The sequence below is a fragment of the Desmodus rotundus genome, chromosome 5 (genome assembly GCF_022682495.2).
Source record: "Desmodus rotundus isolate HL8 chromosome 5, HLdesRot8A.1, whole genome shotgun sequence".
Taxonomy (NCBI): domain Eukaryota; kingdom Metazoa; phylum Chordata; class Mammalia; order Chiroptera; family Phyllostomidae; genus Desmodus; species Desmodus rotundus.
Genome location: NC_071391.1, coordinates 25010519 through 25073675, shown reverse-complemented (window position 1 = coordinate 25073675; position 63157 = coordinate 25010519). Strand labels below are relative to the sequence as shown.

At 39.7% G+C, this 63157-nt stretch overlaps 1 protein-coding gene and 1 pseudogene across 4 annotated transcripts; both read left to right on the top strand.

Moving 5' to 3' along the window:
- Positions 1–17078: 17078 nt before the first annotated feature.
- ARL14EP (ARF like GTPase 14 effector protein) lies at positions 17079–29601 on the top strand. Of its 4 annotated transcripts, none has more exons than XM_024558858.4 (4): positions 17079–17212; positions 24103–24600; positions 26305–26432; positions 27464–29601. In XM_024558858.4, the coding sequence occupies exons 2-4, from the start codon at positions 24175–24177 to the stop codon at positions 27690–27692; spliced, it is 783 nt and encodes a 260-aa protein (XP_024414626.1). In that variant the 5' UTR covers positions 17079–17212; positions 24103–24174; the 3' UTR covers positions 27693–29601. The 4 variants fall into 4 exon arrangements, with proteins under 4 accessions (XP_024414626.1, XP_045050150.1, XP_024414624.1 ...); XM_045194215.3 differs by having other exon boundaries at positions 17115–17439; XM_024558856.3 differs by having other exon boundaries at positions 17117–17371.
- A 7842-nt stretch (positions 29602–37443) lies between these two features.
- Positions 37444–53277, top strand: LOC112303199 (large ribosomal subunit protein eL24-like; annotated as a pseudogene).
- Positions 53278–63157: the final 9880 nt, after the last annotated feature.

Here is a 63157-nt window from a genome sequence, read left to right as displayed (position 1 = left end):
ATCTCTAATGCACAGAGGGCCTTCTGCCATAAAAATGCAACTAAGGTAATGCTCTAATACTGACTTATGATTCTTAGAAAATGCGTTTGCCTTATAGGTGGTCCCTTTAAGAAAATAGGGATTCACCATTGTCATTCAAACACGGAGTCTGAAATAACGTTTTCTGGGGCAGCAAAATTTACAAGAACCATGCGGGGGTAGGAGGAGACAAAACAGAGGGCAATAAAAGGACAGAGGGCAAGAGACTGAACAAGAAAATATTTCTTGGCACCCTACTGTCCTGTTAGGACTGAAAGGTAACCCGATGGCAACAGAAAAGATACATTTAACATCATTCTCTGAACTATGAACATGCTTGTAATAAGCCATTCATAAGATTAGATTCTTTCTTGTAATATTTGGACTCAACCTTTTTCTAAATGTTTCTAGACAGAGTAACAGTCCAAAGCAAACCCTCTGGTTCTGAAGGAATTAGAATCATTCTTCAACTATTACTTTGCTAACATCTGACTTAGGAACTGCATAGTATCCACAGTCATAATTTAATTTCCCACCATTCTATTTCAGATTACAATAAACATCACAAAGAATGGGGTTAATATGTAGAGCACTGAAGAAGAAGGCTAAGGAGTAAGAAGACAAGCGATGGGTAGTTCAGAATCTGTACTTAAGCAAGAACTGGGGAAAAAAGTTTTCAAGTCCTGTCTACTTTTCAGTGTGGGTTCAAGAAACTTTCTTCCCAGACAGCAGGTAAGACAATAGATAATACCCAGCATCTTCTACTTAGCTGTGCATGGTACTCCAAGCTTAAAATAGCTACTATAGATCATGAATGCTATGGCATTGCTAATTTACTTAATGAAAAGCATCCTTGTCTGTGACTTTCCTATCTAGACCCTGCCAGCTAAATTGCCTGAAGCAGAGAACATGATAGTGGTTACTAGACTACTTCTAATACTGCTACGTTTAACTCATTAAAATGATTTTGGAGACTTTTAGTATAGTACACATGGCCTGTTTGTCACTATTTCTATTTTTATTTCTTTGGGGTATCAGCTGCAAGGGCTAAATTGGATTACAGCAAATGACTGCAGCTAAGTGTGAGGAGATGTGAAGAACAGAGTCTTCCTAAACTTTTGCTACCTTCTCAAGAATAGTGCAATATAACACTGAGGGTTTTAAACTCCGTCAGGCCTGGATTTGCCAAGGAGAAGTCATTTTTACCATTCTGGGCCCTGGGCCTCTTGTCAGTAAAATTCGAATAATAATAGATGTGTTGCAGAATGATTATTAATATCAGAAGCAACACATATCTAACAGTAAGGCATTTCTTAGGTGGTTAATAAATGGTTAATACTTGTTAATATAGCTCTCAGAAGTTCACCAAAAATAAAAAATGAAATAAAATCCTCAGCAAATCATATGAATTTTTCCAATATTTTATTAAAGGCTTACAGATACAAGCAGCATAGCAGTCATATTGATACCAAGAAAGAGCTATAACTACACAGAAATATTGCTTATAATAAAGTGACTCTCCTGTCAGGTTGGTAGAGTTTACACCAGATTAACCATGAATGCAAGTGAAGTGGAAGGGATTCTATTTCCAGCTAGAATAGCATAGCTTGTAGCAAACCAATAAATGTTTACATTAAGAACTAGGAAAAAAGATTTTTTTAAAAAAATCTCTGTTTGAAAACATTGAGAGCTACTGAGACAGCCAGGACTTAAAGGGCCAAGATCCTAAAAAGAAGTAAAGCAGAGAAAGGTGAGCTGAGAAGGACTCCCCTTTAGGAATTTCCTAATTCTTAGCTGGGGCTAAAAGAAGAAGAATCTGTGTCGTTCCTAAGAGGCAGAGTAGCTGAAACAGTTTCTGGTAATTGTACAGGACAGGAAAAAAAAAAAACATGTAAAGTCCAGAGTCAGTAAGACATCACAGATAGTGGGAGAGACAAACCTGACACAGAGTCAGTTTTTTAAGATACACAAAGCAAGAGGCTCAGAACCTAGGTAGACTGCCACTTAAAAGCATAGCAGAGTTTTCAATAGACTGATAGTGCCAGGGAGATACATGTAAGAGCATATGGCCCGGTAATAAGAAGAGACCCTAATAAACACCCAGCCTTCCAGTTAGACCCTTGGAGAGTTAGATCCCAAGAGTGAGGGCAAAGCAGTTTCACATTTGTCTTAATAAAATTACAACAAAGATGACTTATGGCAACTCAGTTGCTGATCAAATTAAGGTGATCTGATCCCCCACCCTAGCTTCCTGATAGAGAACAGGGTGAGCCCTTTCTCAAAGAAGATAAAAGCATCTGGAATGTAAGCAATTTTTTCATATACATTATCCATTATTTAATTAAAGATGATGAGATATACAAAGAAATAAGACAAAAAGAAAACCCAGATGATATAAACAGACCCTCAGATTACCTAGATCAGTGCTGCCCAACAGACTTCTCTGCAATGATGGAAACATTTTATGTACGTGCTGTCCGATACAGTACTGATCGCATACAGGTAGCTACGTGACATGAACTGAATTTTTAAATTTTATTTCAAAAGTCCCATCCCCTCCCCCTCGGATACTGGATGAGGAAACAACACACCATAAACCCAGACATGAGAGAAGTATTGATGGAACTCCTGCCAGAGTGTTCTATCTAAACCACAAATCTGTCTATGTCACTCATTGTATGGACCATTCTGAGATTCTTCATTCCTTTCAGGGTAAGTTAAACTCCTTAAAAAGACAGATCTCCCTCCTCATCTTTCAGCACTCTTTCTCTCCCGTTTTATGTTTCAACAACACTGAACTACTTGTATTTCTCTATACATGCCGCTTCTTTATGTTTCTATGTCTTTGTTCCTCTGGCCCTTGAAACTTCCTTCACCTGCTCTCTGCCTAAGTAACTGTTGGGAACCATCCTGCCTGGTTTCAGAAACTGTAACCCCTCGTGGCTAAGGCTGAGTAAAAAGACCTTGGGACAAGAAGCCACTTAGGAGACAAAGCTTATCTTTCTTGTAGGGGCACCACTCTGTCCCCTTTCACTTCACCCTGCTTGGCCCCGGGCGGATGACTGGTTAGCCAATGATGGGTAAGATTCCTCAAAGGAGGGATGGCCTAAGACAGTCATGGTCACAAAGGGTTCCTCAGGGAAGGACTTGGGGGGCTATAGAAAAAGGGGGAGATGGACCCTCGCCCCTCGGCTTTGACATAGCTTGAGCCCTCATTCTGCCTGCAACGAGTCTCCTAATCTCTTGGCTGCCTTACTTCCCCTCCCTGACTTAAATCTGAAACAATACTGGAGGTGGGTGCAGCCCTGTGCTGCAAAGAGAGAGTTCCCTTGGCAATCAGGCCTAAGAAAGAATGCATAAAATCCTGTGAAACCCTCAATTTAAATGATAAGGGTCCAAGCATGAAATGAGTTTGTTTCCCCAAAGTTTTATGGCCCTTTAGCTATCTGACCCTGACTGTAAATAAGCCCTCAGAGTTCTTTGAGTGTTATCTACTGTTTGATCATTTCTGCCTGACAATGATTGATGAGCTTTATTATCCGCCCTGTATTCCTATGCAAATTAAACCCTATAAAAGCCTGTCCAGGCAAGGGACGGGCCAGCCCTCTCTTTCACTGAGGGACCAGCTGTGTCATCCCTTTTCCTCCACAGGATTTCTGTAGTCCGTGTGAATTTGTCTCATCTCATCCATAACGCCACAGACACTGCAGGCTGGTGTCCTCATCAGTAACTATTAACAGCTGGGATTCTTGTGGCTGTAAAGAAAGCCAGCTCAAACTAGCTTGGGAAAAAATAGAAATTTACTGTAAGGATAATGAGGTGTCTCATGAAACAGAAGGGCAAAGAAGTAGCTGCATATCTATTATAGGCAACATTAGAACCAGAGGCTTGAAGTCTTGAATGCTAGGAGAATGGGTTCTCTCCACAGCTTGTCTCTGCTTCTCTCTGTGTATATCAATGTAACTTAAGACCATTGTTATTATTGTTTTCCCCTACCAAACAGCAGAAAACAAAGTAGTTGACAGTTCTCAAGCTTTGCTGGGTCCCATATTGAAACAAAATTAGAGAGGCCAATTTTGAGAAAGAACACAGTTGGAAGTGCCATGCTACCTGATACCAAACTATACTTTGTAGCTACAGTAGTCAAAACAGCATGGTACTGGCACAGAAAAAGATACATGGATCAATGGAACACAATGGAAAGCCCAGAAATAAGCACAAGTCTATATGGTCAATTAATATATAACAAAAGAGGCAAGAATATACAATGGGGTAAAGACAGTCTCTTCAATAAATGGTGTTGGAAAAACTGGACAGATACATGAAAAAAATGAAACTAGACCACCTTCTTACACCATATATAAGAATAAAGTCAAAATGGATTAAATATCTAAATGTAAGACACAAAACCATAAAACTCCTAGAAAAAAACACAGGCAGTAAACTCTCTGACATTGCTTTTAGCAATATTTTTTCTGATATATCTCCTCAAGCAAGGGAAACAAAAGAAACAATACACAAATGGTACTATATCAAACTAAAAAGGCTTCACGCAGGCAAGAAAACTGTTAACAAAACAAAAAGACAATGTACATATCGGGAGAAGATATTCACCAATGATATATCCAATAAGAGGTTAATATCCAAAATTCATAAAGAACTCATACAACTTAACACCAAAAAATCAAACCATCCAAATTGGGGGGGAAAAAAAAAAAGTACAAAACCTGAATAGACACTTCCCAAAAGAGGACATACAGATGGTCAAGACATATGAAAAAATGCTCAATGACACTAATCATCAGAGAAATGCAAATTAAAACCACACTGAGATATCACCTCACACCTGTCATACAACAAGTGTTGGTGAGATTGTGAAGGAAAGGGAAACCTCCTGCATTGTTGGTGGGACTGCAAATTGGTGTGCTCACTATAGAGAACAGTAAGGCGTTACCTCAAAACTTAAAAATAGAACTACCCTAGCCCAAATTGGTGTGGCTCACAAGCTTCAGCATCATCCCGCAGATGTAAAGGTTGCTGGTTTGATTCCCAGTAGTGAACATACCTCGGTTGCAGGCCAGGTCCCCAGTTGGGGGCATGCGAGAGGCAACAGATCAATGTTTCTCTCACAAATCGGTGTTTCTCTCCCTTTCTCCCTCCCTTCCGCCTTTCTAAAAATAAGTAAATGAAATATTAAAAAATTGGAACTACCTGGATAGAACTACTTTATAAACGAGCAATTTCACTTCTGAGTATTTATCTGAAGAAATTCAAAAAAATAATTTGAAAAGATATATGTACCCTTATGTTGACTGTAGCATTATTTACAACAGCCAAGATATAGAAGCAACCTAAGTGCCCATCAGTAAACAGTTAGATAAAGAAGATGTGATACATACATATAATGGAATATTACAGAGCCATAAAAAAGAATGAACTCTTAGCATTTACAAAAACATGGATGGACCTAGAGGGTATTATGCTAAGTGAAATAAATCAGACAGAGAAAAACAAATACCATATGGTTTCACTTATATGTGGAATCTAAAGAACAAAATAAACAGACAAAACAAAAGCAGAATCATAGCTACAGAGAACAAATTGATTGTTGCCAGATGGGAGGGGGTTTGGGGAACTGAATGCAAAAAGCAAAGGGGTTAAGAATTTCAAATTGCCCTGGCTGGCGTAGCTCAGTGGATTGAGCACAGGCCTGCAAACGAAAGGGTCACCGGTTGGATTCCCAGTCTAGGACATATGCCCGGGTTGCAGGCCAGGTCCCCAGTAGGGGGCACGTGAAAGGTAACCACACATTGATGTTTCTCTCCCTCTCTTTCTCCTTCCCTTCCCCTCTCTCTAAAAATAAATAAACAAAATCTTTTTTAAAAAACCATAGCATTTTTAAAAATAATAATTGCAAATTGGTAATTACAAAATAGTCACAGGAATGTCAAGTACAGCATAGGAAATATAGCCGATAATATTATAATAACAATGTATGGCACTATGTGGGTACTATAATTACCAGAATGATCACTTTATAACTTATGTAAATGTCTAACCACTATGCTGCATACCTAAAAAAAATAACAATGCAGATCTAAAAAATAAAAAAAAAACCCACCAAGGGAGGAACACTGATTGCCCCAGCATGTTTCAGGTGTCTGCTCTTGCCATAATCATATGAATAGGAGACAGAAGCAGCTAGAAAAGCTGAGGAAAGAATTCAGGGCAGGCTATAAATATCTTGAGTGGGATACATTCCTACTCAACCTTTATGACTTAGCTCAGGCGGCCCTCCTCCAGGCGGCACTCCGCATCCCCTGTGGGTTGGATGCCTGTGTTCTATGCATTGCTGCCCTGTGGAAATGTCTAATTGTCTGATGCTGCCAATAAACTTTTCAATAATCTGTTTGAGTGTCAGTATCTTGTGAAGTCTTTGAGGACAAGAGTGTAGTATATTCATTTTTATACCCCAAACTCTGAGGAAACAAAAATAAACAAAGCCATAAAGAATATGTAAATGTATTGAAGCTTTATGGGAAAATGAGGAGCTGATTACTTCAATTAACTTTCACATGGATTTTATTTCTAAATCTCTAGCTATAAAAAGTTATCATTTCAAACCTCCTTTGGAGTCAGCAGTATATTTATCCTCTTTCAAATCAAAATCAAGTGATTGAGATAATTCCAAACCTTAGTACATTATTACTTCTCTGAAATAATTAGTAGAAGTAAAAGGATCTATATAATTTGATTATATATATTTAAAATCACTAAATCAACCCATTATGGAGAAAGAAAGCATGCGAAAGCTACACAAATAAACTCCTACTATACTTAAGAACTTTCCGAATCCAACTCATTTGACAGCCTATTGACCAGTAAGTTAAATAAAACTCCAATCGTTGATAAAAGCATTCTATGCCCTCCCTAAAAGTGCAGGAAAGGGTAGCATTTTATTCATTACTGTTAAGGAATGCATCAAATATGCGGGGGGTGGGGTGGGGGAGGGGGGCAATGAATAAAAGCTAAAACCAAGTAAAGGGAAGCTTTGTGAAAACTAGCAAAAACAACGCTCTGCTCTCCCCCTGCTGGCTTTTTGGCAGTACTGCTCTTCAAAGTCTGTGGAAAGGCCCAAGAGAGCGTTCTCTCAGGGAATCCCCAAAATACTTAGAAGTGCTCATATTATCCATATAAATAAACCCCCTCAAGTCAAAGCATCCCCACCAAAGCCATCAGTACCTTCTCTTCCTATCACTAATAATGACTAATATTGAAAAGACAAAACATGTAGATGTTAATGGCCTGACTCCTAATTTTCCAAGAAAGTAATTCAGAAGAGAGATATCTGTAATATTTTCTGGCTTTCTGAGAATATGATCCTTACTTACAGGCCAAGATGCAGCCTGAGAGAATGGGCAAAAAACTGCACTTTGAACTGGAACTGGAAGACCTAGGTATGAGTCTTGGCTTTCTCCATTACTTATTGGTTATGCTACCTTTACTAACTGTTACTTTTATATTGGTTAGGTAGAATTACCATTTTTGGAAGTGAGTTTCATCAGCCTCTGAAATTATGCAGCAGAATTGTTGGATATTCTAATGCAGCAGCCCCTAACCAGGGAACTGCTTAAGTGTTCATGATATTCCGAAAAAACCACCAGGTGGACTAGCAGATGTGGTCATGCCATTTATTACTCCCAGTACTGGGGCATACAGCGGCAGGTCAGTGAGAGAGAGACCACACCCCCTCCAGTGTGAGGCTCCTTATAAGGGGTCCAGACAAAGGAAGCATGTGTCTTACGGGTGACTCTAAACAACATTACTTCGGCGTGAGCATGCAGAAAGAAAGGTCAAGAAGCAGTCACAGGACCAGAAGCTGCTTCCAAAAGGAGATAAGGAGGGAGTTAGAATCCATTCCCAAAATAATACACATGCCCTCTGGCCAGAGGCCCTCAGACTAGCCCTCAGTCATGGGAGGGAGAAGGGCCATGCACTGACCCCACAGATACTTTTCTAATTCTAATACTTATTATTCTAAGTGCTGTTGAATTACAAAAATTTAATGATTTATTTATGCTTTTTCTTTATACCATTTGGGTCATTTTCAGACATGAGCAAAATGATTAAAACCATCCCTCTACTCATCACCTTCCTTCCTTGATATAGTGCCAAACATACTGTGGACACTCAAATGAATCTAAATTAATACAATAATGATTATAATGGCAATGAAAAGCCCAGGGGGTTCTGTTTGAGCCAAATTCTCTCCTGGTACTATGGCTAGTATTTTGAGTAGCAGCTGTGAACAGATCTGTATTTCCTTCCCCATGCCACCTCCATCCACAACAGTGTGACATCTTTGCTTCAAATAAGAAAAATCAAAAGCTAAAACTGCAGTTTCAACTGTCCTACTGTTCAGTCATTAGTTAAATTCCCTATATCACATTTCTTTAAATAAGACGACTCTTAAATGTTGTTGCAAGAAATGAGGATACAAAGTGGTGAAAGTGAAGTCAGGAGATAAAGGTTCAAATAACAACTCCACATCTCAGTTTAATATCCATCTTTCAAGATTAAAATATAGCATGTCATAAATGAGAGAGCATGGGTGAGCTGATTATTCCAGTGTTCCGGATATAATTGGAAGTCGATAAATAGTAGCAAGAATAATTATAGCTACCAGTTATTGAGAGCTTACTATGTGCCATTTATATGTATATATGCGTTTATTTTATGGCACACAGTAAATATATACAAATATATTGAAGGGTATTGTGATCTTGGTTTTGGTCCCATTTTCTGACTGAGAACCCCTAAAATCCTTGGAATTTCCTAAAAGGTAAGAATGATAAAGCTGTCTTTGTTATGCATAACAAGCCCTTACAACAAGACCAGAGTTTATGTTAATGAGGAGACTATTAAGAAGCCCCAAAGGATGGTGACCCACCCCACCTCTGAGAGGGGGGAAGGGGGCTAGAAATTGAGTTCAATCACCAATGACCAATGACTTAATAAAACATGCCTACTTAATGAAGCCTCCTTAAAAACCTAAAAGTTAAGAGAGCCTCCCAGGTAAATGAACACATGTAAGGTTCTGGGAGAGGGCTATACCCCAGAGAGGGCACAGAGGGCTTTATGCCTCTTTGCACACACTTGTCCTATGCACCAGTTAGATCAGGCCATTCCTGAGTTACATCCTTTTCTAATAAACTAGTAATCTAGTAAGTAAAATGCTTTCCTGAGTTCTGTGTGCTCCTTTAGCAAATTAATTGAAGAGGGGGCTATGGAAACTGACGATTTATAGCTTGGAGGTCAGGAGCGTATGTGACAATGGGGACTTCTGACTGGAGTCTGAAGTGCAGAGGGGGCATTCTTGTATGACTGAATCTTCGCCTTTGGAATCTGACGCTATCTCCAGGTAGTGCCTGAACTGAGTTCAATATAGGACACTATATATAGTGTCAAAGAACCGCTCAGTGTGTGGAAAACCCACACATCTGGTGTCAGAAGTAAAGGATTCTATAGTGTAAAAGAAAACACAGGAGGTGTGTTTTTTGCATATATTATATATATTATATATAAAAATATCATAGAAGTGTGTGTATATATGTATGTATATACACAGAATGTATTTCATAAAAAATTGTGTATTTATTCTTACATGTTTAAACTTCAGTCACCTTCAAAGTGCTCTCCATTTGATGCAATATACCTATTGAGACTTTTTTCCACTGCTCCAGACAGTTTTTGAACTTGTGATTTTGATGCCTTATAGTGCTTCCGCTGTTTTTTGTTTCATCTCTTTCACATCAGCAAAAATTTCCCTTTGAGGACTCTTTCATCAGTGAAACAAACAAACAAAAAGTCACTTAGGGTGAATAGCAACAGTGGGACACAAGGGTCATGCCATTTTTGGTCAAAAACTGCTGAACACTCAGCGCAGTGTGGGCAGATGTACTTATAAGTTACCCATCATGAAATGGGTAAATGTGTTGAGTCTTCAAAAAAAATTCAATGAAACCGAACACAGCCTCTCACAACAATGCCAGCTGGTACACTCATACAGATGGGTTCCTGAAACACTCACCTAGTGGGGGAAGCCTGTACTACAAGGGGCCTGCCCTCCAGAAGATAATTCCAGTTGTTGGTGGGCCCCTTCTTGCATAATCAGGCATAATATATAATGACTAGCATATAGCTAAGTTCTCAATAATGGTAATTAATATACATGTATGCTAAATAACAAAATTCAACTGAGTAAATTTTAAAGCTCTTACTGGCTTTATTCAGTGATTCATGAATCAGGCAGTATCCAATCTAGCAGATAGAAAGGAGTTCCAAAGAGCTGTACAAAATGAAAGTCTTTTACAGACAGAAGGGAACAAGAACAGGAAAGTCATAGTAGACATTTGCTAATTGGTTAAAGCAGGGTTATTTTCCTTTTACAGAGCAAAAGGAAGTTTTGGAGGCTAGTTAGGTAACTTGCTGAGCAGTCAAGCACTGATTGGTTCTGGGCCTTTTCTGGAAGAGCAAACAGAAACTTACTTGAATTTTGGTTTCCTAACATGGGGTTTAGCACAAGCAGTTCCATCTTGGGCCTAAGCTGGTTACTATAATATATTATATACCATATTTTTCCCTGTATAATGTGTACTTTTTTGCCCAAATTTTTGAGGGAAAAATAATACATGGGTAGTACCAGAAACAACCTTGTATTTGTTCTTGTGTTTTGTAATTATTTGTCACATAAAATTTCTAGTACCATAATATGTTCAAAACTAAATGCTCAAATTCCTTTATAATACAAAAAGCAAGCATCTAAATATAACTAAATAAATAATTAAATTAAAAATTAAAGCAAAAGATTTTTTTCCCAAAAGTTTGGCCCAAAAATGTGGATGTGCATCATACAGGGCAAAATATGGCATTATGCTGATATACACACATACAAACATATATATATATGTATGTGCATGTTATCCATACACACATTCATTTATTCCCCACAACAACACTGTAAGGCAGAAGATATTATCCATGTTTTATAGAAGAGATTGGAAGTGTAGAGAATTAAAGTAACGTCCATAGGTTATCCCACTAATAAGTGGCCGAGCAAAGATTTGAACCAGGCATCAAATTCCAGAGCCCACTTAGTCAGAATTCTGTTTTGTGCACCAAGTGGTGCATTGAAGCAATTTAGCTTTAGAAAACAATTACTTATGCATCCTCCAGAATAACAAAAATGAAAACCATCAATAACAACTGATAACCCCAAGGGTTGGTGAGCACAGGTAGGAGTGTAAATTGGTGTTGGAAGGACTGTAAGCTGATGCAATCACGTGGGGACACTCTTTGGTAGTATCTGCTCAAACTATTTGCACATTGCCTGCGATCCGACAATTCCACTATCCACCATATACCCAAATAAGTGTGAATATACATGCACCGCAATGTTCACAGCAGCATTATTTGTACAAGCCACAAATGAAATCAACCCAATGTCCATCAACTGCGAAACAGATAAAAGAAAATATTGTCACGTTCACATTCTAGAAATACAATTTGGCAATGACAACAAACTACTGCTACACACAACATGATGGACCTCACAGACTTAATGTTGAGCACAAGAAGCCCGACACAAAACAGTGCACATGGCACAGTCCAAATGTCAAAAACAGGCAAAACTGGTCTATGGTGAACAAAGTTAGAATGGTGGTTACCTTTGCTGACAGGTGACAATAACTGGAGCGCAGTGTAAACAAGGCCTCTGGGATACTGGGAGTTTCTTGACCTGGGTAGTGACCTTACAGATATAAAAATTCAACAAGCTATAGACTTAAGACTTGTATACTTTTCTGTGACATATTAAAATTCAACATGAAAGCTTATAAAAAGAAAAAAAAACTACTAAGAACGCATCCTCCTTCATTTTCCACATCCCCTTTCAGAGCACCACACCATCTCATCCCAAACTTGGGACCCATTCCATGCTGATGTTCCATGTCTTCCTAAGTCTCAGTTCCTTTGGACATCACCAAGTGCCTTTTATGTGGGGCCAAGATTTAGCCTCACAGGGAACTGCACCAGCAGCTGCTGTTTTACACTTCAGTTCGACTCTCTAACCATAACTCTATTCTTCCAATATGATCACTGCTTTCACCTTCTATTTTGATTTTGAGAGCCCAAGTTCTCTTCGCATTCTCATAGCCAATCAGCTTTCTCTTATTTGTTTCCAAAGATCTGTAACTATAACCATTCCTTTACTCAACTAACATTCATAAGCTGTGGGAATACTATAGTAAACCAAACCAACATGGTGTCTTCTTTCATAACTCTCACCATCCAGTCATTTCCTCGACAAAATTCTAAACTCTGCTGTCCCTTGTCCTTCTGATGCACCTGATTGACAATTCTTTTACCATGAATTAATACAGTTGCCTGACTTCACCGGTCTCATACAAGAACACCTATATACTAGAATAGAAATAGGAATTTTCGCATCATAGATTTATGTCTCTAACATATTCGTGCTGTCTGACTTCATATAGGCCCTAAATGTTGCTCTTCTATGCCCCTAGTTATAGTTATCTCTTTATTTCCCCTAACCTCTAACTGTAATTGAGCAATTCGTTTACTTATAATACAGGCAATAAATTATAGTATTATTAGCAGTAGCTATCAGTTCTGTTGCAGTATTAATAACTCTGTCTACAGTACCCATTACCTTATCACCAATAGAAACCACACATTTTTGTATCAAATTACAATTGTTACCAATATCTCAAAATATCATTTATACTCATCATTATTTTGAAATTATGGTAGTTATTAGATTTGATACTAGAATATGCCATTTTAAGCATTTTAAAAACATATCTGCAATTTTTTTATATTTCTCCCACAAGAAGTGGAAGCTATATTCCCTCTTCTTGAATCTGGGCCAAGCTCAGTGACTCACAAATGACCAACAGAAAAGGTGGAAGTGACAATACATGACTTCAGAGGGTAAGTCACAGAAAGCGAAGCCGATTTCACCTTACTTGCTGGAACATAAGCACTGGAAGCCCTGAGCCACCATGTAATAAACCCAGGTACCTTACAGCTAGCATGCTGTGAGGAAGACCAAACTAGTCTAAGAGGAGGGACCACATGGAGAGGCTTGGAGGACCAGAAGAGTGAGAAAAAGAAACAGAAAGATATGAGGCGGAGGGTGGGGAAAGAACGTGCACTGGCTAGGCTCCAACTGTTTTTATTTTGATTGGTAGGGACAAAGTGCTTATTACATGATCTCTCTCTACTCTGGCTGATGGGAACACAAACTATTCTTAGCATCAGAAATTGTTTAGACTACTACTTTTTGGTGACTCTTTCTCAGACCTCATGGTGTTTCACCCTTACATTGCTCAGATCAATACTCAGCCAAAGGTACAGGGGGAAAGGTACAACCTGGGCAGATCTCCGAGACTCTGTGCCACCAACTCCTCTCTGATACCAGCCCATCAGCTTCCCTGAGTTCTCACATCCATCTCCCTCATTCAGTGAAGCCACTAGTTGGTGTAGGTTCCCCTCCCTGCTCTGCAGCTGAACACTGGCTGCAGGGGTCACTAAAGGATTTACCTTATTTGTTCCTCTTCTCTCGGCGATCATAATTCTGTACTGCCTGTTGTCCAATATCGGGAAATAGTTGTTTTCAGTAGGAAGGCAATCTGCAGAAGCAGAAGTCCAAAGTAATTGGACTGAATTGTGTTATCTGATCTTAAATTCATACTCAAAGTACCAAAAAAAGTAATGAAAGTAAAGCTTCTTGAAAATGTTCTGTGGTAGCTGTTATCTCTAATTTCCCCCTCTTTAACTGGGTACATTCTGGCTTCTACTCCCCATTTCACTGAAAGAGCTCTTACCACACCATCTCATTGCTATAACTAAACAATACATTTTAGTTCTTTTCTTATTTGACCTTATACAATTATGCTATCCCATATGGCAGCTACTGACCACATGCACGTAGCTACTCAGTACCTGAAATGAGGCTAGTCCAAATTGAGAGGTACTATAGATATAAAATACATACCAGATTTCTAAGATTTAGTATGAGAAAGGGACATAACATACTTTATTAATAATTTTATATTGCATGGTAAAATGATAATGTTTTAGATATATTGGGTTAAACAAAGTATATTTATAAAATTAATTTCACCCATTTCTTTTTACCTTTCTAATACTGGTACTAGAAAATTTACCATTTACAGTTGCATATATGACTCTCATCATACATCAAATGGCCAGTACTGTTCTATAACAACCTCTTGTACCAATAGAGTCCTGCTTTCAACTCTCTCCTTCTTTGGTATGTGGGACTCTGCTCTTCCCTTGTTTTCTGTCTACCTCACTGTCTGCTCCTTTTCAGACTTCTCCTCTGAAACCTAAATCTATTGTTCTCAAAATTTATCATGCTGCAAAATCACCTAATTGCTTGCCAAAAATGTAATCTTGAAGCTTATCTGTTGAGATTCTGATCTAGTACTAACATTTACTAAAACTCTAATGTTTAGCTCAAATTCTTCTCATTGCCTGCCTCTCCTTTCCAACTGTGTACTGTGTATCTTCATTCAGACATCTTAGACTTAGCATAGCCAACATTTAATTCCTTGTCTCCATTCCCCTTAACCCTTTTGTCCTCACAGTTACTCAAGCAAGTACCCTAAAATCATTCACTCCTTCTTCTTCACATCTATATCTAATCCGTTACTAAATCCACCTGTTTAACTTGTATCTTCTCTCTGCTGTCTTAATTCCCTTAGTTTGAGGTATATCAATCTTGGCACTATTGAAATGTTGAACCAGATAGTTCTTTTTGTGAGGGGTTGTCTCATGCATTGTAGGATATTTAGCATTTTCCCTGACCTCACATCACTAGACATCAGTAGCAACCCCTGGCTGAAAAAAACAAAAAATTTCTGGACATTACCAAATGTCTAAGGAAAGGGGAGGGGATCACCTCATCCTAGAGCCACTGAGTTGACTGAGGCCATCGTTATTAATCACCTGCATTAGGGCAAGAGATTCCACCTGGCTCTCCCGCCCAGTACTGTCCCTCTTCCCTATTCTCCATATACCTTACAGTTTTACAGTTTACTTCAGAATAAAATTTAGTATCTCTAATATTGCATAAAAAGGGCATCATCTGTCCTCTACTTACATCTTTCAGCTTTATACTCCAGCTACGCTGAATTCCTTGTAGTTTCCTTAGGGATGGATGAAAGTCATAAGAAGCATTAGTCAGAAACAGTGACTGACTCACTAGTAGCTTATGAGATAAATGCAAAATTCCTAGAATGTTTTATACAGAGAATATGAGTAAACATGTACTTTGTGAAACATAGAAGTGTGTTCCTATGAGTAAACTCATACATGAGTAAACTATAAGGCATGCCTAAGTTAAAATAAAGTAAAAATACCATGAAACAGAGGATCATTTAGAGTAAAAAAAAAAAAAGTGGGGGGATGGAAAAACTAAGATATGGGTTGAGAGCTATGTTGCCATTAAATCAGCCATCCATAGGTGATACCTAGTATAATCTCATATGTGCGCTATCCTGAATGAATGAATGAACGAATGAATGCAAGCAAATAAGCCCATGTCTGTTCAGGCTAATTAGTAAGCTCTGGCTGTGGTCAGGCACATTTCCTTGCACCTATCCAACAAAATAGGTGTGTGCCATCGGCGCAAAGCACTTTCTACCTGTGAGCCTCCTCATTGTGACCTGAACGCTAGTCCACATAAGCAAATCATCAAAGGGAAAGACTGATGTGGCAGGTAGAACATATGAAAACTACTTAACTCCTGATTCAGGTGAAATCCTTCCACTTGTTTGCACCCTATCCTAAATGTGTCAGCTTAACTCCAATTCCTTCCCCTTGCTTTTCACTGGGTATTCAAATTGATTCAATAAACCATGTTATTCAAGCATCTTAATTTGGTCTGTGAGTCTTCTATTTCATTATCTCTAGGACAGCTTGCCTAGTAGTGTAATTGGAGGCCACCATTGCATGGAGTTAAGTTTTCCATATGACAGCTCAATTCAAGTAATAATCTCCTCTCAGAATCCCCCTGCTTTGGTAACTCTCATTTCATCGTGTTCACATCCATTGTTTGTTACAGCATTTACTGCACCACACTGTGATTAACTCACCACTCCTTTGTTTCTCTCTCTAGTCTGTGACCTCTTGGAAGGGGAAGTTAAGTTGTATTCTTTTGTCTCATTATTACTTAGTAAAGCGCCAACGATAACGTAACTACGGAAACAACTACTGCATATGACCTCCTGAAGAAAGAGTAGAGCAGATTATCTATTGTTTTGCCTTCCTTTCTTTCCCCAATTCTAAGACGTGTGTAATTTGGGGAGCAGCAAAACCCAGCCTGGTTGCACAGCAGCATGGAAGGTGTAGGAAGACCCATAGGCCCACTGCAGAAAACAACTTACATTGAGTGAGTACAGAATTACTAGCAAGCTTGGGCCTTCGTGGGCTGTATTTCCCTGTCTCACATTTATTTTTCACTTGGCTGGTTAAAAAAAACAATAGTTGTGGTGTACTTGGGGGGGGGCTTTTCCACACGACTCCCACCTGAAAATGAAGGATGAGACCCCTTTGTCGAATCCTGAGCTCTCAAAGGTTCTAAATAAATACAGAGAGACATTTTTGATAGTTAAAAAGAGATGCATTTTGGAATACATTTAGCTTGAATAAAAGAAATTAAATAAAATGTGAGACCTTAAATAAAGGGTCTGCTCTTGAGGTTCGTTTAACTCATTCACTTCGTCAGGAATTAGAAGGACTGGGGTGCAAACACGTGGCTTCATGATCAGACGTAGAGATTTGCGAAGGGAATCCAAGCTAGGCAAACCTGTCTCTTGGAAGGGACGCCCCCGGGACCAAACAACGCCCTAACCTCAGAGGACAGACAGGAAAATCGAGTCTGTGTGCGGATCCAACGTCCCCTCACCTTGAATCTTCCGCCAGTGCGGCTGCCCCGCCCTCGCCGCCCGCCCCTTCCGCCCGAGGCCGCGGCTCCCTTCCGCTCCAGGCTGCTTCCGGGTCTGTCTCTGCAGGGGGGAGGGCCCCCTGGCGTTCTGTCTGCGCTCGCGGTCCGTCAGTAGTAGTGCGGGGATTCGCAGCTGAGCAGGTGGAGTGTTTGTTGTGCGTGGTTACGAGTTCTTCTCCAACCGGGTGGTGGCCTCGCGCTCAGGTGGAAAGGGCCGTGGTGACTCCAGGCGGGAAGGAGCGGGAGCGTGGAGACGAGTCCCTGGCCAAGACCTGCGCTCGGGCCGTGTTATGGAGGCCGGTGAGAAACTTCAGCTGAGGGTGGGCCTTCCGCCCTGTGGAGTAATCCCAGCTGCACCCCGACCCCAGGTCTTATCTCCCCTGACCCCAGTTCCTCTGCGGCCCTTGGTGTCAGGGCCCGGCTGGGTTTCTGCCACGTCTGTCGCGTCCGCGGTTTGTCTCTCTTCCGGAGACGTGGAGCCCGCAAAGCTCTTGTTCAGGCTTGTACTATGTTGGGTGAAGGCTATTGTGGCCCCGAACCCGGTATACAGCGTGTATCTCGCCTGTTTTGTTTCTGTTTGTGATCAGAATCTTCCCAGCCCTAGATGTTGGTTGAAGCTGGAAGCGGAGTAGTACTCGTTTTTTCCACCGGTGCCGTGAGTGTAGTAGGTGCTTATTAGAGGTTATCTGATGGCCTGAAACGTTTTTGTAGAGCCATGAACTAGAGGCCTTACGCATGTGACCACCACAGGGTTGGGGTGGGACTAATTGCAGGATCCTGGGGCCTGGTCACATTGATGGGGGGAGATGCAGCCTTCTTGGTGTGCGATTCTGACAGCCTCTGAGCATGTGTTTATTTAAAAGACGTGAAGTAATCTACTAAGTGTCTTGTGCTGGAGAGGCTTCAACCTTAAGTAGGACCCACGTGATTTCCTTCCCCTCGCAGAGCTTAATATGGAAGTAACAAGCCTGTGATGAGTGCTATGGAAAGGGAAGTCCCCGAAGTTATTACTGTTTCGCTTCGGGTGATACAGAAAATAACACCATGTAGCTTCTGTTTACCAGCAGCTGAGTAATAATAAAGATTTTCAAATCACAGTGAAAGTCTTGTGCAAACAGAGGAAGGAGGACCTATAACAACAGTATTTCGGTATGGCTCAGCAGATCGGTGAGGACACTGGCTCTGTCTTGGAGAATGAGTTAGCATTACCTGACACAGGAAAAAGCCGAGGGCTTTCTAAGTAAAGGGAATATAAATGTTTACAGGGTAAAAAGAACTTTTCGGATACTGTAGTTTACCCAGAATACTGTGGCTTTTAGAACAAGTAATGGCATGCTTACGAGCCCAGACTTTATTTTCTACAAAGAGGTAAAAGCATTTTTAACAGAAAAAAGTACGATTTGGGTCACATCCAGAATAAAATAGAATGAGGAGAGTTTTGCTCATTTCTCTGGGTCTGGAAACAACCTCTTGTTAAAATCCCTCTTCAGTCAGTTCTCTTTGGCCTTTAAGGACCAGAGGAATAGTAACAAATTGCAATGGGATTTGGAAACCTGAAGGGTTTGCTACATTGCTCCAAAAATGATCTTTAAGAGCATTTTTAATGTTCTTAAAGCATTAAAAAATCTGAGGGGAGCCGTGCCTGGTGTAGCTCAGTGGATTGATTCAGTGTGGTTTGCAGGGTCATCTGTCGGATTCCCAGTCAGGGCACATGCCTGGGTTTCTGCCAGTCCCCAGTAGGGGGCGCGTGAGAGGCAACCACACATTGATGTTTCCCTCTCCCCCTCTGTCTAAAAATAAATAAAATCTTTTAAAAATATCTGAGGGGAGTGTATTAGCTGAGCCTAGAGTAAATCGTTAGGACCTAATTAACAGGGATTCTTCATATGAAGTAAAATTGGTTTGTTTTAATTCAGCAAACGCTTAAATGCCTCTGATATATGTATGAGCCGTTGTGCTAGGCATGGTAATCAGAGCTCTAAACTTAAGTTTCTTCATCTGTAAATGGGGATGATAGTACATTGAAATTGTCAAGACCAATGAGATGATGTTTGTGCTGTCGCTGTACCTGGCCCTTACTATGTCTTTTAAGTGGTTCTGTGGACTATATTTTTGTTTAAATTCTCTTTACCTTTCTTATTGGTGCTGGGCCTTCTTGAGGATTGAGACTATCTCATCTTGGCTCTTTAATTCTTGTATTAGTGCCCATTTTTAAATGTGACATAGTTAATATTTAAAGATAATGGGCACAAAAAGTTGACATTTGTAAAATGTATGACTTGTGTTTGTGTGTCCATAGCTAAAGCTGCTGATTTGTGTAGTAGGGGTAGATGAAATATTTTATTTTCATTAAATAAGAGATAACCTGGTAAATGCTTTATAAAGTATAAGACCCTATATTTTACCCCTCCCTGCAAAGGGCATTTTTTATGAAAGGGAAGGACTCTTGAATTAACCTAAAAATTCAGTAAAATTTTTGTTTAGTTAAATTTCTTGTTGATACTACTTTTCCCATTAATTAGGAGACTGGTAACAAAGTAAAAAGCTGTATTAATGAGATATCAACATATTGGAACATAGTATTGCCATACCTCCCCTAAAAATTTTGGGGAGAAAAAAATTAGTTCCCTTTTTAATCTGCACATCCCTTTGCTATAGTTTTAGGACAGTTTCATTTTAAAGTAAGCAGGTCCTATGATTTGTTTATAGGGAGTTCAGATTTCTTTTAACAACAGGTAAGAGGTGGAACATAATTTGAAACTGGCACCAAAGAAAGATCTCTGCTACTGGAAGATGAAAAAAAAATTGCATAGTAAATGAGGTTGCCAGAATTGGCAAATAAAAATACAGGATGCTCAGTTAAACTTGAATTTCAGACAAACAATGATTATTTAGCAATATTTGGGACAATTAAAATAAAAATCATTTGTGTATTATCTAAAATTTAAATTTAACAGCCTTCTATGTTTTACCTGGCAACTGGAGTAGTAAATAAATCTGACTCCACAGTGACATCTAAGGGTCAGATGCTTAGAAAAAAGTGTGATTGTGCACGTGGCTTAATTCCTTCACGTGCTCCTGCAAAAATTATAGTATGACACTGAAAGCTCCAAATGTTTGGAAGCTACTATTTACTAGAAGGGAATGTTTTCAAAAACTGATAGGGTTATGGCTAACTTGAAGAAAAAAATTAATTTTAACTCTAAATTTTCCAACTAAGAGCACAGGTTCATAGTAATTTAAAATTAATTAAAGAATTTAAACAGTTGTGGAAGATGTCAAAGAAATACCAGAAAAATTGATTTAATAGGAATTCAACTTCACTGGCACAATTTATACAGTCTACTTGTAAATTCTTGTGAACTATTTAACTAAGATTAAAGGAAAACAAAGGAACAGAAGCCTCCAGTAGCCAAGGAAAAGAATTCCCTGCTGGATAAAAATATTACTATGGACAGAAAGAATTTCTAAAATCAGTTTCTAAGTCAAATTTGATATTCTCTATCAAATATGGTTAGGCTAGCCCAAGTCTTTGAATACTAAGAACTAGGCTTGTGTTCCAAAAATCCTATTATACATTAGTGCTACAAATTGATGATAGGTACCTACAAATATAAGAATCTGTGGCATTAATACAACATTAAGCATTAGCAGTTTCTAATGTGCTGAACAAGTTTTCTTATTTATACTCACTTAAGAAAAGGCAGCCAGATTTGTGGCCTGTATCTGCTGCGGTACAGAACAGCATAGTTTGTTGTATTCACAGTCGTACCTCGCTGCTTTCTCCACTCTCAACCCACTTTTCTCCTTTAAAAAAATGATTTGTATGATATAAGCTATTTTATCTGATGTGATTGGGACCTATTATTGGGAGTTAAATGTTAAAGGTTGGTTAAAATAGAATAAAAAAAGATAAATATACTCCATTTTAAACAGCTTAAAGTTTTTAAGTTAAACTGTTCAATAACTTTTTAACAATTTAAATTGTATTTTTTAACTTTTAAATTTAGTATTTTAACTTAAAACATCAAGATGTATATTTACTCACCTTTTTTAATTATAAGAGGCTAGAGTCTGCTCTTTGTACATGGTTTTACTGATTACAGTTTCTCTCTGCATAAAACATTATAAGAAAGTATCTTCAGTATTTCTAACCAGTTTTTAAATGGGGAGCAAAGCTTATAAAAACACTTGGAAGATTGTGGATTCCTAGATTTTTTTAATGCCTCACTACCAACCATGAGGGGGAGCTCCTCCTGCAGAGGCCCCCCCAACTCATCGCCCACTCACGAGAATGTCTACCAGGACAAGATGTGCTTGGGGAGGAAAGGTGATTGATCTCTGAAAGGAGAAGGGCCAAGAGCCTGTTCCTCAATGAGCGTTTATTGGGTTTAATTTGCATAGGAGAATAGGGTGTATAGTAAAGCTCATCCATCATTGTCAGGCAGTAATGATCAAACAATAGATAACACTCAAAGAACTCTGAGGGCTTAATTTGAGTCAGGGTCAGATAGCTAAAGGGCCATAAAACTTTGGGGAACAAACTCATTTCTTGCTTGGACCCTTATCATTTAAATTGAGGGTATTAGGAAAGTAAGTTTCATAGGATTTTATGCATTCTTTCTTAGCCTGATCACCCCAGGGAACCCGCCCTGTCCAGCACAGGGCAGCACCCACCTCCGGCATTGTTTCAGGCTTAAGTTGGGCAAGGGAAGTAAGGTAGCCAAGAGATTAGGAGACTTCTTGCAGACAGAATGAGGACTCAGGCTATGTAAAAGCCGAGGGGTGAGGGTCCATCACCCCCATTTTCTATAGCCCCCCAAGTCCTTCCCTGAGGACCTCTTCATGACCATGCCTGTCTTAGGTCATCCTTCCCTTGAGGAATCTTACCCATCATTGGCTAACCAGTCATCCACCTGGGGCCAAGCAGTATGAAGTGAAGGGGGCAGAGGCGGTGCCCCTACCAGGAAGATAAGTTTTGTCTCCTTAGTGGCTTCTTGTCCCAAGGTCTTTTTACTCGGCCTTAGCCGCAATGGGGTTACAGCTTCTGAAACCAAGCAGGGCAGTACCCAACACAACCAGATTTCAGTTTTTCATATCTACTTTCAACATAGATTTTTCCTCTTTGTTGAGTCTTCTCTTAAGAATTAAATGCTTTTTGTATTTGTTTTGAAAAACATTAGTTATGAAAAAAATTTAAATAGAAAGTATGGGAAATAATGAAACACTTGTGTACATGCCACCAACCGTACCTTCTATAACTCTCCAGAAAACAGTTCCTTCTTTGAAGTATCACAAATTTGGTATCTGTTACTCTCATGTATATTTAGTATATATTTATGTTTTCATCCATAACTTATATGTTTAAAATTTTACATAAATGATTCTCTTTGAGACTTGTCCATGTTGATAAATATAATTCATGCAGTCTGTTCATTTCAACTGTCCTTATGAGTCCCCTCTATGAGTAACCCACAATTCCTTCCTTGTCCTTCGCAGTCAGGTTATTACCAGTTTTTCACTGTCAAAAACAGTGAGTGCTGAATGCCCTTGTATATAACTTGTGCTCATTTGGGACATGTTTCCCTAACACAGACACTTGGAACCGAAAGTGCAACAAGGTGCCGGCATGTACGCTTCTTCGTTTTGTGAGAAATTGCCAAAAACACTCTAAAGTAGTGATTTACATTCTTCCCGAAGTATAAGAAGTATGTAAACATTGGCCACATTTTAACCAGTGCTAGGTTATCAGATTTTTCAAATTTCACCAAGTAATTGTTTGAGATCTAGTATTAGTTTGCATTTGCCTGACAATTGTGGTGTTGAACATCTTTGCATGCATTTATTGTCTATTTTATCTCTTTAGTGAGTTGCCTGTTTATATGTGTTTCGTTTTCTAATTGATTTGTAGAAGTCCAGATTTTTTCAGGTATTTGCAGGTGTGGCTTTTTTCTACTCTAGAGTTATACAGAAATATTTAATTTTAACATATGGCCAGATGTATGCATCTTTTTATTTGATATATGCATTCTTGCGTGAGAAATTCTTCTCCACCCCAGTGTCACAAAGTCTTCTATGTTTTTTAATAAATATTTTTACAATACTTTTCATGTTTAATTCTTTAATCCATCTGGAATTGATTTTTGTTTGTGAGAAAGAAATCTTATTCTTCCTTTTTCCACATAGTTAGGCAGTTTTCCCAAACATCTTTTATTACATCCTTCCCCCATTAATGTGTAATAACCATTGATATATAATACCGTATGTCATACACCTTCCTCTTCTCATGGATCTATTTGTCTCTATTATGCCGATACCACAGTTTTAATTATGATGGCTTTATAGTAAATAAGTATCTTACTTTGTTTTTCTTCAAGATTCTCTTGGCTTACTTGAACCTTTACTCTTCCATGTAAACCAGTTTGCTAAATTCAAGAGGGAGTGGGAAGAGTAACTGATGAGATTTTGATTGGAATAGAATTGAATTTGTAGAATATGTAAATTCCTGGAGAATTGACATATTTACTGTAGGCTTTCCAAGACGTGTTTCTACATTCATTAAAAGTGTCTTTTTGTCTTTCTGTTTGATAATTTTTGCTATGAAAGTTTTGCATATCTTTTGTAAGATTTATATGTTTTGTAAGGTACCTTAAAGTGGTTTTGATTTCTAATATCCTTGTTGAATTATCTTTGTTAGTGCTAATAGTTGGCTAAAACCTCTAGTATTTTCCATGTAGATATTTAATCATCTTTGAGTAATGTTACTTTCTTTTCAATTCTTACATCTTTTAATATGCTGTTAAATGGAAGCTGTGATAGCAGATATTATGTAGTTCTAACGTCACAGAGAAAGCTTCTAATGTTTTATGTTTGATTATAATAATACTTATTGTAGGCTTTTGGTAAATACCTTTCTTTTCCTTGTTTGCTAAGAGTTTCTTTTAACCAGGCATTGAGTTTTATCAAATGCCTTTTCAGTTTTCAGAATAAAAAGTTTGCAACACCAATCTGACTCTCTCTGTTTTCTTTAGGATGATCAGCACATAACTTATTAGAGAGAGATCCCTCGACAGAATTAAACAGGAAATTTGCTAGAGTCAAGAATGATGGATCCGTGTTCAGTTGGAGTCCAGCTTCGTACCACAAATGAGTGCCATAAAACTTACTATACTCGTCACACAGGTTTCAAGACTTTGCAAGAATTGTCATCAAATGATATGCTTTTACTTCAACTTAGAACTGGAATGACACTTTCTGGGAACAATACAATTTGTTTTCATCATGCAAAAATTTACATTGACAGATTCGAGGATTTGCAAAAGTCATGTTGTGACCCATTTAACATACACAAAAAACTAGCCAAAAAAAATTTGCATGTAATTGACTTAGATGATGCCACTTTTCTGAGTGCAAAATTTGGCAGACAGCTTGTACCTGGTTGGAAGCTTTGTCCAAAATGTACACAGATAATCAATGGAAGTGTGGATGTTGATACTGAAGACCGGCAGAAAAGAAAACCTGATTCAGATGTACGTATAGCAGTTATTTTTTCCGCTGTTTTATTCCTACAACATGGGGTTTTGTTTAACTGTAAGAAAGTCTTATTTACATTATTATTATTATACAGTCATACCTTGGTACTCGTCAGCTTCAGAACTCATCAAACCCTGTATTCGTAGCATTTCGATGAGGAAAAAAATGTTTTAGCATCCTTGCACTTGCTAGAACTTGTATGAGTTACAGTACCACCCAGCAAGAGAAAATGCTTCATCGTTGGGTACTTGTTGGTTTCAGCACTCATCACGAGTTCCAGGGTGAATTAACAAGGAGTACCGAGGTACCACTGTACTAATTAGCATGCAGTAATATAAAGTTGGGGAAGTGAAAATAGATGGTGTTTCTAAATATTTGCATACCTAGATTGAATGACAAAGTAGGTTTGGGAACGAAATAACATAGTATGCCCAAGACTCCCAAGCTGTAACTCCTAGTACTAAGACATTAGGGGAGCGGCTTTTAGAACACTCTGGCAAAGCCAGGACTTAACTATCTTAGTTTTTTTTTTTCTGACACTGAAGTAACTCAGTAGGATACGCCAGCCAGCAAGGGTCCATATATAGCAAGATGAATTCTCCTTTTCATGAAGGACTTGAAAATTACTGGTTTAAAAGGAACTTCAGAGAAGTGACATTTCTTATTTCAACTTTTCTTTCTCCTTCGGCACTATCCCATTCTTTGGGTTTTTGAGAAGCTTGTGAGTATTCTTTGCTTCTAGCTCTGAAATTCTATTTGGTATGATTAAAGCTAATTTTAGGACTCCCTCTGGTCAGAAAGCAAACATTTCTATGTTGTAAGTAATAAATACTTTATAATTCTCTTCCCTATTCACATGGTTCCATTCAGATTTTTGAACCATGTCGGAACACTTTAAGATTCCCTAAAGTGCTCTTCGGTGTAGAACAAGGACAAAGGTGTCAAAGGAGCACTTCTCCAAATTTCTGCTGATAGCCAATTTATAATTCTTGCCGCTGGGATACTTTTCTCAATTTTATCTTAAATTATATTATTAAACCAAATTAAAAGATAAAGATTTAAATTTTATGTAGTGTTTTCCTTTTGCACTCCCCTCAAAAGCATATCTCCAACCCAGTGTTATCTTGCAGTCCGTACTAGGTTCTTGCTACTGTCACTTAGGATGTCTTCTCCACTTTATTCATCTGCTGCTCTTGTGGAATGTATCATGCTATTTCCCCCAAGTTACAAACTTAAACTCTTAACCGTGGAAATTTTGTAATATATTTCAGGACTCGGAACCATATTTCTGCTTTTGAAAACATACTATAATAATAATAATAGAACCTTTTCTTAAGGACTCAGGATCATTATTAGGAACCTCAGTTACATACCATTGGGTTATACAGCAGTTTTTCTGACTTCTGTCCTGTGTTGGCAACAGCCATTTCAGTTTTCATCATTCCTGTCCTCCTCTCCTCCTAATATACCAGAAATTAAAATTAGATAATGAAAATATTATATGTAAATTAACCAATAAGTTTTGAATATGGTCAAAGTCTGTGTAGATTTTGTTGCACTTGGGCTCTAAAACCTTTTTGTTTTTTTGTGAGTTCCAGACTGTCTTCCAGGATAAGGAATAATTTAGATGAAAATTAAGTGAAATACTACTATGACCTAATGTCAAGATTTAAGTTGATAATTTGTTTACCTTCATTCAGGGAAGAACTGCTAAAGCTTTGAAGTCATTACAATTTGCAAACCCAGGAAAGCAAACTGAATTTGCTCCAGAAACTGGTAAAAGAGAAAAAAGAAGGCTTACAAAAAATGCAGCCTCTGGTTCAGACAGGTAGGTAGGCTATGTGTTAAGTCATATGTTAACTTTCCACTTCACATCTTTATTGTTCCCCTATCTTTTTCTTAGGTTTTGAATTTCCTGGGTAAATATTTCAAATTGAGTAATCTGGAATTGGTGAGAACATCTGAGGACCTCATAAATAATTAAGATGTCTTTTCAACTCTAAAAATTTGTTTCTAAGAAAGTATCAGTGAAGTAAACAAGATAATTTTTTGGCATGAGAATTAAAATAATTTAAACAAATTATACTTAGAATTAAAATAATTGACTTTTGAAAAGCATCGATGTTATGTAATTGGTATATCTCTGCTATATGAGTGGCAGCTAAAAAGTAAATTTTATAGGTGTGAAATTAAAATAGTTATGGTACAGTCAACAGAATAAAGGAGGAAGCTAAATCATTTAGAATATGACTTTAAATTGAGCATTTTTAAAATATGAATTGACAAATGTTAGTTAGTATAATCATTCAGAATTTTTTACAGGTGCTGCTTGTCCTTCTGTTAAGGTTTTCTACTGAGTCATTTAAGTATTTTTAGGCCAGATTTGCTAGAGTCCATTAAAGAACAAGAAGCAGATTAATTGCAGTATAAAAACCAGTAGGTTAGAATACTGCAATAAAAATAAAATTGTGTTCACAAAACAATAGAGATTGGTAGCCAAAAAAAAGTACCACTGTTTATTAGCCATTCTTTTTCTTTTGTTAAAGGTAAGGGAAGTTTTAACAGAAAAACACTTACTCTTTTGGACAGGGTTCTTGTCCATTCTTTTGCTGAGTTGTTTTTAAATGGACTTTGAGAGGTATATTCAGATTTTTTGTATTTGTCTCAACACTTTAGAGTGAGGTCTCTTCTAGCATGGAGTAGCCTTGAATCTGGTAAGTTATATACCAGTTTGGTGGGACTTCATCCCTATTTCAGGATGTTTATCTCCTTAAATTTTTTCATTACCTTAATTTCAATTAAATATTCAAAAATAATGAATATTTGTGAGGTGTAATTCACCTTGTGTTTATCTTACAGACAAGTGATACCGGCGAAGAGCAAGGTCTATGATAGCCAGGGCCTTCTGATCTTCAGTGGAATGGACCTGTGCGACTGCCTTGATGAAGATTGCTTAGGATGTTTCTACGCTTGTCCTGCCTGTGGCTCTACCAAGTGTGGGGCAGAATGCCGCTGTGATCGCAAGTGGCTGTATGAGCAGATTGAAATCGAAGGAGGAGAAATTATTCATAATAAACATGCTGGATAATTTGTGCTGTCAATTGATGGGATCTTTAAAGTACTTTCTCTGTTTCTAAAATTCTGTCATTCTAAGATACATTTTAAAGTTGATTACCAAGTGACAGAACTTTGAAAACCACCCCAGCATGCACTCAGTGTGCACAATATTGTAAATTTAGATCAGCTATTTCAGCAGCCACTTTAAGCCGGCCTGGGTCAATATAAACAAGTAAGGTGTAGGCATTCCTCAGTTTGCACAATTCCCATATCCACAAATTTTGATGACAGTGATTTAAATAACACCAGTTCCCTAACAGCAAGCTCAAATTGCAGTGACCACACTATATTAACCGTTAGTACGTGACATGCGAATTTCCCTGCCAGCTCTTCAGACTGCTGTGTGAGTCACGTGTTTTTCATGATCATCGCCAATCACATTACTTCTCTCAAATTCTGCTGTACATTGGTCACTGCACATCTGTTCATCAGTTCACACACAAACAGCAAAGCATACAGGTGTATTATTTCCTTGTTCTGTATGCGACATTTTTTAAAAGTAGATAATGAAAAGAAGGGGCAAAGAAATGGAAAATGGTGATGCCAGAAGTGAGATTTGAGCTGAACATTAATAGAGTTGTAGGAGAAGCCACTGATCATGGGAATGTGGACACTGCTGCTTTTCTAGAGCCTCTAGATAGGTGGCCAGAGAAACGTCCAGTGCATGTGATAGAAAGGACGGCTGTGTCCCAGAGGAAGCAATGGTAAAAAACTTCACATTAAAGGGAATTACAGAAACATTTCACCACGTTGAAAGTACAAATGATGAAATGGGGAAAACTAAACGTAAAGGAGTATAGCAGTTTGCCGTGGTGTATATTATTTGGCAAAAAAAGATAAGCTGCTCTTGATTCGCTTTTTACAATGAATTAACACTAATTCTCAGTCTTTCTAATGTTTTAAATTAATGTACTAAAAGGTACTTTTTTATAATTTCTTCATTTACATTTTAAATGAATGGAACAATTTCTCCCATTGATTAAGAAAGATTACTCTGAATAACTTTTCAATAGTCCCATACTGTCACACAAAGCCAAGACTGCCAGCAACCAGGAACAGTGCCTACTCTAGGAAAAATTAATTTTGATACAGCTAAGCAGATGAGTGTTAAATTATTTGGGGAATAATCTACATATCTATATTAAAATATACCATTTCTTCTCCCCACTCAAATCTCTTAAAAAATGTTTCAATAATGTAAATCTTTCATCATTTAGACCATGCATTCTTTGTGAAAATGGGTTCTTTGTGGCAAAAATCTGTATGTATAAAACACAAATATATATAAAAATACATAAAATGTTGATTAGGATTAAAAGGGCTAAAAAGAGCTGATGGGAGTAATAAAAGGTGGAGAAACACTGGTTGAAACTAAATTATTTAGAAATTAAAACAATGTTGGAATTTGGGTATTGTTTAGAGAATGGGGGTGGGTGATAATTTATCTCTGCTTTTTCTTTTTTAAAAAACATACATGTTATTCTAAAATCTTCCATCATCTAGGATACTGCCACTAAACTTAAGTTTTTATTTTGTTTTCCCTAAATGTAGTACTTTAGTTTAATCAAATAAGCTTTCAACAACTTTAAATATATTTTAGCCATTGAAACTATAAATTTATACAGCCAGTTTTATTGACCAATAGGTTTATTTTTATTTCTGTACACTTAGAATCTCTTTAAAAGACTGGTTTTACTTTAATGGAATGCCACTTTCAACCACAAAATTAAATGTCATTTTTAAGTTATAATTGTTCACTGACCTAGTTGTCAGTAGTACAGTTAATCAAATCTTTGATTTATATGTTTCATCAGAGCACTGGCAAAAAGAGTATTTTAGCTTTATATACTAACATCGGATGGTAGATATTTTTTTCTGAATTCAGGAAATAATTTCTTATAAAGGACTTAAAACAAAGACTCTTAATTTTACCTGAACTTCTAGGATCACTAGACTTCCTTAATTGCATTACTACCATCACTTTTGTTGCTTCTAATTGTTATTTAGTATATTACTTAGGCTCTTCATAGGGACAAATTAAAATCTTAGAGATTTTTTTGTTTAAAATAGGAATGTCTTCAACAGAATAAATGACTTTAAAGTCCAAGTTGTTTCAGCATTACTTACAACATTTTGTATTATTTTTCAAGGAAAAATTTCTTAGATAACTATTATGCTAATATTTGTTATACTTATTTAGGAGACCAGATTTTTAATGACCATGCAAAAGGTTTACAGAGAAATATCTGATTTAGAGTAGGTTGTTAATAAAAGCTGTGTTTTGGAAAACATCATGAGCCTACTTACTGTTTTTTATTATAAAATTTCAGAAATACAGAAAACAGTGAAATCATCTAGACCCTTTTTACATTTTGGTATGATTCAAGATGGCTGAATTATTTTAGAATGCTATTACTCTAAAAAGCAAAACTAAAAGTTATAAAGGTATTTAACTTCTGCTGTGTGTGCCTCCTGGTGGAAAAGTTAATGTAGAGCCAAAAACATTGATCTTACATAATGTCGGTCAGAAATGTTGAAGTAAAAATGCATGTGTATATTTGAATAATAGAAATGGCATTGCATGTGACCTTTTTCCATTTGCCTTTTACAAATATAATAAAATAATAGGTCTGGAATATTACATGTAAGATTCTTCTGTTTTCAAAATATTACATCTAGTTCTATGTAACAACCTGTTCCATAAATTTGGCAGCCTATTCTAAAACTGCTTGCCTGGTGTGGATTCAACTAAGTAATTTTTAGGAGATGTATCTTGAGACATATGCATATATAGAGTGATTTATTAATACAGAGAATATAATTTTCTCAAGTCCTAGCATATTTCTTAACTTCTCGGAGGTCAGAGACTCCTGTGAGAAGCTGCTGAAAGCTATGAGCTATCTCCCCAGAAAATGCATTCATGTACTCAAATACTTCATGTTCAGAATCCCTGAGCCTGTGTTGGAATTCCTGAGTAATATGAAACATTCTGTAAACCAGTTGGTCTTTTTAAACTGAAGATGGCTGTCGGAAGTGATGTTTGGTTTGTAATATAGTGTCGAAGATGGTTTTTTGTTGAACGAAATTGGAGCAGTTCAGTTCTTTGAAAGAGCTGTTGCGGAAATTAGTGCCCACTGTTTGCCACCTCCAGAATGATCATGTACAAGTCAAGTAACAGTGTGGAAAGCTGAGATGCCTTATATGTACTAAACTTTGGTCATTAGAGGTTTTCTAATTCACTATGGTTAGCTAGAAATAGCTTAACATCCTTGTACAAATTCATGTGACACTGCTTAGTTTTTGCTGACATCTGCTGGTATCTTCATGAAAATAAACTGCTGCTACTACTGAACACTTAATCTCCTATGTTCTAGATTGAACTTTAAACACCGGTAATTACATTAAAGTGGGAAATTTAAAAAATTTCTTAAAGTAGAAAGGTTTCTCTTTTTAGCCTTCTTAGGCCTTGCCCATGTTAGATTTTATTTTTCAAGAATATGAGTGAGGATACGAAAATATGCATAGGCACGTTTGGGCTCCTTTTCACTTATTTTTATAAAGTGGAGAGACTTGGAAAAATAATGCTCTTTTCTATGTATTTTTTAAAAATTCTCAAACACTTCGTTGAATAGTTTGAAAGGTGTAATAGACTTCTGTAGAATATGAACCCCAACTTGTAGATGTTTTGTGATGGCGTAGTTCTGAGGATTGATTCATCTTACTGAGGTAATGTAACTTCTAGAAGATGAAGTAAATTAACCAGACGAAGCAGTTGGGTCAGTAATGCTACATATTTAAACGCAACTTGAAAATATTTAACTACAGCCCTATGGAGTGGCACGACTAAAATGTACTGGTTTTCCCCTGGATTGAAACCGTGAGGGAATTATTTCTTTGTGAGACACTTAATGATTAGAAACTTCAATTTTCTCATTTCATATCACCACAAGCAAACAAATATGCTTTATTAAAGAGTTGCCATAATTGTCCTAGGCTATGGTTTTGAGATAAATGGACTTACTAATAATAAAATGTTTGCAAACTGCAAAAACTGCCCCGAACTCCCAACTTCAACAGCTACCCAAGAAACACAAAAGCTTTAGCCTCGCGATTTTCACTGTAAACATGCTGGGTGATACTTTTTTTACCCAGTTCTTGTCAGAGGGACATGTTGAGGTGAGGACATATTTTAATGAAATAAAATAAAAACCAGCCATTGGCTTAGGGTTCAGGATCTTTGTCTTATCAAGAGAAAATATCTGCCCTGGCCAGTGTGGCTCAGTCGGTTGGAGCATCATCCAGTAACCAAAAGGTCATCAGTTTGATTCCTGGCTGGGGCATATGCCTGGGCTGTGGGTTCAGTGCCCCATTTGGGCACCTACCGGAGGAAACCAATTGATTGGAGTTTCTCCTCCCTTCCCCTCACTCTCAAATGATACACCTTTTGGGGGGGAAAAAACATTGAAAATCAAGTTGAAAACCTTAAATCAGGCTTTAATAAGAGAACTGGAGCAATTCAGAATGTAAATACTAGCTCTGTAAATATCCCTTTGTTACCAACAATCAGAACAATTTGATAAATTCAAATTAAATTGGTTTCAATTGTCATATTCTGGTAGCGGAAATTTATGATTTACAGTACTACCTTAAGGTAGTGCTGTAATTCTTGGTGGCATAAGATAAAGTAAATGGCAATACTGGTACCTTGTAGAAGGGTTTTACGAGATTCGGGGTCAAGTACAAATTTGATTTTGGCATCAAGATAGGTAAAATGATTCAGGGTGTTCAGTGAATTGAAGGTTTTAAATTCCATGCTTTCCCCAGAGGTTAGTTAGCCTTTTGATTTGGATTGGATTTTTACTGGTTTTCAGTTTAGCAAAATATAGTGAGATCAGATCACAAAAAGAAAGCTTAAGAATGCCAATCTGAAATAATCAGGAGACAACTGTCACTTGAGCCTTTCTTTTTTGTTTTTTTCCTTTTTGGTGAATGAGATTTTAAAAAATGCCAACAAGCTTCTAGTCACTTATGTCTTAGTGAATGAGATTATGCAAAGGGAATTTCTGCCTGAAATACAGGCCCTACAATTTGGGCCATGCAAATCAGATTTTTTTTTCAAAAATAATTTGGCTCACAGCATTTCTAAGTTGGGCCACAAGAGGACTTCCCTATAGGAAACGTTGAAATGAAAAAGAAACATTTCCAAAATTTTTCAGTACAAGTTTCCAACTTATGCTAAAAGATGTAGTTGAACAAATGCGTACATTCTCCTTGATGTCTTTTTGTATAAAGAACTACACACAGATTTAAGGGTCAGAGAACAGTTCAAGATCCCTAAGAGGGCAGGTCTCACTCTGAGTGACACCCACCAACCCACGTTCTGAGCCTCCTCAGTCCTTTTAAAAGAAATGGCCCTAGGAGATTCTTAACACTCTGAATTTCATTTCACCCTGGTCCCAACGGATTAGCTGTGGTGGGAGACTTGACCCAAGGAAAGCTAATCTTTATCTTGGCCAGATGGGAATAAGTTGGGCCAATGTAAAGGAAACAGTGCTCAAAGGACAAAGGTGATTAACTGCACCAATCAGATCCAGGAAACAGAAGGGAGAAAGAATTCGGTCTGTGAAAGGAGAGATGAACTGACAGAATAGCTGAAGCTCTGTAATGGAATATGAGGGAGGGTTGTATACTTAAACACCTGGGAGGTAACAGTTGCTAGATCTGCCACTGAGTCACCAGAGCTGCTAAGGGATTTGTACATCTGTTTGGTCTTAGATAAGACCATATCTCGATAAAGCCTGGCCATGCAGTCAAGATCCCTCTTAGTTTTGTATGTATACTTCCAACAAACACTCCATTACTAAAGAAAATCTTAATAAGGAGTTAGTTTGGTCACCCATAGAGCTTTACTAATATCCTGCGCTTCTGGGTTAGAGAAGAGACTGGAGGTGTAATGCTTTGCTGCTGCATGTTAGTAGGTCTGGAGCAGGGGCAGGGAATTTGCATTTCTAGCACCTTTGCAGGTGAGGTTGAAGTGGCTAGTCTTGAAAGCGCCCTTGAAGAACCGCCGCTGTTCCAGGGTGATTCTCAATCTTGGCCACCCATTGGAATAAGCCGTGGAACATCAAAAAATACCTCTACCTGGGCCTCACCCCCATATATTTGATGTAAGTGGTCCGGAGTTTGGCCTGAGCATTGAGAGGCTACTTCCTTTCTGGCTCACTGTCGGGATCACTCAGGGTTCAACTAGGTTACCGAAGGTTGATTTTGTGTGTCAACTTGGCTAGGTCATGTTACCCAGTTTTTGGTCAAACCTGACTTGCAATGTCTCTGTGAAGGTATTTTTTTAGTTGTGGTTATCATTTAAATCAGCAGACTTTGAATAAAGCACATTACCTTCCATAAGATGAGGGGACCTCATCCACTCAGTCAAAGGCCTTAAAAATACTGAGGTACCCTAAGGAAAGAGGAATTCCACCTCCAGACCTCCTTCAGACTTGAGCTACAGCATCAGTTCTTTCCTTGGTCCCCAGACTGTAGATTTTGGGCTTGCCAGCCCCCACTATTTTGTGAGCCAATTCCTTACAATAAAACTTTCTCTCTGTATATACATCTTCTTGCTTTCATTTCTCTGGAGAACCCTGGCTAATATGATAACCTAATTAGTCTCCATTCCAAATTGGTTCCCAGAAAGGCCCTGGCTCTCAATCAAAGAATATAAACCCTTCACTAGATTTTTTTTTTCTCTATCTAGCTTTAGGCGAGTCAATGAGTATATAGCTCAGTCATTTTTGACTTCTTTATCCAGTTCCTATTATCAAACCTATTTGGTTCCTCTTTAGAACATCCTTGGATCCATTTTAGGTTTTTTTGTTCATTTTTATTTTGTCTCTGCCACCCCAGTTAAAAATCAATAGTGCATTGTATGCCAGTATTAATTCCCCTTTTTTGGTGTTAGCATTAAGTTTAACTTTGATCAGCCCCCCTTATACTCTCAGACCACATAGTTCAGGTCATGCGTTGACCTCACTTTGTGGCCCCAGGAGGGGCACATCACCAAGCCGTGGCCTTTGAGGGCACAGCATCTCCCTGGCTTTAGAAAATGTTTTAAGGGCAGATACACAACTAGCCAGGCCAGTCAAAGTCAATAAACATCAGCTTTGATGGGGTTAGAGAAAAAGAGATGCTGCTTTTCGATGAGGTTTGCTAAGCTTATAGATTTAAGACTGGACCTACTGGTAGCTACTCTGAACAAGATTTAAGAAGAATCTGCCTTAGAATGAAACCATAGGTGAAAGCAGAAGCCAAAGTCCAAGCAGACAGGATTGGAGTGCCTGGATGTAGTAAACCCCGGACTTTTCAGTTACATAAGCCAATCATTTTCTCTGCTTCCCCATGATTGTCCATTAAGTGAACGCAGGTAGTGACCAGACAGAGAGAAGCTCTATTCGTATGAGGATAAAAACCACCAAAATGCAAAAGTAAAATGACCTGTTTAAAACTCGTGCCCTTGGAACTTATATACAGTACTGTCCCCCCTTATCCACAGTTTCACTTTCTGCAATTCTGTTATTTGAGGTCAACTGCAGTCCAAATATATTTAATGAAAGTTTCAGAAATAAATAACACATGTTTTAAATTGCATGCCATTCTGAGTAGCCTGTGATGAAATCTCGCAGGGCCACTCATTCCTACCCAGGACGTGAATTGTCCAGTGTCTCCACATTGCATAGGCTCCCTGCCCATCAGTCACATAGTAGCATCTGGGTTATCACACCAGCTGTTGTGGTATCTTGCAGTATTGCAGTGCTTGTGATCGAGTCACCCTTATTCTACTTAGTAATGGCCCCACCATGTGAAAGTAGTGATGCTGGCAATTCAGATATGCCAAAGAGAAGCCATAAAGTATATCCCTAGGTGAAAAAAGGTGGAAGTTTTCATCTTCATGTGGAAAGACAAAGAATCAAATGCAGAGGTTGCTAAGACCTAGGATAAGAATGAATCTATCTGTGAAATTCTGAAAAAGGAAAATTCGTGCTAGTTTTGCTGTCACACCTCAAACTGCAGAAGTTACAGTCACAATGCATCTTAAGTGTATAGTTAAGATGGAAACGGCATTAAACGTTCTCATAGGTATGTTGTACATAGGAAAAAACATAGTATGTATGCCTGAAACTATCCACGGAAACATATGCCCCAGACCGGTGGGAGGGGACTGCTGGGTATTCCAAGGAAGGAGAGCAAGCAGCTGTGCCCTACCGTCACATCCTTACTCCCCCAGATCCTTGCAGAATCGTACCACTCATGGAGATGTAGCATGGGCTGCGGTAATTCACCACTAGGGAGGGTCTGAGACTCTATAATTAAAAATAAGAGATGTCTAATTAATAATTAATAATAAAGAGGCTTACAATATCAACGTTTGGTATTTTGGTTGGTATTACTTGCTTTCAAAGCACTTAGAGTGTTTGAAAATTGAATACTGGAAGCATTCGCTCTGTGATTCTATGTCATAGCTGGAATTCAGTTGTAGGTGAAGTGATCAGAAATTTTTAATAGCTGAGTCTGAATTAATTGACTTGTCAGGCAATTAAAGGTATATAATTGCCTCCAATTTGTGATTTATAATACATCAGTAGGAAAGTTAAATTTCAGCACGAACAGCTCTGGTTCTTCTTTCCTCTGCCCTTACAAGACAAGTCATGTGATGGAAGGGAAGGATGTGAGGCCGTGGTTCTCCCCAGATGGAAGGGGACTCAGCACAGGGCAACAACGGTGCCAAAAAATTAAATGTATGGTGACTTTCCGGCACTTGATATTATTTTAGAAAGCTGTAATTCTTACTTGTGAGAGGGGTACTTAGATATTTTCATCTTGTTTTGATGTTCCACTACATTGGTGTATTTTTAAACCCTTTTTCCACTTTAAAATTAGATAAAAGAAAGGATACATTATCCATGCCATGAATTTCATAGGTTCATCTATTTCTAAGGTTTCTGTTCTAAACATGTTTATATGGATATCATTGATTTCCTTGAAAAAGTGTATGCCTCTAAAACGTAGATAATTTAGAGAAATATTTGGTTTGCTAAACCTTTGCTTTTAGCCAAAACTTCTGTAAAAATAAAGAGACTTCAAGAAGAGAAATTATTTTTACACTTCTACCTCATTGGCTTTTGTGCTTTAAAACTTAAATGAGCTGATTCTATACAATTAATAATTGGGACAATCTGATAATAAAATACCAGCCACATATATTGAGTCTAACTCTTAGCAATGTGTTACCTTTGTTAGGTGTTATCTCATTGCACTTTCATAAGTGGCAAAATCTATTAGGTCTACTCTATTGCATCCTACTTAGCTGCTACTTTTCCGTTTTACAATATAGTGTTACCCACTGTAACCACCAGGTTTGACATTAGATCTTCAGAACCTATTTATCTTATAGCTGAAAATCTGTGCACTTTACCAGCCTCTCTCTATTTCCCCCAACCACCAGCCCCTGAAAACCACTTTTCCACTCATTGTTTCTGAGAATTTCACTGTTTTTTTTTAATTCCACATATGAGTAATATCATGCAGAATTTGTCTTTCTCAGTCTGGCTTACTTCACTTTAGCTGGTACTTTTATTAACAGATAAAGATTTAACAGATGATTTAACAGATGAAGAAACTGAGACTCAAAGAATGTAATAACTTTCCTAAGGTCACATAGCTTATAAATGAAAGAGAAGGAAAATCAAATGAGGTCTACTGACTCCCAAGTGCAAACGCTGGATAAAAGGCAGCAACTTCTGGTGAAGATGGAGACACAGGTAAATACGGCTCGCCTCGTCACACAACCACAGCAAAAATTACAACTAAACTACAAAACAACTATCATTCAGAACTGTCAGAAAATCAAGCTGCATGGAAGTCCAACAAGGACTTCTTTAGTTCCAACCAAGGAATTGAAGAAGTCACGTTCACTCAGACAGGTAGGAGGTGTGAAGACACAGTGACATGGAGACATGGAGACATAGAATGGCTGGTCCCACACACACACGTGGTGGATAAAAATCAGGGGGGATACCTCAGGAGCAAGGGATCTGGGCCCCACAGCAGACCATCCAGCCCAGGGTTCCGGTACCAGAAAGGTAAGTCCCCATAACTTCTGGCTGTAAAACCAGTAGGGGTTGGGGCAGTGGAAGAAACTTCAAGATTCTCAGGTGTCTCATTTTAAAGGGCCCATGACAGACTGAGGACTTACTCAGACTCGCTCCCTCTGAACTCCAGTACCAGGGCAGCAGCTTTCAAGGACACCAGTGGAATATGGGGAGAAACTGAAGTGTCTGGCATCAGAGTAAATACTAGGGAACAGCTTCCACCTGAACAAAATGCCTCTAGCAGTGGCCATTTTCCCTTTTCTGAACCCTCCCCTTCCACAGAGCCACATATCTGAGATTCCATCAATTTAGTTCACATGGGATGCCTTGCCCTAGCAATTACCTAAGGCTCCACCCTATCCAACTTATGGGTGTGCTTATCTACATTAGGCCATGCTACAAAGACTGCGGAGGGGGGGGGGCGGTGTCGGTCAAAGTAGCTCTACCTAGAAACAAACACAGGGAGGCTGCCAAAATGAGGAGACAAAGAAACATGTCCCAAATGAAAGAATAGATAAACACTCCAGAAAAAGAACTAAAACAAAATGGACATAAGCAATCTATCAGATGTAGAGTTCAAAATAATGGTTATTAGGATGCTCGAGGAACTTATTGGGTACTTCAACAGCATAAAAAAGACCTAGGCAGAAATGAAGGTTACATTTAGTGAAATAAAGAAAAACTTAAAGGAATCAGTGGTAGAGTGGATGAAGCCAAGAATCAGATCAATGATTGGAACATAAGGAAGGAAAAAACATTCAATCAGAACAGGAAGAAGAAAACAGAATCCAAAAAAAAAAAAACAAGGGTAGGGTGAGGAGCCTCTGGGACATCTTCAAACATACCAACATTTGAATCATAAGGGTACTGGAAGGAGAAGAGGAAGAGCAAGAAATTGAAAACTTATTTGAAAAAATAATGAAAGAAAATTTCCCTAATTTGGTTAAAGAAATAGACATACAAGTCCAGAAAACAAAGAGTCCCAAACAAGATGGGCACAAAGAGGACCACACCAAGACACAACATAATTAAAATGCCAAAGGTTAAAGATAGAAAAAGAATCTTAAAAGAAGCAAGTGAAGAGCAGAGAGTTAATTAAAAAAGAGTTGTCATAAGACTGTCAGCTGATTTCTCAAAAGATACTGCAGGCAAGGGACTGGCAAGAAGTATTCACAGTGATGAAAAGCAAGGACCTACAACCTAGATTACTCTATCCAGCAAAGCTATCTTTTAGAATGGAAGGGCAGATAAAGTGCTTCCCAGAAAAAGGTAAAAGCTAAAGGAATTCATCATCACCAAGCCATTATTAAATGAAATGTTAAAGGGACTTATTTAATAAAAAGAAGAAGAAAACTGTGAACATTAAAATGGCTATAAATACACAACTATCAACAACTGAATCCAAAAAACCAAACTAAGCAAACAATCACAACAGAAACAGAATCATAAATATCACTTGGGTGGTTACCATTTGGAAGTGGGAAGTTGGAGAATGGGGGACCGAAGTTGGTAGGTACAGAATAGGCAGGGGGAGGTTAAAAGCAGTATAGGAAATGGAGAAGCCAAGGGACTTATATGCACGACCCATGGCCATGAACTAAACAGGGGCGATTGCCGGATGTAATGAGGGGTACTGGGTGGAGGAGGGCAAAGGGGGAAAAATTTGCACAACTGTAATAGCATAATCAATAAAACATATTTTTAAGAAGTAATGATATAAAGTAAAAATAAATAAATAAAGATGAAAAGCTAACGTGTGAAGGCGGCTGTATGGAAACATAGAAACCCCCTGAATACTTAATGATGTGATGTCGTTAAGCTGCTGCATCAAGCTGGAAGCCACCCGTCTCTAGACTTTGTTGTGTGAGATAATTAAAAGTTTTCACTGTCTAGGGAAAAAACAAAAAAATCAATGCCAATCTCTATTCATTGTGTTCTTTCTCCAATTCTCTTATACATATGATGTTCTTCCTGCTCAGGGCTCATTGGAGCTATTTGATTCAGGTGGTGTAGGTATTATTATTATAATTTATTACTATAGTATTATTATAGTTAGGTATTATTATAGATTAGTTAAGGCATGCCCTGTTGTTAAAACTTTTATCTACTTCTGTACCTAGCACTCAGCCACCTTCATAAAAATGGAAAATTCTTGCTCTGCAAATTCCAAAATGTTTTTCTGATTCCATTGTGAGGAGTCACTTTGAATAGCAAAGCGTACACATGATAAGTGATAACAACAGCTGTTCATTGTCATTCAGCACAATGGTACTTTAGCTCTTTTAAAAACTTTTGAGTCCATCTTCATTGTATGATGCTCATATGTCCAGAAGAGGGCGATGTTTCACTACAAACTTCCAATGAAAAGTCTCTGACCTGCTTTGGAGAAGCTAACCAATTAGAAAGCAAATTTCTTAAGGTATTAGAGTACTATTTGCTTAAGTACTTCAGGAAGAAAATGTTTCTTAATGTGGAGAGGAAAAAAAATTCTTTCTCACCTCCTCTATTTTATATAAGTTGTTCTTTCAACTGGAAATCAAATATTCTACTGAAGGGCAGATTGTAGTGGAAATATTCCAGAATCAGTCAATACTTCAATTATAAGTATTTACAATCCAGAGAAGAGAGCATGGGACTTGGTGTTAGACAAATTGGAGTTTAAATATTGTTTCTACTACTTCTTAAGTTCTGTGACCTCAGAGAAGTTACGTGGTTTCTAGAAGCCTCAATTTCCTTGCATGTAAAATGTGAACAGTGGTACCTACGTGGTAGAGATATTGTGAGGATTAAATGTGCCAGGTTGAGAGCCTAATTCAGACACATGCTCAATAAATGGTAAAATTCTAAATTTCTGAATAAGCATCAATCTGAACAAAATTATATGAGATTTGCCCTTAAGATGAGCCTTGTTCATTTCTACTATGTTGCATAAAACACAGTGCTTGGCACATATTAAATAGTTAGTAAATTTTCTTGACTGAAATATTTTAAAATATGAAAAGAAACTATGAAGCCTGAGATAAAACTGGTATTGGAGTCTAACAGGTGTGTTTCTACAGGTATGTTCTTTCTTTTTCTTTCCTTCCTTGATTTAAAAAAAAAAAGTCAGTTCCCTCCTTTCTTCTTTGAGGGGAGAAAGTGAGTTGGACCAAGTAAGAAAAGGTTTTGGGAATGAAGGCAGAAAAACGAAAATAAAAGGAAGTGTTGTGTTCACTGTCCTCTGTTTTCTCGTTGGTGGGCAGGAAGCTGGCTATAAGAACAAGGCAAAGGCCTGGGGTCACAGGAGTGCTGTGACCACAGCCTGCACCCCAACAGGCCACAGCCACAGAGGTCAAGGCCATGGCCAGGGGAGCTTCGCAGTGGCTCTGCGGCAGCCAGCAGTGGGCTCTCAGAGGTGCAGGACAGAAGGCACCCCTGCACTCTCAATGGTCTCTCTCCTCCACTCATCCCTGCCTCCTCCGGGAGATCCCCACCAGGCTGAGCCCAGAACAGCACCCACGAGGGTAACTACCTGTTCTGTCATTTTGTCGGTCCTCAGCCTTTGGTCTGGGCACTCACAACACAAGTCACTGTGACCAAACAACCAGAAAATGTAAATGATGACACAGCTGTCCGGAGGGAAGTCACCTCTAGATGACAAACATGGCTGCCTTTGGGGCTTAAAAATAGAAGTTTTGTGTAAGGATGTTTGAGAGGACACGTGACAAAAAAATTTGTGAGCTAATTTTCCAGCTAGAGGAAACAGTTGAGCAACTAAATGACATAATATTTATCAATATAATGTAACCAAGTAAGTTTTTGGAGAATTTATAAAGACTAGGGGCAATATTCTGACATAATGTTAAAAAAATTTTAAGATAAATAGGACAGTTTCAATTTTTTTTAAAGCAAAATAAAGTAGAAAAGTGGAGTGAGAGACATTCCATGATTTGAGAAAATATATCTTTGATTTAATGTCATTTAACATTTTTTCTAGCATTTGTTCTACAATTTTCGTGCTGAATGCTATTGTTCTTATAAGCATGACTGTGTAGCACCACAAAAAGGTGGTGGTAGTTATGATAACGATTTGTAACACTTTCCTGTCACAGAGAGGACACAACATGTAGCTCGATGGTTGAAGGACCTTGGGCGAGTCTCTTGACAATTCATAAACCTCAGTTTTTGCTGCCTTAAAATGAGAGTGACTTCATGGGGGAGAGGGGCCTTCATGGAGCTCTCATGACGATTAAGCGAGATGATGTTTGTAACACTTGGCTCAGCCCAGGGCTTGGTACAGAGGAAACATTCACTCAACTCTAATAATTATTAAAGAACACAATAAATGACTTAACTACCTAATTTCACCCCCAACTTCGCTGATTGTTTCATCTCAAAATTTTGGAGGAAGGATATGGACATCAGACCCTATTGGGAGATGGATCCCCGGTGACAAAAAGACAAACTTGGAAAAGTGCGATGCTTTGGGTGTGGGACAAAGGACAGCCCACTTGGTTCTCAGAGTGGCGCTCTGCCTGTGTCTGTGTTCCGAGGAGGAATGGGCCAGCACGCAGACTTTGGGTTCTCGTGCATCCCAGGGACACAGGGAGAGCACAGGACCCAGACCTGCACAGGAGTGAGGCTCTGTTGGTGGAGCCATCCAACCCACTTCCCACCACGGAGACCTGGAGGTCCTGCGAGCCACATCATCAGAGATTTAGGCTAAATGCTTCCTTTAAAAGCTTGTAATAGTGCTCTAGGTAGACAGAAACCCTGGAAGTAAAATAGTATCGGCTGAGTGCCTTCAGAATAAAACTGGAAATAAAGAGCTCCTGTGAATATCAATGCGAAAGCCACTCCGGCAGAATCTGACCATGGCTGGATTTGCCAAATGTACTTCATCTTCCTGTGCCCTTCCTTATGCTACAGTTCCTACCTGCATGGCCTGAAGCACCTGAAACTATGTATCAGGCTTCCTGGGCCCCATCAAGAGTTTTCTGAAAAACAGGGTTTGAAGAATATAAATATAAACAAACAAACCTGAAGTGTTGCTTTTGTTTTAAATCTAGAATCGAGGTAAAAGACTGTTGAATTCTTCTTTACAATGTAAGTCTGAGCCAGGTCCCAGGCTGTATCGTTAGCCTTAAACAGCCGTGTGAGCTCACAGCTTCAATTATTTCCACGTTGCAGGCAATTGGAAATGCCAGGAGATAGTCTTGTTCACCCCTTTGTCTCAGTACCTACAACACTAGCTGTCTCAGTAAATACGTGTTGAATCAGTGAATGAAGCTAAGCAACATGCATAAACCTCACCGCTGTTTAGAGGTGAAGCTGGGGTCACACCTAGGCTGGCCTAACTCCAGAGACTGAATTCTCAGCCGGTGCCTCTGCTTCCCTCTCTCCCACTGGCTGCTGAAGTCTGGGAAAGACTGGGCCTGTTGGTAGAGGTACCTCCCTGCGTGTCCTTGGAAATGACTGGCTGTATGGTGATTTCTCCATGGTCACTGTTTAGACATTACTAACAATCCAGGGCTCCTCTGGTCTTGGCATATGGCTACATATTCCAAGCTGTGAAAGTAGGATACTTCTGTATAATATAATTCTTTAGGCTTTTGGTAATGCAGAATAATAAATTGTAGAATACTCCCCAATCATCTCTAGATACAGGCAACTGTAGTTCTAGGATCACTTAGCAGTTGCTTGAGGGCTTTGAAAGTTTCTTGAAGACAGACAGTTGAGGGAATTTCCCCTAAGAAACTACCAAGATGAGGACTTGGAAGTTAAATGCAATTCCTATATGATCCCTATACCTTTTAGGCTGTATCTGCTCAAAGGTGACAGATCGAGTTTGCATCTCTTTGTGTGATTAACATCAAGCACCCTGTGAGGGTCGAAAAGATTCATTATCTGTAGAAGAACTTAAAAGGCAGGATGGACAACTTCAATTTAGCCCATTGCTGGATGTGATGGAGTGCCCTTCAGAGGGGTCCGCAGGGGGCGGGAGTGGGGAGGAGCACCACCCGCTAGGCTCTGGAAAGGCTGTCAGAACCCACGGGCAGCACACCCCCAAGGGGGGGAAGCATGACATATGGGATCAGAAACCCTGAGTTTTAGCTCAGGCTCCATTACTAGCTGAGTAGCCTTAGGCAAATTCACTCAGTGCCTTTGAGGTGATGTTTGGCATCAGTAAAAGTGGCAATGACCACGCCTGACCGGCACATTGTAAGGACGCAGTGAGATGGCTGCAAATGCCTTTGTAAGTGCTCTGCACAAGGCTTGGAATCATCATCGTCGTCGTCATCGTCATCATCATTACTGCACAAGGATTAAGGGGACTCGAAGATGAGCAAGACATTGTATTTCCACCCATTCTTACAGAACCTGGAGTTAGTACAATCTGGAGGGTCTCTTAAGGGAAAAGAATACAAAATTATAAATAACAATTCAGTACACTGCGTTTGAAAGGCCTTTGTTGTGTTCACGCCAAATGCACCTCTGCCTCCACAGGAAGTGGTATCATAGTTGTCAGGAGCATGGACTCAGGGAGGCACACTACTTGGGTTCAAATCCTGGCTTAGCTGCGTAACATTCACCTCAGTTTTTCATCTGTAGAAAGGGTTGTTGTGAGGATTATGCAACATGTAGCGGTGGTAGCACATAGTATGAAGTATAAGTGCTTCCAATCCCTGTTTTTCTTCAGCTCATTTCAAGGATTTTTTCACTGGAAGAATGCAATATAACAAGGGCAAGTGTTACTTAAACAGCGTGGTGAGCGCTGCAAGGAAGCACAAACCTTGAGGTCTGGGGCAGAGGAGGACAAGTTCTATCTACTTGGACAAATCAGGAAAGGCCTCACAAAGGACAAACAGGGAAGGTTTCAAGAGGCAACACTTTCCAGGCAGGGGACACAGTCCCCACATGGGGACTCGACATTTTGTGATGACAGAGGTCTACACTTGCAGACTAGAGAGGAGAGGAACTGGGAGGGCAGATAGGGGCCACAGTGTGATGGTTTCAGTGTCCAGAGGAAGAGTAGCGGGCAGTGGAGAGAGGGTTAGAGCATGTGGGCTTGAGGAAGATGAACCCAGCAGCAGGAAGGGTGGGGTGGGGTCGGTGCCCGCAATCACCCTGGCAGTGGGTAAGAAGAGCCCCTGGAGCCAAACTACATTACCAAGCCAGACTGTGTGAAGAGGGCCACCAATACCATCGGGAAGGACAATAACTCTTTTAAAGTCTGATGAGAGAACCTCCAGTTTGTAGTTTCTACATTTCTCCCACTCATATTAGTGGCTGAATTGAGTTTCTTGTTCCGATTCCATCCATATGAAAGGCGGAAGGGCTCCTGCCTATGAGAGAATGGAATCGTCACTGGTCCCAGTCCACGGTCCTAGACTCATGGGCTCTGGCCGCAGGGCTGAGAAGGTGCATTCTCTCTCCTAGTGGAAACTTGTCCCATTCCCTCTCATTAGGACTAACATTTTGCAAGATATCTTTTGCTGTCACCTTTTAAGGTGCATTTTCTTGGGGATTGAAGTGCTTTCACATGGCTGCCAGGCATTCAGATTCCTCCCGAGGCAGGTGGGACTATTGCACACAGCACATTGCACAACTGCACAACTCTGCGTGACAGCCCAGCCACCGGCAGGGCCTCATTGCACAGGGCACCTGGGGGCACTGCTCCCAGGTGTTTTCACCCCTCTGGGCAAGGCAGTTGCTGGGTGTCACCTTGCAGGGTCTGCCTCCCTGGCCTCAGTTGGTCCAAGCCAGTCAGCATCCTTCCTTGGAACGTTTAGGATCGAAATTAAGGACAGCATCAGCCTCTTCTGGGGGGTGGGAGCTACAGGATTTGACTATTGGGAACCCCCACCAGCCAGGGTCCCAGCATATGGAGGAAGATATCTATACAGCAGAGAAGGATGTTCTCCCAGGAGGAAAGTGAAATGCTGGTTAAATCTGAGTGCCTTTTCCTATTTTCCCTGAGGACTGACTCCACCCTTGTTCTGCGTTAGGTTACATGTGGTACCCTTGCAGAGAGTTCCTTCTTCTTTTTCCTAAATCATTTTGAGTTGAACATCTTTCACTTTGGGGTATATACCCATATTCTTACCCTGTGCTCATCAATTAAGCGTACTCAACGTGTTTCCCTTCTTTCAGAGTACTAGGGGTTAAACATATGACCTCATCACCGCTAACATAGAGAACATTGTGTTAAACTCTAACAATCACAGTAAGAGCTTACCTACTGCTTTTCAAATTTCAAAATAATTGTTCAATCATTATTTCACTTTGCATAAAAATGCAGAAGGACAGGCTAGCTAGTGTCTTCCTCACTTTACAGAAAAGTCAGGCCCAGAAAAATTCATTGACTTTTCTAAGTTCCCTAAGTTATTTTCTTCTAAAACCTGAATTTCAACTTATATCTCTTGCTTCCAAATCCCATATACTTTTTCCAATACCATCTTGCTTTAGGAAGTGACCCAATTCTTAGACTTCTGGATGTTGATGAAGGTGAGTGGGGAAGCTAGTGTGGTCAAGAGTACTTTCATGGTCCTCAGAACTCTCTAGTTAGGCAGTTTCTACTCTGCCTACAAGGAACAGGGTGGTACAGTTGCTTATGTTTGGTGGGAGCAAGGGAAATAACACAGGGCCAGGAGTAAGGTGAGGTGTGAAGGGTGAAGAACTTAAAGAGATACCTACTCTCAAGGTCATGCAAAGCCTTGCCCTGGTCGTATAACACCATTAAGGTCATAGCTGCAAAATTCACACTCTAGGGGCATGTGAGAGACCTCCTGAAATAGAGATACCTGTTCTAGGCTGAGTGTTAGGAGGTGTGCTGAGCAGAAGAATCAGGAGACCAGAATCAGGCGCTGGCAGTCAACTCTGTCCCGCCAGGCCTCATCGCCTCAAATCTGTGCTGGGTGCCTGGTTCACTTGGCTAACCGTGCTCTTCCGAAGCAAAAACACCTGACACACTGACATCCTTACAAGGAGACTCAGGTGAAGGAAAATTACAGTTACATTCTGTTGGAAACCTAGTAGAAGCCAAACAAACACTAAAAACCAATGTTTTTAAATCTACAAAGGAGATCCTGGAGACAATCTATGTCAAGTTAGATTTCGGTCACTTTTGATAAAGACTCCTAAATATTATTGCCACGCACTTGGGCTGCTCTCTTAGGTCAAAACATACTTATTCTTTCTTCTCCCTTTCTGTGTACCAAAGGTTTATCAGATCAGGAAATGGAAACTGATACAGCTTGTGTGGCTTTTCTCAAGGTCATACAGCCAGTTAGTGAAAAAGCCTGGACTGGCATCCAGGTCTACAGGTACACGGGGCCCATTCCACTGTATCGTGAGTCACAGAGCATACTGGACCCAGGGAGTTAGTGTCCAAGGTGAAAAAATTTTTTAATACTAGGCATTTCATATACATGCGGTACTTTACACTTTTCAGTGCTTTGGTATTTCATTTTCAACTCATGAAAATTTTTAGAGTAAACTATATCTCGGATAAGCAAATTGAAGCACAGAAAGATTGTATGACTTATCTGAGGAAACATACTGAGGTAATGGCATGGATGTTGTTTTCCTCCACCACTGTTTCTGTTTCTCTCTACCAGACTATGTGACAGGCCAAACATTATCTAACATTATTTGTTTCTTTAATGACCACTCTTTCCCACCCTGTATTAGTTATCTGTTGCCACATAAGAAATTACTTTGCAACTTAGTGGATTAAAATAACAAACATATTAACTCACTGTTTCTGTGGGTCAGGAGTCCAGGTGCCACTCATCTGGGTGCCTCTGACTTAAAATGTGTCTGAGGTTGCAATCAGGTGCCGGCTGGGGCTGCAGGCTCATCTGAAAGCTCAGCTGAGGGATGACTTGCTTCTCAACTGTTAGGAGGCTTCAGTTCCTCCCTGGCTGTTGGCCAGACACTTCCCTCAGTCACCACACGGCTTTCCTCAGAGGGAGCACCTGAGAGAGCAAGGCCCAGAAGCCCAAGACACAAGCCCCAAATCTTGTGTGTAACCTAACCTTGGAAGTGACATCCCATTACTCTTGCTATGTCCCATGTATTAGAAGCAAGTCAAAAGGCCCAGCGCACAGCCAACCAGAAGAGATGACGAAAGGGTGTGACTCTCAGCAGACGGAAGCCACTGGAGCCATTGCACAGGCTGCCTATCACCTGTCATGTGCCCCAAGTTAAAATCCACCTTCAAAAAGCCTAAGGTGAAATAACTCTAGAGTTAAGTTCATTACCCTTCACTTTTTAAGGAAAAACAGGGTTGTTGTTGTTTTTATTGTAAAGCAAAGAGGATTATTCATCCAAAAATTATAGCTGGCAGCTTGTTTGATATTTTGAAACCGTTGTGCGAAGAGGACACGTATCCCAGAGGGACCGATCTGAGAGTCTGCCATCCGTCTCTCCCTCCCTTCAGAGCATGCTAATTTCATACTGGGTTTTTTCCATCCCAACTGAAAGTCTTGCCTTCCAGACAGCACGAGTGAATGACACCGCCTGCATGTCAGAAATTGCTACTGACATTTCAATTTTGCTTAATTTTTTCTCTTTCTTTGATAGTATTATGGAGAAAATTTACATTTGAATAAAAAGCAAATAGTGCATGTCAGAGTAAGCATCAGGGAATGTCAAATTGTTTTTTTCCAATTACAACTCTATTTCAAATAGGGTAATGCAATTAAAGGATAATTACTAGAAGCACAAAGCCAAGGTTACGATCAGAAATGGTTACCCTTTCACTTTAAGTCCTGTCTTGCTAAATAAAATATTCCTGAGGGGCAAGTTACTGTTTGAAAATAGAATACACTCATCCAGGAACAACCAAACACTTGGCAGTATTGACCAAAACATCTATTTGTGCATAAATACAATTGTTTAAAAGAGGTGAAAAGACACTAAAGGTGAGCCACATTTTCCTCGGCTTCATCGCTCTGATTAATAATGTGATAAAGGAGCTGTAGGATGCAATATTAATTAACAATATATTAGTTGCATTTTATTGCCAATAACATAACAAGCTCTGAAATAGTAGTCAGACTAAACTGCTGACGTGGGCTTTTCTGCAAACTGAGCTGTAGTTTGATTTCTCATTTGTCCAAGTGAAGCATCAGCAGCTGAGTAAAACCAATTACCACAAACCCCACCAAGCCCTCGGCAGCAACTTAGTGCATCTAAGCTTTGCCCAAATATTATTACTTTCAAATTAGAGCCTGGCCTGAGATGGGGAACTGAAGAATTTCCACTGCTGAAAATAATTCAATATGGCAGTCTCATTGTGTAATACTTAGCAGAGGCAGACAGAAAGCAAAGACTCCCTTCAACTTAGAGACATCCTGAGTCCATGCTGTCCACTTCTGGAAGGCAAGCCTGGAAGTAGGAAAGTCAGGTATGAAAAGAGAGGCATTTTCCTGACTCCCTCAGGTAAAAAATGTTGTAGGAAAATTTCTGAGTTGTCATGTTCATTTTTGAGGGGAAGTGCTGATTTGGGTGGGGAGCACTTTAAGAAAAAAATGCAAGGCCAAGAATGGAAAGGAATAAGGAGGCCTAGACAATGGGCGGCATCTCGCCTCACTAGGTAGAGAGAAACCCTAGAGCACAAACATTCATCAGGTAAAGAGAGAAATGTTGAGTTAACATTTGATATGAGGAATTAAGACAAGCATGGCAGGTTCCTGGAGAACCTTGTGCCCCCAACATCCCTTCGCTTCCCAGCCCCTCTCTGTCTCTGTCTGTCTGTCTGTCCCTCTCACGTACGTACCATCATTTTCTATCCCCTTATCTTGCTCAGTTTCTTTCACGGCACTTGTCACTATCCTAAATTGCACTTCAGGTAGCTGATTTATTCATGTACTTGTTTATTGCCTGTATCCCCGCCAAAATGTAAACTCCATGAGGTCAGGGGATGTGTCTCTTTGTGCATTGCAGAACAGTGCCTGGCACATAGTAGGCACAGAAATAGTTGAATCAAAGAATGAACCCATTCACTGAACTTACAGTTACCAAATGCCCAGCATTTAAGTGCAAAGGATTCGAAGGTGATGATCATCATAACTATTGTTCGTTGGAGTTTACTAAGTGCCCTCAGTGAGCTAAGAGCTTCACATACAGCAGCCTATTTAATCTCACAACAACTCTGCAAAGCATCTGTTTCTTTTCTTTTCTTTTTCTCAGATAAGGACACAGAGGCTCGAAGAGCCTGGTTTACTTAATGCCACACAGCTAGAAAGAGGTAAATCCAGGAATTAAGTGGCGTTCGCGACTCTGACTGCAGGCATTGTTGTCTTCAAAGATGAATAAGGTACAAACATCCTCCTCGAGAAGCTCACAGATTTGTACTTTGCTTTTGAAGCACCATTGTCTTAGAAGCATCTTTGCCTTGCTTGGCCAGAGGGAGACTCCACCAATGAGTCCGAAAGAACTGAAGATGGACATTTGCCACTCTGGGAACTTCAGGAATGTCCTCTCTCCTGGCAGGATCTGGGATTCCACACTGCTTTGCCTGAGTGAGGTCAGATGCTGCTAGAGGTTCGTGAGAGCAGCATATATTCTCACATTCCTGGTTCCAGGTCTGTACGTGAGCCCAGCAGCTGTCAGGGATCCTATTTACTTTTAATAAATCTAACAAATGGATGATAAATAAGTGATGAGTCTTCTGCCTCAGAGAATCCAGCAGGGGCAGGACCAGCCAGGTGCCTGGGAAGCCAAACTCTTTTCCAGCATTTATAACTGAATTCTAAACAGTCGACACCAAACTCCACAGTCAGTTCAGGTCACAGAGTTTTTATGTATTTTACAGGTCACACAACTATTCCTCTCTCTGGTCCTCTGGAATAAAGTCCCTCAGCCTATTCATTCCATGAATTTAAAAAAAAAAAAGATTGAAAAAGGTCTCTCTCAGTTACAATGTTGTGCATGTCCTTTGACCAGAAAGAGTTAGAGAAAAACTTCAGGATTGATCTGAGGGACACCAAGCCCAGGTTCCATTAAAGTATATTAATGCCAAGGTCTGTGCAATTAGTGAAAAGTCAATTCCCATTACTAGTTAACACTATTGAATATCTGCTTTCTTTAATAAAAAGCCATGTCCAGTACAAAGAGAATAAATCAATAGGTTGGCTGCATTTAGATCTCTTCTGCTTTCTTCTAAATGCACAGAGAAACTCCCTGTCAGAGCTCCACTGTCTGTCTGCCAAGCCCAGTCTGAGAGCTGGCAGCCAGCCCTGACGTCTTTGCCTGGAATCTTTCATTAGCACGATCTTGCCTTAGCTCTCATTTCTCTAATCAGAAAATTTGAGTTTTACCCTGTGCTTAAAAAATCCTCTATTTGAGCTTAACCTTGATCTGTCTCTGATTTGGACTTGTTCAGAAAACAAGCTATCAACAGCTATGGATACCCTCTAACCCCCAGCACTGGCTAGCAGCAGCCCTCCCTCAAGCGAGGAGAGCATGGGGTGGAAACAACCTGTTACAAGGGGACAAAGAACCTTTAGGGTCTGAAAGAGTTTTTTGCCTTCAGGTACACCCTTCCCACTATTTTATAGCTGGTTAACCCTATCTGCTGCCAATTTTAGAGGCAGCTGAAAGGTTCCAGATTTTCAGTTGTGCAGAGCAAAACAAGACACACCTGTCCCTTGAAGTGTCTAAGTCCTCTGCTTTCCCAGGACCACATGCAGAGGAAGGACACATTCACCCCTCTGTATGGAGGCTGCCGCTCTGTAGCTAAGCCCAATTACCCATCTTCTTTGGTGTGGCCCACAAGAAGGGTAAAGCTGTTTAGTCACTACTCTCCTTATAATATTAATACTTAGTTTATTATAGATTAAAAGGACCCTTTGAACCCCACTGTCTTTCATGTACTTGCTGATTATCTGTAAGTTACCTTGAGGTTGGAATATCGTAATCCCATTAAAGTGAATTATACAGGGTTTGGCAGAAGTAACGCTTGCTGGAGTGTGGTCGCTAGGGTAATAATCTGGGTGTAATAATTTATAGTTTTAATTTGAACATTTCACCTAAAATGTCATAGGGTGTGCTTGAGTGTAATATTGTTATGTTACAGAATGACATGCTTATGATTTTGTAATAAAAGAGTTTGTAATTAAAAAGAAGCATTATTTGTGCCAGACACTGTATTTCCCCAAATCATTTTATTTACCAGCATGCTCAGTCTTTGACTGAAAAAGGAGTGATATCATTTTCTTTAGCTCAGGTTCACTGTGCAGAATTATATGACATTCTCTTTTTTAAAAAAATCTTCGGCTCCTTATTGTTACCCGTTGGTCTGTATTCACTTGTTCAACATTTCTGCACCCTCTCTCCCTTCCTAGAGTATGTGTTTGGAGAGATTAGTAGGCTTGGTGGCGATAATGTCTTATGTCATGGTTTCAGTGAAAGAAAACATTGGAATCCCATTCTTTTCAAGATTCAGGATAGATTGTTCTAGGTTTTTCAATTGCTTCAAGTCTATTATTTCTCCACCCAAGAAGGTGAATGGTTCTAAAGAAGTGTGAGCTGGCGGAGCCTTTCTCTGCTTATTCCTGTGGCAGGGATCCTTCATGCCTCTTGCCGTGGTCCCATTCCTGACCTTCAGGTCTGGTCTGCCATGTCAGATGATCGCAAATGAGGCCCCACACCGTGAAACCACTGACGTCACCCACTGTTGTTGCAGAGTTAGAGGAAGAAATTTCCCACCACTTCACGGAGCAGCTTATGGGGTGAGAATAACTGAAGCAAACAGTGGCAATTTATACCGTCCCAATACAAGGTGGGGAAGTGTCCGATTGTGAGGAGACATTTATGGCTACACAAACAGCCAGTTTTTCTTCACATTCAAGGTTATAGATTTTGAAAAGGCAGGTTTATTAGGTGACAAGGAAAGATTTAGAAGTCATCAGATAGCTCCTTACCATGTTTCCTTCTTTCTGGCAGCCTCAGCCGTGAAGGTCGAGCTGTGCAGTGTTAGTGGGCACAAGATCTACCCAGGACGCAGGAGGCACTATGCCGCCGAGACCAACAGGAAAGTTTTTTAATTTCTTAATGCCAGAAGCAAGCCAACATTCCTTTCCAAGAGGAGCTCTCAACAGATAAATTGGACTGTCCTCTACAGAAGAAAGCACAAAAAGGGACAGCTGGAAGAAATTCAAAAGAAAAGAACCCATCGTGCAGTCAAATTCCACAGGGCTTTCACTGGTGCCTCTCTTCATTGCCAAGAGGAATCAGAAACCTGAAATTCGGAAAGCTCAATGAGAACAGGCTATCAGGGCTGCCAAGGCAGCAAAAAAGGCTAAACAAGCACCTAAAGAGACAGCAGTGGCTGCTGCTAAGTTTCCCACAAAGCCCGCACCTAAGCCAAAGATTGTGAAGCCTGTAACATTTTCTGCACCCTGTATTGGTGGAAAACACTAAGTTGGCAGATCAGATTTTTAAATAAAGACCTATTTTTAAAAAAGGCATCAGACAGGCCAGCAGAGTGTCCCCAATAGCCCAGATGCCTCTGCCAAAGCGATACTGACTAAGGAACGAGTGGCTGGATCAAGGGACCACTAATCTTCATCACCCTAAGTAGAGGAAGGCCGTCTCCCAGGCCAGAAGCAGTGACTGAATTCCCACTCTGAGATGGAGTTCACAAAGCGATAAGCAGGCATTGTCAAAAAATTAATACAGGACGTAGTATGGTAATGAATGTAGGGAAATGAATAAATGCAGTCCCAAGCAATCTGTCTGTGTGACATTTATACAGAAAAACTGCCTCTTAAGGGTTTGGCAGTTGTCTTTGGTCTTTGGTCCTTTAGTGAATCCGGCTGTGATAACCCTGAAAAAAATAGCAGGAGGCAGAATTGGATTAAACAACTTCACTTTTACAAAATATAAAGAGATGTTTAAAAAGTTCAAACTTCACAAAATTGCCACAATTGCTGCAAACCTTATGAAACATAAAACAGCCAACTTGCCTTCAAGAAGGGGTGGGAGAAGGGGGGCTAGGAGTGCTATCAGAGATGTCCCCCACTCTGTAGGTGCTGCTGAGGACCACCTTTAGTAGGAGGCTAAAGTTGCCAAGCCAGAGCTGGCAGGGGTGGCCCCATAAAATGAGCACAGAATGGAATGCGCTCTCACTTTGGAGTTCAAGTGCATGTTGAGATTTTTATCTGAAATGAATTCTGATTAATATCAACTTGGGCTAAAGGAGGAAAACACTCCAGGATGTGTTTATACTTGTTGACATGCATAAGGGATACACCTTAAATCTGAGTCATACCCTGGAAGAAAGGACTATTGAGAAGTGCATAGCACTGACACAGTTTTACCAAGAAAGTCAACGTTGCATTTGCTTCAATGACTTGTCCAATCTCTCTGCAACCAGAAGAGCAGTTTTGGTTGACAGCCCTCAACCCTTCCCACAGCACTTGGTTCTTTTTAGTTATTGACTCAGTTTCTCACTCTGACACTTCATTTTCTAATTATTTTGGAAAGGGACATACCTTCCATGGAAGTTTGAAGCCTTGCTGCAAGCACAGAGAGAGGAGAGAGGGTTGAGTCCCATGCTCTGAAGAGAGCATTGTGTCCACTGCCATGGACATCACACCCGCAAACAAGAACAAAGTGAAGCAAGCCCACCCCTCGGTGGATGATAACAGATTCCTATCTTCTGCTCTCTTCCTTAAACCTGAGCCTTTGCCTTCAGCCAAGTCACGTCTCTCGGTGAAGATAAGACAGGATTGCAAACTGGTAAGATTTGGAGATTGGCTGGATAAGGGAAGAAGAAATGGGCTTTTCTACTTCTCCGCTCTTAGCTTAGAGTCTTTGTCCCCTGGTTAGAAAATCTTCCATCATCTATTCTTCCTTCCATGATTTCTTACCAGAAATTATCTTAAAGGGTGCAAATAACAGCTTCCCGTCTCACTCAGAGTAAAAGCAAAGTCTCTGTAAGGCCCTCATTATCGAGCCACCAGCCAAACACCCACCCACCCTCTTCATTCTTTATCCAGCCTCCAGGCGCCCTCACCTGCGTGTTAGTCCTTGAACACTCCAGGCACATTCCTGCTTCAGGGCCTTTGCGCTGGCTCTTCCCACTGTGTGGGTCGCTCTCACTGCTGTGGACACGTGGTGAAGTCAGCTCTTAAATGTCACTCTCTTAATAGAGACATCTGAGCTACCTTACTTAAAACGTTTACCTCCCCCACCTCCTTAAGAGGATAAGCAATTCTTATCCTCTTTCCTAACACACCATATAATTCACTTTTTCAATCTTATTTAGTCTGGCTCCCCAGTGCAATGGAAACTCCATGAAGACAATGTTGATATTCAAGTCTATGTCCTTGGTGCCTAGAACAAAGCCTGGTGTGTAGTAAGGGCTCAATAAATATTTATTAAATTTGTGAATGAATGAGTGAGTAAATGAATATCAGTAATTTACCATAGGAGTTTTCCATCTCTCCTTCATTCACATATAAAGGCCAGGTCCTTTCATTGGCCACTGGAAGCATGAACACCATGATCTTCACTGTGAATGGCCACTAGCTCTTACCATGTTGCCAAGCCTATGTGACATGCCATACATGTGTTATCTTATTTAATCTCCACAACCATCCCCTGAGCTGAGTGCCATCATCCCTGGTTTACAATGAATAAATGATGAACCAAGGAGATCCAGTAACCTGCCGATGCTGGCATATTAGCATGAGGTGGAGCGCAAATGCAAGTTGAAGTTTGTCTAACACGATGGGTCTCAACCAGAGGGTAATTTTGCACCCTCTCCCTGGACATCTGGTAATGTCCGGATTCATTTTTCATTGTTACAACTGGGGAGTTGCTACTGGCATCTAGTGGGCAGATAAATGTCAGAGATGCTGCTAAACATCCCACAATGCACAGGCCATCTCTCCCACAAAGAAGAATTATCCAGCCCCAAAGGTCAATTGTACTGAGGTTGAGAAACCCTGGTCTAACTCCATAAACTGTTTTTAGTCACTTTGCAGTTTTGCTTGATTAGTTGCCAGTGGCAGTGAAAATGGCATCAATCCTTTCGTGAAGCAGTAAGACAATGTTCCTTGAGGGTGTCGAATGCTTTCATATCTTTTGACCCTGCAGTACTATTTATGTAAATCTGGCCTCGGGAAATAATATTAACACGGAAAATCTCCACAAATATTTATCATGACATTATTTGTTAACAGCAAACATAGGAAACCACCTAATGTCTGGTAATCAGGGAATCATTAAGTAAAGTCTGGAATATCCACTTGTTGGAACATTAAGCAGCCATTAAAATGATATTTTTAAGAATTTATAAAGAGATGGGAAAATGTTTACATAGAAACAGCAAATTTTAAAAATTAGGTTTCTAAATTATATATGCAGTATAACTATTAAAAAATGACAAAAATTATACATATGTAAAGTTGAAGCAGAAATAAACTAAAATATTAATAGTGCAGGTGGACAAAGCCTGATTAATTCCTTTCTTTTATCTTTCAATACTTCCAAAGTGTTCTATAATAATAATATATTCATTTTGTAATGGGGAAAATATCATTTAAAAAGTAACTTTTTTTCCTTTGGAAAGAACAAAGAAAGGTAAAGAGAACAGCTGTCCCTAAAGTTAACTTCAGACCTGTCATGGAGCATTTGTCTCTTATATGGATTTATTAACTGTGTTTAATTAGTGTTTATTATTTATTTTTCCTTTTAGGTAATAAAAGGAAGAAAAACATATTAGTCATGTTGTGGTAGCTGGAACTAGCTTCATCTTTACTATTTATAGCTACTAAAAACATCTTACTCACTTATCTTAAATTCGTATCTTAATGTTTTAAAAACATAAGAATTCCGTGTCTTGGAACCAGGCCTGCTGTCAGGTAGTTGCTGTTTGGGGCCCTGAGGGGCGCACGGTGGCAGGATGTGCTTGGGTGACCTCCCCTTGTGGACATCCAAAACCCAGGGCCACAGGTCTATTGGGTAGGAGCGTGAGCTCTGGAGTCTGACAGGCCTTGATTCGAACCCCACCTCCCCACTCTCTATCTAGAGCGTCTTTAAGCAAGTTCTTAGCCCTTCTGCGCCCTCTGTGGATCCCAAGCCTATGTTTAAAACCTCTACGAAATGCTGTTAATACGTGACAGATCCCATGCTCTGCGAATACGAGGACTTGGGACCATTCACTTGAAAGCTGTCCCAACACCAGCCTAGTTCTTCATCCCCATCCTTCACCCCACTTTCCAGAGACGTCTTTAATCTCAAGAAAACTTGATAGGGCGCCACCTATAGAAGCCTCATCCAAGAAGCTTTATCTTTGGACTTTTAAAAAAATTAAACCTGCCTTCACCCTGTGGACTGATGGGGTTAAGGCCTGGCTTTCTGGTCACCCTCAGAATGCACCCTAGAATGACTAAAAAGCAAGACAAAGCAGCCACAGAGAGAGCATCCTCACTTACTCAGACACTGTTTGGGAAACGAAAGGACTCAGAACTCAGTTATTTAATTAACCCTCAGAGTCTCTGGAATGCAAACATTTTCTTTGTGAAGCCCTGAGACCTCTCCTGTTTCCAACCAGCAGGACTTTATTGCTGCCTCTCCTTCTATTCTCTTTGCTCTTGAACCCCCTGTAATGCATTGTTAGATGACTTGTTTGCACAGAGGGACAGGATTCCCTCCCCCACCCCCCAGATTCTTTAGGCATTAGAAATGTTCTCTCTTATCAATTTTCCATGTATTGGCCCTCTATTCCCTAATGGCCCTGGATTGGTACACACTGCAGACACTGGCCCAGAAACAAAAGAAAAAGCAAGAAGATAGAGATACACATAGCCAGGCTCCCGGGCTATTCCCAGAGTGTCCCACTGACGATGCTGTGTGGAAGGGAAATTGTTCTATCAGCGACTGTGTTAGATTCATGACCCCACCACAACCTTGAATTGGCCTTTAGTTGTCGCTGATGGGAACTGGAGAACAGCGCCTGTCGACATGATTGCTGCTCTCCAATGAATCAGAACATACAGGGCGAGGAGCAGCACATTAAACCAGCTACAGAAATATATCACTGTACTTTTATATAGATGTATTGCTTTTGCCCAGGCATATAAATGATTGGGCCAGCCACTTATTTTTTTTTCAAGGACTATAAATTTAAAATAAGCTAAGGGTTTTAAAATTATGTTCTTTTTAAAAAATCAAGGTAGCTATTTTAAGGCAACAGTCAAATATTTAAAGATCATCTTATATGGATATTTCAGCCACTGTCATTGAGGGGAAAATCAGCTCTTGCCACCGGCACTCAGGTTACTTAACAGGGGCATCGACTTATCATGGGTTATCATTTGCTAACTGATCTTTTTAGAAAGCAAATGTTTCCCATATTCACTTCCCTGCATGCTTCCTGGAGAAACTATAGCTCACAAATTTCAGTTGGGATGTAAACTGAGAGCAAGCGTATCTGCCAGCCTAGAACATGGTGCTGTGAGGGTTAAGGTGTTCACAGAAAGCTAAGAGCAGGGAATGACTGATTCTTAAATCTGGAGGTTATAGGTCCTATGGAGACTGAAGCCAATGGACCCTCTTCCCACAGGCACATATATATATGCTCTCACTTATAAGCAAAATGTTTCATTTTACTTCAAGGACTCACACGCTTTCTGAAGCACCCCCTCCCCACCCTGGAGGCCAGGTTGAGATCCCCTGCCTTTCAGTTTACCTTATAAAAAGCTCTAAAGTTGTGACATACTAGGGTGAGATGATGAGCTGTAAAACATGTCTCAAGTGGTTGGTAACTAATAATAGGTACAGTATAGGTGTTTGCACATAATTTACTTTTTAGAAGTAAGTCCAGTTGAGAAGATTCAAAGGTTTTCCTATAACAGCATCAGTCTCACTTGTCGCCACAGGTAATAGAACCTTCAGTGGTCTAACTCCTGCCTACCTCCCTCACATCACCTCTTAACACTTTTCTCCTCACCCCAAAAGCTCCAGCCACATGACCTCCTTTCTAATTTCCAGCTCACCAAGTTCTTTCCTGCCTTGGGTTATTTTTAATGCTGGGCAAGCATTTTTAATGTTCTAGGCACAGTTCGAACAAGGCCACAGTATCTGTCTTTTGTGGATCTTATATTCTGTGGACGGAAACAGGCAATAGATGCATGGATAAATCTATAAGGTTGATCATTTCAAATGTTAGGAAGCAATTACAAATGTTAGGATGGGATAGAGAGTGACTGATGGGTGGCCACTTAATGCCTTTTTGAGAAGACTTTAGCTGAAATGGGAGAAATGAGAAAGAGCTGCAGGTTAAAGAAAACACTTTGCAGCACAAGTGCAAATGCCCCAAGGCTGGAAAGAACTCAGTGGTTTGGAAGGTCAGAAAGGAGGCCACACAGCAGCTGACATGCTCTCTGAAGGAGAAACTTACAGATTTGTGCTGCTGACAAACTCACTGATATGCCATAGCAGTTGTGGTAATTACAAATTTAGTGTTTTATTTTCCTGCAATAATTTTGAGTTTTTGTCAAAATTTGGGTATGCAAATTGAGGTTGTTCGAGCCATAATTTCAGGTGGAGTACCATGAGGCATGGAGTGGTTAAGCAATTTGCTGTCACACAGCTGGTTTGTATGTTAGCTTAGTAGAGGAGACCAAAGGAAAGCCCGGGCTTCTGCAGTTGCAGGGTGATATTCTCACACCACACCACTCTGCCTCCCAATCATCTTCATATAACTTACCAAGGTTGCTTTCCTGAAAACTCACCTGGAGCCTGGTTGCTTATGCAGCTATGGCCCAGAGACACACCATCTTTACATGGTTTTAAGCTTTCATGAACCGTTGTTAAAAATCCAATAAAAATGAGGATAGTATAAGCAGCCCCTGGGACAACTTCAAGAGGTCCAACATTTGCATCATAGGGGTGCCAGAAGGAGAAGAGACAGAGCAAGAAATTGGAAATTGAGAGGTTCTGGACAAATGGAGGTGTAAGTAGACATGCCTCACCTCATTGCACAAACTATAAGAAGGAACACAACTAACTTAAAAATGAAAATCACTCAGAACTGCTAGAAAATCACCCAGAAAAACACCCAGAACTGTGCAGAAGTCAGACAATCAAGGATTTAAAAAATCTATATTCATCCAGACAGGTAGGAAGCGCAGAGACGGGGCGTTAGGGCAGAGAGGACTCGGTGTAGCGATGGGCAAGCTGGAGGCAGAGAGGAGGTGAGGCATGGTCAGAAGAAGGGCAGTCCCACATTCACATGTGGTGGATAAAAATCAGGGAGACATCTTGTGAGCGAGTGAGCCCAGCCCCAGGCCAGACCATGCAGCCCAGGGCTCCAGCACTGGGAAAAAGAAAGCCTTGTCACTTCTGGCTATAAACCCACTGGGGGCTGGGGCTGCAGAAGACACTGCTGGAGAGCCTGGAATGTATGCAAACCCACCCACCCTCGGAACCACCATCAAGACAGCAGCTGAAGGGATACACGGGAAGTAGGTGAAGTGACTGGAAACAGGGTGAGGGCCAGATAAGCCCCTAGATTTTTTCCTCTTTGACACCTCCTTCACCCACAGAGCCATGGTTGTCCCACCCCTGGCATGCAAGGCTCCATCCCATACAACTTAACAGTTGCATTAAAATGTAATCAAAGTGGCTCTACCTAGTACATAGACACAGGGAGGCTGCCAAAATCAGGAGACAAAGAAATATGGCCCAAATGAAGGAATGGAACAGAACCCCAGAAAAAGAACTAAGCTATGTGGAGATAGCCAACCTATCAGATGCAGAGTTCAGAACACTGGTGGTCAGAATGCTCAAAGATCTCATTGAATATGGCAAAAACATAAGAGAAGAAATGAAGGCTCTACTAAGGGAAATAAAGAAAAATCCACAGGAAACCAACAGTGAAGGGAAGAAAGCCAGGATTCAAATCAATGATTTGGAACATAAGGGAGAAATAAACATTCAACCAGAACCAAGTGAACAAATAAGAATTCAAAACAACAAGGAGAGTTTAAGAAGACTCTGGGATATCTCCAAAAGGGCCAACATCTGAATCATAGGGATGCCAGAAGGAGAAGAGGAAGAGCAAGAAATTGGAAATCTATTTGAAAAAATAATGAAGGAAAACTTCCCCAGTTTTGTGAGGGAAATAGACATTCTAGTTCAGGAAGCACAGAGAATCACAGACAACATGGATGCAAAGAGGCCCACTCCAAGACACACCATAATTGAAATGCCAAATGCTAAATACAAAGACAGGATCTTAAAAGCAGCAAGAGAAAAGAAGTTAGTTACCTACAGGGGAGTTCCTAGAAGACTGTAAGCTTATTTCTCAAAAGAAACTTTGCAGTCTAGAGGGATTGGCAAGAAGCTTTCAAAGTCATGAAAAGCAGGGACCTAAAGCCAAAATTGCTCTACCCAGCAAAGGTAGCATTTAGAATCGAAGGGCAGATGAAGAGCTTCCCACACAAGAAAAAAACTAAAGGAATTCATCATCACCTAACCATTATTATATGAAATATTAAAGGAACTTATTTCAGAAAAAGAAGATCAAAACTATGAACAATAAAATGGCAAAAAATACATATCCATCAACAAGTGAATCTAAAAATCAAACTAAGCAAACAAGAACAGAGAGAGAATCATGGATACAAAGAGCATTTTGATGATTGCCAGATGGGAGGGCGATGTGGGAGAATGGGTGAAGAGGTGAAGGAATTAAGAAGTACAAATAAGTGGTTACAGAATAGCCACGGGGATGTAAAGTACAGTATAGGAAATGCAGTAGCCAAAGAACTTATACACATGACCCATGGACATGAACAATGGTGTGGGGATTGCCTAAGGGGGTGGATGGTGCTAGGTGGAGGGGGGCAAAAGGGGAAAAATCAGGACAACTGTAATAGCATAATCAATAAAATACAATTTAAAAAAGAAATATACAAAAATTCTAGCTCAGGGTTCCTGCTTTCTTGGCTGCACATATAGCTAAGGGTAAGCTAAACATCTCTCACCCCTAAAGGAAACCAAACAGCACTATACCTCTGGGCCAGGCTCTGAGATCAATGAGACTGTTACGGGTTCACCTGCTTCTGGTTGGGCCAAGGTTGAGACAGATGGCCTCCCAGTATTGGAGGTCCACATCAAGGGCCATTCTGTCTTTTTTGTGAATCATTTGTTCCCGTCTTTCTTTTCCATTGCTGTATCATACTTTTGGTTCTTTTATCCCTCCATTTTTATGAGTTCTTTATGTTTTTAAGTGGTATCTGTTGCAAATATTTTTTCCTAGTTTGTGAGTTATTTTTTGACCTTTTAAAAATGTGTTTCTTGCCCTGAGAAATTTTAATTTAATTTTATGTAGACAAATTTATCAATTGTTTGCCTCTAAATTTTATTATATAATACTTCAGTGCCAAGGAAATTAAGAATTTACTGTAGGATATTTTACACCTGAGAGAGAGTAGAGAAGTGGAAAACTCAAAGGTAATATAGTTAGGTGGATTTTATTCCCACCTAGTTCATTTTCATCATTTTAGCTGTCAGATCTTTGGCAAAGTATTTCACCTTTCAGAGCCTAGTTTTACTCATCAGTAAAGTGCGATGGTAAAATGTACCTCACGCTGGCATGAGGATTTGAAATGCTTATTTCAATGCTCGGCACTAAGGAAACATTATTATCATTATTATTACTTTCACAATACATCTAATTCTGATAATTTTTAAAAGATTTTACTCATTTATTTTTAGAGAGACAGGGAGGGAGGGAGGGAGGGAGAAATGGATAGATAGAAAGATAATGTGGAGAGAAATACCCATCAGTTGCCTCCTGTATGAGCCCCAACTGGGGACCCAACCTGCGACCTGGCATGTGCCCTGACCGGAACTCAAACCAGTGGGTTTTCACTTCGCAGTACGATGCCCAATTAACTGAGCCACACTGGTCAGGGCTAATTCTGATAATTTAATGAAAATCTCAAAAGATTTATCTGGTATTTTGTTCTCAACATTATCTCATCAAGACTCCAGCACTCCAGAACCTGAGAGATTTTCACCCATTCACCTGTATGTTCATTAAAATTGTTTTCTTCGCTTCTTGAAAAGCTTTATCTTTTGAAATGCTTTCTTATCTTGTTCTGCAATGAATTTAGAAAGTTGTGAGGAGGAAGGAGTTAACATCTATAAGGCACACTGAGGTGGGGGATAATAGCATCAAAATGAGTTCCATAAAGGATTGTAATTAACCCAATTTATTATCACCTTCTCTCTCCAAAGCCCTTTCCTGCTGCCCAGCCCCAAGTTCAAAGTTTTGTGGTCA

Excerpts from the sequence above, each read along its gene's own strand:
- ARL14EP (XM_024558858.4), top strand. The coding sequence starts at position 24,175 with ATGATGGATCCGTGTTCAGTTGGAGTCCAGCTTCGTACCACAAATGAG. Across the intron at positions 24,601-26,304 it reads AAAGAAAACCTGATTCAGAT|GGAAGAACTGCTAAAGCTTT; the intron begins GTACGTATAGCA and ends ACCTTCATTCAG. Across the intron at positions 26,433-27,463 it reads GCAGCCTCTGGTTCAGACAG|ACAAGTGATACCGGCGAAGA; the intron begins GTAGGTAGGCTA and ends TTTATCTTACAG.